This window comes from Elgaria multicarinata, chromosome 3 (genome assembly GCF_023053635.1).
Source record: "Elgaria multicarinata webbii isolate HBS135686 ecotype San Diego chromosome 3, rElgMul1.1.pri, whole genome shotgun sequence".
Classification (NCBI taxonomy): domain Eukaryota; kingdom Metazoa; phylum Chordata; class Lepidosauria; order Squamata; family Anguidae; genus Elgaria; species Elgaria multicarinata.
This window is the reverse complement of record NC_086173.1, coordinates 149,752,380-149,824,307: the sequence shown is the minus strand read 5'-3', so window position 1 is coordinate 149,824,307 and position 71,928 is coordinate 149,752,380. Positions and strand designations below refer to the sequence as shown.

The window sequence follows — 71,928 nt, the reverse complement described above, 5'->3', positions numbered from 1 at the left end:
TGTACAAAATTCTGCATGGTATGGAGAAGGTGGATAGGGAGACATTTTACTCCCTTTCAAAATACTAGAACCTGGGATCATCCCATGAAGCTGCTTGGTGGGAGATCCAGGACAAATAAAAGGAAGGACTTCTTCACACAGCGCATAGTTAAATTATGGAACTCACTACCACAAGATGTAGTGATGGCCACCAATCTGGATGGCTTTAAAAGGGGGTTGGATAAATTCCTGGAGGCAAAGGCTATCAATGGCTACTACTAGCCCTGATGGGTGTGTGCTATCTCCAGTATTCGAGGCAGTAAGCCTGTGTGCACCAGTTGCTGGGGAACATGGGTGGGAGGGTGCTACTGCACCATGTTCTGCTTGTTCATCCCTGGCTGATGGCTCATTGGCCACTGTGTGAACAGAGTGCTGGACTAGATGGACCATTGGTGTGATCCAGCATGGCACGTCTCATGTTCTTACATTCTTAATGTTTGGGGATATTTACAAGGTGTCAGAGTTCCTTCTTGGACGGACCCCCTGAACAACTCCTTAAGGATCTCTGCCTCCTTAAGAGTCCCACCTTCTTTCTTTTAACCGTTCCGTTCCTAGTAGTGTGGGGTTTAGGCTGTAGTCATGGTGTGAGTGATACTCCAGACACTTGTGGCTTAACACAACTGTTTACTAGTGAATTAAGACAAGCAAGTTACAATAAAAGCTATTTAGTCAATAGAGCTGAGTGATAAAAAAAAGCCATTCAAAGAAAATAAAAATTGCAAAAAAATCAGTTCTTTTATCCTAAGTTGCGCCTAGAGTTCTTCAAGATGCTTCTTTCTGCTCCTTCCTCATGCTGTGGTCTTTTCTGGCTGGATCTCTCTCACTCTTTTATACCCTCTTCCTCCAAAACATAAAGTACTGTTTCATTCTTCAAGAAATGAAACTTAACTGGAGAAATGAAACTTAACCAGGGAATGAATCTTAAGCTGAGAAATGAAATTACTCCTCTCAGGGATATACCCTCCCAACAGAAAAACATCAGGCCTCTAAGCCTCACTCTATGACCTACCTTCTGTAGGGCTCAAACCCTCACACCAGGACATTCCCTTGTTTTGTTGAGCATATTCATTTCCTATCGTTCTTCCAAAGAGCTGAAGTAGGTGTACATGGTCTCCCCAACCCACTGCTTTTATCCTCACAACTTCTCTGTTCTGGCATCCCCCATTATAATTCAGGGAGCTTCATGGCAAACTGGGAGTTTGAACCTGGGTTGCTGGTCCACAATTGCTGACCAGCCATTCTCCAGTGTCCTCCCCTGTTTGGATTTTACCCTAGAGATCCTTTAGCATACAGATCTGCCAGCATAGGCAGCTGAATAGAAGAAGCTCCTTAGAGAAGTCACCTCTCCCACCCCCACCTAACCCAGTCAAATGTGCATGTGGCAAACCTGGGTTGGTCCTTCTCGGGCATCCTTGGGAGCTTGAAAAGGGAGGAATACCTGCACATGACTGATCAGAAGCAGCCCAAGATTCCTTGCAGTAATACACAGGATCCTGCCATGCTCTTTTGGATCATGCAGAGTTGGTGGTCCAAAGCCGATTTTGGGATTCTGGTCTATTTAACGCCCGGCTTGCTCTCTGGTCAGACTGCAGTTGCACCATGGTCAAATCAAAGAGGGAAAGAGGAACCAGCTGCAGCTCACGCCTGCCTCTGAACACCTTCTACAGTTCTGCTCTGCCCTTCTTCTGCACTTTAGGATGCTTTTAGGATGTTTTAACAATGTATCTTGTGTTCTTAATTCAGTTTTATGTATTTTACATTTACTGTTGTTATGTAAAATGTTATGTCGATCAAAAGGGAGAGGCGGGTATGAAATTATTATTATTATTATTATTATTATTATTATTATTATTATTATTATTATTATTCCAGTTTCCTCACATGGAGGCTGGAGTCTCCTGCAGCCCTTTACCCAGCAGTGTTGCACACTAACGCTACATCCACCCACCCAATAAACTTATCACAAAGACGACATTGTGACGTTTAGGTACCCGCTGGGTTTTCTTTTCATAGCATAGCAGAGTTGAAGGGGCCTACAAGGCCATCGAGTCCAACTCCCTGCTCAATGCAGGAATCCACCCTAAAGCATCCCTGACAGATGGTTGTCCAGCTGCCTCTTGAAGGCCTCTAGTGTGGGAGAGCCCACAGCCTCCCTAGGTAACTGGATCCATTGTCGTACTGCTCTAACAGTCAGGAAGTTTTTTCTGATGTCCAACCGGAATCTGGCTTCCTGTCACTTGAGCCTGTTATTCCGTGTCCTGCACTCTGGGGGTATCAAGAAGAGATCCTGGCCCTCCTCTGTGTGATAACCTTTTAAGTATTTGAAGAGTGCTATCATGTCTCCCCTCAATCTTTTCAGTCTTCCCAGGTGACGAGGTGCCATGTGCTGCCAGAGGGCTCAGGAGTGCATGTTGTAACTAGCCACGTGGCAATCCAGCCACCCGATTGCTTCAGCATTTGGCAAGATTGCCTTTCACCACAGCCCCGGCCGCAGTGCACATGCACTGGGATGGGCTTTTCTGTTAGCCACTCCCATGATCCCATGTGTCACGTGTCTCTCACCCAGTTCGCTGAAGGGCGCCTTCGCATTGGGAGAATGGTACTGGTCCTTGTAACTGTTTGCGTCATTCTCGTCCCAGATGTGCTCCATATTCATAGCCACAGTCTCCAGGCACATCCAGTACAAAGTGTAAGGAGACCTTCTCATGGGCATGGTGATCCTGTGGACACAAGCGTGATGAGAAATACGGGGAAAAGGAGAATAAATAGATGGGGCTTCCATTCATAATGGACACCATTGAAGAGCTTGGCCAAGGCTAACGAAGGAAGCCTTTATACTGTTAGTTTTACCCTACCCAGTGCCTGTTTGCATTCTCTTCCCCTCCTTATTGTTTTATTATGATTTTATTAGAATGTAAGCCTATGCGGCAGGTCTTGCTATTTATTGTTTTACTCTGTACAGCACCATGTACATTGATGGTGCTATATAAATAAATTAATAATAATAATAATAATAATGGAATAAGCCCAGCCAGTGGGGGAGGGGGGTTTACTCCTGAACTATTCCAGTGCTTTCTGGGACGTTGCCAGGCCCTCTGCCTCCTCAATCCCTTTGGCAGATAGGCCTGCCGGAATAGATCAGTCTTTATTGCTTTTTAAAACTCTAAAAGACTGTCAAGTTGACGAATCTCCTCCGGCAGGCCATTCCACAGTCTGGGAGCAGAAGAAGAAAAGGTCCTCTGGGTAACAGTTGTTAATCTAGTTTTTGCTAGCTGAAGTAGATTCTTCCCAGAGGACCTGAGTGTGTGGGGCAGATTGTATGGGAGAAGGCGATCCCGCAGGTAGCCTGGACCCAAACCATGTAGGGCTTTAAAGGTAATAACCAACACTTTGTACTTCGCCTGGAAACTAATCGGCAGCCACTGAAGAGATTTCAAAACTGGTATAATGTGGTCACCTCTAGGGGTACCAGTGACCAGCCTGGCTGCCATATTTTGGACTAATTGAAGTTTCCGGACTAGGCACAGAAGTAGCCCCATGTAGAGCGCATTGCAGAAGTCAAGCCTTGAAGTTACCAGTGCATGCACTACCATCTTTAGGTCTTCCAACTCCAGGAAGGGGCGCAGCTGGCGTATCAGCCGAAGTTGATACGCCAGCTGCGCTTTCCCCAGAAGGCCCTTTCCCCAGAAATCTGGGGAGCGCCAGGGATGGAGGCTGTGGAACATGAGGACACCAGCCCTGCGCTCCCCTAGCTCACTGTCTTGGAGACAGAGCAGCCCCAACCCGCTCCCTTCTGCATGGCTTTACTACTCAAACGCTCCTGCAAAGAAAGGGCCCCAGGGAGAAAAGCTGCCTTGACCAAATGCATGTGGGGCAAGAGAATCGAAACACCCCTCCCCCTGCCAAGGAAACGGAGTACTTTCCTGGCTGTGCGCATGCGAGCCCCGCCGCTCCCCTCCCGCATGGCTCCTTTTTCTAGCATGGCAGTTATTAGCCTAGCAGGACTTGAACCCCATGCTTGCCACTTACAGGTCACAAGGAGTTCTTTTTGGCTTGAAGCAAAATTCCATCAACTCTTCCAAACTCTACCCCGAAGCCATTTATGCTGAAGAACAGCCTCTAAATTTAAAGTCCCGGTTTGCAAACTCTGCAGCTTAGAAATGAAAGACTCCTGCTCTATGCTGTAGGCTGTGCTATCCCATTGTCTCCCAAAACCTACACTGGCCAAAATCATCACTGCCTACAGAATATACCTTACTATGTAGGGAGTAATACGCGTGGGTCCTTCCCGTCATTCACCTTGATTTTGTTTTCTCCAGCCCTGGGAAACCTGTATGCAACAGCCAGAGCCAACAGCATTTATTAAGCTCTTCAAGGTATTTCCCTCGGCCGAGCTGGACAATATCATTCCGCTTAAAGTGGCCTCCTTCCTTATCTTAGGACTGGTAATTGGCATCCTGTTCTTATGTGCTTTGCACCTGTTGGAAGAGCTAAGTGTGTAATCGCCTTGCTCCTCCCTTGGCCAGGGGGAAATTACGGCTTCTGTAAAGGGGATGTTGGGAACTTATGCTGTGGCTCTGGATAAATTCCAGTTGATGGGTGAGACCCCTGTATGGGATGATTGATTGTATGGAGACAACGGCTGAGTTCGGACGACACACTAATCAACTGGAGTGGGGGCTAAATCGGAACAGAATGGGAAACAACCGTTGATTAGCGTGTCGTCTGAACTCAGCCAATGTTGGCTTGTACGTTTTGTTTCTCTGTACCTGCTTTGTTTTCCTTACTTGATCTTTTGAATGCACCCTGGATGGTTGACCAGTGCTGCTGCCAGGGTGGATGGGGCCCTAGGCAAGATAGCTTTGTGTGCTTCCAGATAGAGGGCACCTAATGCAACAATTGGGGGTATTGTGTAGCTATTCTGTCTTTGATTTGTTTTTCCTGGTAAAAAAAAAGAGAGAATAGTGGCAAAACATGGGAGGGCTACAAATGAAAGATGACACTGTTTGGAGCCGCTGTAAAATTCCTCGAATGAGGCAGTGTGATGACGACACAAGAAAAACCTTGTCTAGGAGCCCCATTCCCCTGTGTCACCTCAGGTGCTTCCAAATGGGGCTCTTCTCCTGCAATAACCCTGCCTCATTTGCAGAATTTTATGGCTGCTCCAGAGCGTTTCTACAGTAAGGCAAAATTGTGCCCCTTACCTGAGGCTTTATGCTTACTGCTGCTTTGGCGCACTTGTGATGGGTTGCATTATATGGGCAGAGAGGAGAGACCGTGTGGTTTGAATTGAATATCCCCCCTCCGTTCAATTCAGTTGAGAAAGTGCCATCTAGTGGTGGAAGATCCTGCTTTTTTACCACACTAAAAGTGGTTCTTTTAATAGTGTGATTTCCAGGGGATACTGCAGGAGGCGTCCTGGAGTTTGATGTAATTTATTTATTACATGTATATACCGCCCCATAGCCAAAGCTCTCTGGGCGGTTATGTAATGTCATGTAATGGACCCACAAACTTCTGTGAGTGGCCAACCATGAGTGTGCAATAACTCCCTCATTTAGAGGAGCCTCCAGTCATCATCGCCTTTTTCATGTAACTCTCCCATGTGTCTTTTTTAAAAAAAATTATTGAGTTTTCAAAAAGAAATACAGTGAAAACAAAAACAAAACACATTAATACTAATTCATAATCCCTCCCCAAGCTTGGTGAATTTAAAAAAATAATCTTCCTTCTTTCATTTTCTTTTTCTATTCTAGGGTGGAATATTATTTTTTTTCTATTTCATTGATTTATAATCTTCTTTTCATGAGTCTCCTGCTGTCGGCGGAGTCGTGAACTGGACCTCTCTGGCTGTGAGAAGCTGTCCCCCGATTCCCTCCTGCATCTGGCCTGTGACCCCAGTGTGGGTTCCTTCTGCTGCCTGGCATTACAGAAGCTCACAGTTGATAGGATGGATCCCAGCACTCATGGCCCAGGATTGGTTTCAGGCCTGGCCTTTGTTTTGCTGGCTTTGCCCATCCTGAAGATGGCCATCCATGAACTCCTTGTGGAGGCTCTGTGCCTGATCCGTCAGCAGCAGTTTGACAATTCCCAGATTCCCCCTGGCTTTCCCTCCCTGGAGGAACTGGTGCGGTGCAGGGTGTCCACCCACACAGATGAGGAGAGCTTTAGACTGACGCTGCCCCTCAAGGAAGTAGGTCAGATGAGCGAGTCCTCTTTGCCTGTGCTCTCTGCTGTGCCCTCACCTATCAGCATTGGATGTGATTCTGGGAGGCAGCCCTGGCGTGGTCGAAACCTTCTTATCATGGCGCCACCTCACCCACCTGTTTGTCAACTGCAGGCGAAGCAGGGACCTGAGGGAGCTTTTGACGGTGGTGATGAGCCTGGGCTCCCAGCTTCAGTCTCTGTCATTTGGTTGCTTCTCCTTTGAAGAAGAGCTCACCTTCCCTTCCCTCCTGAGCCACTGCCCGAATCGCCAGAAATTTGAGGCGTCCCTCCTCCCTCCAGGGAGGCGTGGCCGTAACCTGGAGCCAGGTGCTGAGGTCTTGGGCTGGGACTTCAGACTTTCCATTCACAAATTCTCTCAGCTCCGTGAGCTTAAACTGCAATACCTTGACACGGGCCACCCGCTGCCTTTCCGACATGCAGCGGTGTTGAGAGCAACCCTTGTATCCCTGCTCAAACAATCTTTGTGTCTAGAAAGCTTGAACCTCTATGCTTTGCCTTTCTCCCTGGACGGGGTGTTTGAGGAAGTGCTAGAACCCCCGGGTTCTTTACCCCGACCTAAATGCACAGATCTGCGTTTCAGGACATTTTTGCCTTTTGTAAGTCTTGCGTGGAAGAGACACTTAGCCATATACTCTCATCCAAGTTGTTCCACATTGCATTTTTAAAATTTAGTTATTGTATTATACTTTCTCTGATTTGTGTATTCTGCCATCATCTCATAGGCCTAATTCCCCGTTTATCTGCTGTGACAACTACATCTTTCTATTATATTGCAGCTGTAAATAGCCACAGCTCATCTCACTCACTGGGGGAAAAGGACAAACTTCCTTTTCAAGACCTAAGGATCATAGTGGAAAATGCTCAGGGAGGTACACTATGTGTAGGTGTTTCTATGCTAATGCTAGAAGGCTCTGAACCAAGATGGGCGAGTTGGAGGGCTTGATTTTAAACTTAGAACCAGTAGGATGCAATCAACTCCAGTTACAAAATCCATAGGAAGGACATACTGGAGGTCGTGTTGCTTTGTACATCAAAGAGGGCATCATTTATTTATTTATTTATTTATTACATTTATATCCTGCCTTATTTCCTCCTTAAGGAACTCAAGGTGGTGTACATGATCCTCCTCTCCATTTTATCCTCACAACAACAATCTTCTGAGGTAGATTGGGCTGAGAGTCTGTGACTTGCCCAAAGTCACCCAGTGAGCTTCCATGGCCGAGTGGGGACTAGAACCTGGATCGCCTGACTCCCAGTCCAACACTTTAGCCGCTACGCCACACTGGCTCTTCAGGCCAAGAAAACTAACCTGAAAAGGGTCAGACTCCTCCACAGAATCTCTGCGGGTGACAGTACTAGGCTCTAAAAATAATTTAGTACTGGGGACATGGTATTGTTCCCCTGACCAAAATCCTCAGGGTGATCTTGAGATGGAAAATGCTGAAACGTGAGGTTTTGGCCTACAGATCCCATCAAGCCCTAGCAAGTATAGTCAGTGGAGAGAAATCATGGGAGTTGTAGGCCTAAACATCTGAAGGGTCACAAGTTGCCCATCCCCCTGCCCATGCTCATTAAGACTGCCTCTCTTGGCCTGTCTCTCCTTCTGCTTCAGAAAATGCACTGGATAGGGAAAGTGATGGTTCTTCTCACAGTTCAGCATTTCATTCTGACTCCTGAATTAACCCAGAAATAAGGACGGATGCTCTCCCCGCAAAATGAGCCTGGAAAGAAACTGAAGATCAAGTCATCCGTATCAGCGTCCACAAATTTCACACTGCCCTTTTCACAGTCCAGGTACACGCGGATCTTCCTGAGGTCACTTCTCACAGCCAAAGGAGTCCACCCGGGGGAAGTAAAAGCCCAGAACTGCGAAGATGTGTAGGTGACACTCACTGGCTTCCCCACGGCCCAGATCCCCTCGTTAGGATAGTGATTGATTTTCCCCTTCCTCGTGACAGACTCTCGCGCAACTCCCACGGCCCACATTGCCTCCACGGCCTTGATTGTAGACCAGGTTTCCCATATCCTCCCCTCTACCTCCACCTCCCACCAGTGTTCTCCGGAAGTAAATCTCTCACGGCCCAGCACGGAGCACATTTTGTTAAATCTCTCTGGGTTGTCGGGCAGGTCATGCCCTATGCCTTCCCATTTCACACCCTTCCAGTCTTCAGAGAGAACAAGATCCGGGTGTGCCGTGTCTGGATCCAGAGTCACGTTCGCTGCTGGACGGAGAAAGGAAAGGGAGCAGGTTAGTGACCCACATCAGAGAAATGATCAACGTGAGCTGCTGGAGGAAGTCACTCATGAAACCTGCTCCTTCCAGGCTTCAACTGAGATGAGTCACTTCTCGCTCCATTTGGCTAGTTCGTTTCCCAAACTTGAGCAGGTGTACCTCATAGAATCATAGAATAGCAGAGTTGGAAGGGGCCTACAAGGCCATCGAGTCCAACCCCCTTGATTTACTTGATTTACCAGGTCAAGAGAGAAAACAACAGCTTTAAAGGACAGACCTTGCTCAGTGCAAATCTTTACTCACTGTTTTGGGCTTCAAGAATCAATGTATGGATTAGTGGTTCCTGAAACTTCTCTCAAGCCAGACAACACAAATATGGCATTAAAGAACACATTTTTATTGCTCAAAAAGTCTAAGAGAATAAAAAGCTTTAGCTAAGATGATCAGATCACAAACCATCTTAATTACACACAAAATATTTTACTAAAATTATAATGAAAATAGTAGCAAGCATACCGTTAACATAGTAAAGCCAAGGTTGCTCTCAGTAGAACAGTCCATATCAAAGTTTCATGTTTACCTCAATGGGGGGCACGGGGGTGAAGCTAGCCTTAAGCACGCATGGCGGCTTTCTCGTTCTCCCAGGATTACTCTCCCAAATTAATCAGACCCCGGTCTTTTATAACCCCCATGATGTCAATGACCTCATCCTTAGTTTCGGATCTGGTCATGCCACGATTCCCATATTGTGCCACTGATGCTAGTAACACCCAGACAGAGGCATCCTTGCTAAGTTACGCTACGTGCTGCTTCCAGCACTTTACCGACCCATTTGTGACAGCCTTCCTTCGTTTCCACAAACATATTCCATTACTCATAATTATCTCACAACGCACACACACAGAACTAGTCATACCTACAAGATGATGATGATATTATTATTATTATTATTATTATTATTATTATTATTATTAGTCAGTTGAGGAAGGCTTCTCGAAACAGAGATGTTTCCAGGAGGCACCACAAGCAGCCTAGTGTTGGCCCTGCCTGACCTCCAGGGGCAGGGAGTTCCACAGAGAAGGAGCCACCAAACTGCAAGCTCTTCTCCTACTGGACTCCCATTAGGCCACACGTCCACGTGGAACCACCAGGAGCATGCCCACCGACGACCTCAGGGTTCGGGCAGGATAAGGGAGAGGGCGCTCTCTCAGGTATCCTGGTCCCAAGTGGTTTAGGGCTCTGTTTAGAGCTAGTACTGAAACCTTAAACCTGGCCTGGTAGCCAATAGGTAGCCAGTGCAATTCCCTCAGCAAAGGAATTGCTGTTAGAGCAGTACAACAATGGAATCAGTTATCTAGGGAGGTCATGGGCTCTCCCACACTAGAGGCCTTCAAGAGGTGGCTGGACAACCATCTGTCAGGAATGCTTTAAGGTGGATTCACGTATTGAGCAGGGGGTTGGACTCGATGTCCTTATTGGCCCCTTCCAACTCTACTGTTCTATGATTCTATGAATTATTTGCTGAAAAGTTTCTACCCGTGACAATGCATATTCCACTACACAATGAAATGGGGTCAGGAGTTCCAAGAGAAAAGCAGAAGAACAGAGGGTGAGGACTGCCCCCCCTCACGGGATGGGCCCACTCAGGCCTCTCCCTCCCCCGTTCCATGCACCTCTTCCAGGTGTGCCATCACTGCGCTTTGCTTGCCCACTGGCGAGTGAACAAGGAAGGAGCTACAGCCTCCAGAAGGGAGACTGCAACAGGTGAATGAAGAGGGTGGGCTGCCTCTCCTAACTCATCATTTCTGTGCAGAGGAGGGCCAGAAGGCCAGTGCTGGCTGGGTGCAGCTGCCGCCCTTCCCTCCAGGTAATTATATCTGTGAAGAACCACCGCTGATCGCCTCACCCAGGCGAGGACATGAATGGCAGGTTTGGTTCCCTAAAATCTCTTCTCTAACTTTGGTTAGCCCAGCCGTGCATTTAAACACTAGCCCAGTCGCCATCAGGATTCCATGCCAGGTTAGCGGACAGGCTGGGGGAGGAAGGATGTAGTGCTCCATCCTTCCTCTATGCCCAAACCCAGCAGGCTTCTGAAGGAGGGAAGCCCTCCCAGTCCTGGTGCTCTGAATGCAGGAGGTTGCTGCAGCAGAACGAAGGGAGCTTTTTGTGTCCCATTTCTGCCAGCCTCCAGCAGTCTCTAGTAACTTCTTTGGGTTTATTTACAAGGCCCATGTGGTGGAATGGTTAGAGTGTTGGCCTAGGACTCGGGAGATCCGGGTTCTAATCCCCACTCAGCCATGGAAGCTCACTGGGTGACTTTGAGTCAGACATTGACTCTCAGCCGAATCTACCTCACAGGGTTGTTGTTGTGAGGATAAAATAGAGAGAACTGTGTAAGCCTCCTTAGGCTCCTTGCAAGATGGGAAGAGGTGGAATATATTATTATTATTATTATTATTATTATTATTATTATTATTATTATTATTATTATTATTATGGCTGGATTAGCCCAGTTACTGTATTGAGTTTTATGTAAGCCTGGAGTGGACGACTTGTGGCCTCCCAGATGTTTTAGCCTACAGTGCCCATCAATCCTCACCATTAGCCATGCTGCCTAGGACTGATGGGACTTGTAGGCCAACATATCTAGAGAGCCACAAGTTAAAAAAAAGAAAAGAAAAAGGACTTTGCCAGAAAATGGAAGTCTTGAACCATCTGCCCAAATGTAACCTGTAACTGCTGCGGATTTTATCCTGGTTGTGCTTTTATGTTGTATTTTATATCATGTTTTTATACTGTTAGTTTTATACTTTGAATGGTTTTAATTTTTGTGAACCGCCCAGGGAGCTTCGGCTCCTGGGCGGTATAAAAATGCAACAAATAAATAAATAAATAAATAACCTGGGTAAATATTTGAGTGAGGAGCTGCTTTTGAGCTTCCATCAAGATTCTGAGCAGATATTTACCTTTGTGCAGAACCTGCTCCAGAAACACTGTGATGGAGAGAAGGAAAGCATGAGGTCAGGCAGCCCTGTGTATTTCTATACATTTCCTTTTTGAAAACAAAACCCGCCCGACCACTTACGCAGAATGCATAACAGGGAATGGCTGATACTTGATCAGACTCTTTGCCCATTTAGCCAAATATTGGCCTCATCTTCACCAAGCAGGATATTGCAGTATAAAAGCAGTTTATAAAAGGCAGGAGCCACACTACTGCTTTATAGAGGCATTGAAGTGCACTGACAACTGTTGGGGCCCATTGACACACACCATATACCGCTTTCATAGTGCTACATCCTGCTTGGGGTAGATGAGGCCATTGCCTCCTCTGACTTGCAGAGCTCTTTCCTATGACCTGCTCCTTAATCCTTTGAACTGGAAAGACCACAAATTGAACCTGGGATATTTTGCATGCTCTGCTTGCGAGTGATGCCCTCTGTGCATTATGAAGATTTGACTTCTAATTAAGGTTATAATGGATGAATTAATTAATTGGGGGCGGGGCGGTGTCCTGGATATGATATCTAAGGGTTAGGTAATCCTCAGCCCTGTATCAAGCACCACCTCCCATTAAATAAATCCCTTTCTTATTCATCTGAGAAAATTACCTGCATCCAGCGCTTTTTCCAGAGTCTCTGTTGAGGAAAGGATGACAAATTTGGTCAGGCCATCATAGTCAGACAATGTGATATTACAGGTAGAATTCCCCATTGGAAGGTGTGGTTAGGCATGACGGTGGGAGTGCCATGATTGGCTCTCTCTCTCTCTCTCTCTCTCTCTCTCTCTCTCTCTCTCTCTCTCTCGTGTGTGTGTGTGTGTGTGTGTTTTAAAAGAAGAATGCTCATGCTGGTCAGAAACTTCCACACACACTTTCATGGGTCTATTTGTCCCCTGTGAAAGAGGGGTGCATTATTGAATGCTTTAGGTTGTGTGTGTGTGTGTGTGTGTGTGTGTGAATTGACAACTACAAAGAGGGAGGCCCATCTTGCATAAGGCCCAACCAAAATCTGGAGCCAACGCTGGGGGTCAGAGCATGTGATGTCATGGGTGGGCTCATGGAGGTGAAGTCCTCTGCCTCCATCATGCAACTGGCCCTATGCAGTGAAGCCTAACCTCTGCAAAGGGCTGTGGTCACTGTGAAAAATAGGCCAGTCGTAGAAATTAGAGTTGGGGATGACGGGTGTGTTGTGGTGAGGATATTCTTTTCCATAGCTCGGAAATGGGCAGCGTAATTGAGAGTCTTGTGAACTGGTGGAGTCTTTATTAACACATTCCCATCAGAAGGAGGGTGCATACTGTAGCACTTCTGGCTGTGTTTGTTGGATCTAACTTCTTACCAGGGGAAGGAAGGGTGCAGGTGCAGGTGATGCTGTCACTGCTAGCAATGTCAGAGGAATGCGGTTTGGGGGTGGAGCCCAACAATTTCCCACCAGTTTGGCATCCTGGACACCAGCTTGCAGATCTCTGAGCTGGCTCAACTCGTCACACATTTGAGCGGGTGGGGGAGGAATCCCAATTTGCACAAATTGGGATTTGTGTGAATTTGCAGCTGGGAATATTTACAGAAGTCATAAAAGGTCCTTTACGCTTGCAATTTCAGCAAATTGCACTATTTGTGGCCCTGAATGTGCGCAAATCTTGATTTCTTTAATTATTCCCAACTATGAATTTGAGCCAATCATGGCTTGTGGGGGGAAAAGAAAGAACGATGTAAGCTCTTGCCAGGCACCTGCGAATCATCTGGTGATGCGCCCCGCATGCCCGCAAGGGTCAGGCAACTAGTGAGAGTCCAGCGAGCACAGTGTGAACCAGAGGCCGGGGAGTTCGCCCACCTCTACGCCCAATTGACGGACGCTCCTTGCAATCAACCAAGAAATGATTTGTATCCATTCCCCACTTTCAGCTCTCCCCAATACCTCTACATTTCTCCATGGCATTTTCTAGAGCATTGTTTTTCTGCAAGTACAATCTGAGTCTCTCGTCCAGCCCAGGGGATGAGTCCAGCCCATGGCTCACTTGTTCCTTCTCACACCTGGAAGGGAAGGTGGTTAAACGTAAGGCACAGTCTAAGGGTATTGCCCATTGCACCCCAATATGATAGACCGAGCACTTTCGTGAGAGTAGAAATTGCTCTTGGATCATTGCCTGTCCTTTCAAGGATAGAGCTCTGTTCTTGTCCTCACAAAAAGCCCAGGGCAGCTAACAATCCATATAAAATTAATGCAACACATGGACACCACTAAAATCATATCTCTAAAATTACAAATGCACAATGAAATACAATAAACCATCGCTAAAATACCAGAAAACAGATAAAACAATTGCCCATACCATCAAAGTCTATACAAATAAATTTCTTTAATGGGCACTTGAAAGACAGCAGCATGGGGAACAGCCAAATCTCTACCAGCAGGGGGTTTCATAGTAGGGTGTCACCACCACCAAGAAGGCTCTGCCACAAGCGGTGGCTCTACAGGCCACATTCCTCAAGGACATCAAAAGCAAAGCCTCCAAAGCCAATCCTAAAACTCTTGGTAGGTTGGTACCAGGACTTGAGACATTTCGAGCTTTGTACACTAGTACTAACAGTAGAGGCTGGTGACTCTGATTTTGGTGGGGCCCTGAAGCCAGAACTTCAAAGCAGCTATCCAAGGCACTGAACCTATTTTGGGGATAGAGTTAAGCACCTTGGATAGCTCCTTTACCATTTTGGCTGGTTCTGAATAAGACCCAGAATGGATTTACAACCCCACCGAAACCTGAGCCACCATCCTCCACTGAGTACTTGAAACGGGCCCAGTGGCTCACAGGCAGCCAGTGCAGAGAGTTCAAAGCTGGTGCAACATGCTCACATCTCGTTGCCTCTGTCAGCACATGGGCAGTGGCATTCTACGTGAGCTGCAAATTCTAGACCGTCTCCAAGGGAAGTCCAACACAGAGAACATTTCAGTAGTCCATTGATGAGGGAAGGCATTTCATTTCTGATGACGCAGCAATACTGGTGGCTAAATCTTTGTTTTTATTCTCTCTCTCAAAATCTGAAAGGTGTCTGACCCTAAGGATAATAATGTCAGGACCTTTGATATTATCTCCTAGAAGAAAACTGATTCTAAAGTGTGTATGGGTCCAGGACAGTCTTCAACCCTGTTTTGCAGAAGTGTGTGTTTTGCGAAGACTGTTGAGGCTTTCCCACATTCTCCAGATGTGTTGCACTGCAACTCCCATCATGCCCAGCCAGCAGGGCCAGTGGCAATGTCTAACACATCTGGAGGGCCCCAGGTGGAGCAGGCTGGCATATGAAACAGAAAAGGAAGCAACAGAACACCACATACCTGTTCAACATGTTTCTGATATCCTGGAAGAAAGGAAGAAAAAATCCAAGTGAGTATGAGCTGCACTCCACACAGACAGAATGCGCACTGGTATTTGTGGGTTTTTTTTTTGGTATTCCCTTTGTGGATTCATTTCCCTTTCTACCGCGAAGCCATGCTGTCAACACTGACTGGCAGCGACTCTCCAGGGTTTCAGGCAGGATTCCTTCCTTGCGCTACCTTGAGTTGCCGGGGTTTGAACATGGGACTTTCTGCATGCAAAGCAGGTGGACTTAGGAACATAGGAGCTGCTTTATACTGAGGGAGTATACCTTGGTCCATTTAGAGAAATATTGTCGACACTGACTGGCAGCGTCTTTCCAGGGTTTCAGGCAGGAATTTTTCCAGCCCTACATGGACATGCTGGGAATTGAACCTGGGACCTTGTGCATCCAAAGCAGGTGCTCTGCTGGTGAGCTACAGTCCCAGACTGATCCTAGCATCACCGCTAAGATCCTTCCCTCTCCATCAGGCCAGGGCCAAGGCAGGTTGTCGGCTACTGCCGCTCCCCCCTCCCAATCTAAGCGTCTGCCCACCACCAGCTAGCTTACTTTTCCTGGTGCATCGGATATGCGTGCCTGCCTCAGCAGTGCGCTGCCCTTGCTTCCATCTTCAGGAGCCGTGTGGCGCCTGCATATCTGGCAAAGTATTGCGAGAGATCCCGGGTTGTCCAGGACTTCTTGTGATACTTTGCCCAACCTCATGCTGGTGCTGCGTGGCTGCGAAAGCAGCTTACAAGTAGTGTGATGGCGAGTATCTGCACCAAAAAAAGCAAGCTGGCTGGCAACTAGGCAGACGGGGACGGCCTGGTTGGGAGGTGCACGAGTGGGGCGCACATGCGCATGGGCGGGAGGCGAGGCAGGAGGTGTGTCGGCGAGCGAGCAGCTGCTTCTTGGTCTTGCTGGCTGTTTGCATGGCCGGTCATGCTAGCAACCAGCAGGACCAAGAAGTGGCTGACCCTTTGGAGGGGGAGAGCACTGCTTTTCCATGTTCTGACGCTTGCTGAGCCCGCTTCCTCCTGCTTCATGGTCGGGCCGGCCCTGCCCTCTATTCCCATGGACATGGAAAGGGGTCCTTGACAAGACTCACGTGCAGAAATTCACTCGTTGACTGCTGGCACTTCTCCTCCATCTCTGCTATCAGATGACTCAGCTGGGAAATCCCCTCCGAGAGACTGCTAAGGTTTTCCTCCTGCCTCTTCTCTATTTCTTTCTCCAGATCAAGCAGCTGGGCTAGCCGGACGCGCTCTTTTTCCTCAAGAAACTTATGCAGTTGTTCAAAGGCAGACTTGACCTTCTGCTGCTCTTCTCCTAGCAGTTCCTGGGGATGGAGGTGCGATAGAAAATTTGTTGAAGGGGCCGATGTAGACTAAGAGGATCGATGAAAACAAGGGCACTAGAGGCTCATGGCTGAAACAATGAATGAATTCGGCATATGAGGCCTGTTTCTGTCTGGCAGACATCGTGCAGGGTGTTTCCCACAGGTTCTTGGAGCCAAACTGCATGTGATGTTAAATGCATTGCTTGGCATAACATCTCTGTGTGTGTGTGTGTGTGTGTGTGTGTGTGTGTGTGTGTGTGATTGTTTTTTAAATTGCAATAGCAGCCACTGTGAACCTTGATCAAGGATTGCAACCATGGCTTGCAAAGCCTCTGTTCGGAGAACACAATTGTCAATGGTGGGTTAATAGTCAACTCCATGGTTGTTTATCGAGGGGGTGCTCCCCACATAATAGGATTATAAACAACCATGGTGTGGATTAAGGCCAGCGTTGAATTGACTATGGCCAGATCTACACCAAGCAGGATACAGCATTATGAAAGCGGTATGAAAGCGGTATATGGTATGTGTCTTATGGGCCTCCACTGTCACTGCTCAACCCTCATCCCTCAATTGTGAGCCACAGCAATGAACGCCTACCAGGCATTCCTGGCTTCTCAGCTCTTCAGCTGCTTTCTGATTCACAAGGTTTTCTTTTTCTTTCTCCAGAGACTTCATCTGGGGTTGGATTTTGTCCTGTAGAAATAGAAAAAAGGGGTTGCTCGAGCACAAAGTAGGCAATCTGGGGTGCTCCAGATGCTTTGGTTTACAACTGCCATCAGCCCCAGCTAGTATAGCTAATGGTGAGGGATTATGGGAGTTGTAGGCCAAAACATCTGGAGGGCCACAAAGTGCCCAGCCCTGTTAATCTACAGGAATTTGGGATCTTTCCAGATGTCTGGAAAGGGGCGGCGGCTTCTTCCGCCGAGCCCTCTGACCTGGGTGGCTCTTTCGCCGGCAGCAGCAGGCCGGCGGAGAGGTGGGTGGCGGCAGCGGTGGCAAGGACGTGGCCGGATTCCCCAGCGAAGGCGCCGAGCCCGGAAACTTTTCGCCCCATCCCCATGAGGGGCGATGCGGGGCCTCCTCCTCCTCCTCCCCCTCCTCCTCCTCCTCCTCCTCCTCCTCTGGCCAGGATAGGGCAGGATCTACATGATGAGTTTCGGGTCGCACTACAGGCGCACGCAAGCGCCTTCATGACGATGTGTAGATCCCCTCATAGTTTCACATTCCAGCAGACATTGCGAAGTCCAGTTTCCACATTGGAATTTCCAGCAGGAGCGGCCTACAGCTTGAGATACTCCAGAACCCTAGCTGAGTTTTGAGCCTGCCCCCTTTCTCTCTGGCTCTAAAAACTGCCATTTTTGCACACAGACAGCTTGATAATGAAAGCAAAAAAAAACCCAAGCATAACCTAATGGGATTGGAGCTGGCCAAAGAAGAAAGAGATCTTGGGATTGTGGTGGACACAGCTCAATGAAAATGTCCACGCAGTGTGCAGCCACTGTAAAGAAGGCAAACTCCATGCTAGGCATGATAAGAAAAGGAATTGAGAATAAAACGGCCAATATCATACTGCCCATATACAAATTTATGGTGCGACCACACTTAGAATGCTGTGTACAGTTCTGGTCACCACACCTAAAAAAAGTATATTGTAGAGCTGGAAAAAGTGCAGAAAAGGGCAGCTAAAACAATTAAGGGCCTGGAGCATCTCCCCTATGAGGGAAGGTTACATCAGCTGGGATTGTTTAGCTTGGAAAAAAAAGGAGGCTAAGGGGAGACAGGATAGAGGTGTACAAAATTATGTATGGTGCGGAGACTATTGATAGGGAGACATTTTTCTCCCTCTCTCAAATACTAGAACCTGGAGTCATCCCATGAAGCTGATGGTGGAAGATCCAGGACAAATAAAAGGAAGTACTTCTTCACACAGTGCATAGTTAAATTATGGAACTCACTAGGGGTTGGATAAATCCCTGGAGGCAAGGGCTATCAATGGCTACTAGCCCTGATGGTTGTGTGCTATCTCCAGTATTCGAGGTGATAAGCCTGAGTGCACCAGTTGCTGGGAAACATGGGCGGGAGGGTGCTGTTGCACCATGGCCTGCCTTGTTCATCCCTGGCCGATGGCTGGTTGGCCACTGTGTGAACAGAGTGCTGGACTAGATGGACCCTTGGTCTGATCCAGCAGGGCTCTTCTTATTTTCTTATGATAAGCTCTTTCCCAGAGGAAGCACGAGACAGCTACGGGAAGAAAGACATGTCCTCTTCTCGTAAGTGACACTTCCCTTCCAGAACAGTCTCTGGACCTTTCCAAGACATTCTACACTAAGTAGGACATAACACTTTGAAAGCAGTTTGAAAACGGTATATGGAATGTGTCCTGGGCCCCAACAGATGTCAATACTGTTATAAACCATTATTATTATTATTATTATTATTATTATTATTATTATTATTATTAATTTTTATTAATTTCTCACCTTTTCCCCAGAACTGGGACTCAAGGCGGTTTACAAAGCAATATAAAGCAGTAGTGTAAATCCTGCCTTTGTGTGCCATCTATTGAGAGCGACTGGCCAATCTCCTCAACAAATCAGTGAATCTTCCTCGACCCTGGGATATCCCCGTTTTGATCTCTTAAGCACTTCTGCTTACTACTGTCAAAGAATCAAAGGATTTGGAAGGGACCTCAAAAGGTCATCCAAATCAACCCCCTATCTTATAACAATATTCCAGGCTGTATCCAGTTCCAATAATTCACTAAGTCACTCCTGCCTAATACCCGAGGAAGGAAAAGATTGGGCCAGCGTCATTAAAGAATACCACACTCTTCAACTGACTCCTCCTTGGTCACAGAGAAAGATGTCTGCCTGAAACTCTGGGGAGCATCTGCCAGTCAGTATCGATAATACCATGCTACAGTATACTGAACTCAGTATAAAGAAGCATCTTGTTTCCACATGTCACCCCATAATCACCAGTGGCCAAACCCCCCATTGTCCCCAGTTTTGCTACCCAATTTTCTCTCAACGCATATACCCCCCCCCAAAAAAGTATATACACAACAAAAAAACTGTCATCAACCTCCCCCAATGCAGCCACCCTCCCCCAGATGAGTTGTACTACAAACCCTATCACCCCCAGTCAGCAGGGGACTGAGAGTGATGGGAATTGTAGTACAACCTATCAGGAGGGAAAGCTGCCCTATGAGATTGAATCTGCACAGATCCTTCCCAAAAGCATTTCTCGCCCTCTTCCAACCCGATGATGCCCTACCTTGAACTCTTGGACCACCTCTTCCACCGGAACGATGTCGTGACCCTTGTGCTCCTTGGATCTGTCACACACCGTGCAGATAGGGGCTTGATCGTCCTTGCAGAAGAGCTTCAGGGGCTCCTGGTGCCTCTCACACACCCTCTTGACCTCTTCTTTTTTCTCCTCCTGGAGTTTCCTGACCAGCTCGACAAGATTTGCCAGCTGCCAGTTCGGCCTGAAGTTGCTTTGCTGAAAAGGTTTTCTGCACTGCGGGCAAGAACCTTCTGCATCCGACTCCCTAAAGTATTGGGCCAGGCAGTCCCGGCAGTAATTGTGCCCGCAGTCTAGAATCACAGGATCCTCAAAACGCTCCAGGCAGATGGGACAAGTTGTTTCTTCGCAGAGCCCCTTGATGGGATCCGCAGCTGCCATGTCTCCCTAGTGCAGGGTAAAAAGCCTTACTTTCACTTCTGATCATCAACGGAGAAGCGGGGATTTCTCTGGCTGGAACTTCCTCTCGACTTGGTGAGTGTCGTCACAGAGAAGGAAGCAATAGTGGAAAAACATAAAAAGCAGAACAAACAAAACCAGACAGCATGATCGTGCAGGGGTAATGATAATACGCTGTTTTTATAAGGATACTGTGTTTTTATGCTTTTGATGTTTTTAAACTTTGTATATTTGTTTTAATGTTTACAGTTTTTAACTTTTGTAAACCGCCCAGAGAGCTTCGGCTATGGGGCGGTATCTAAATGCAATAAATAAATAACTAAATATTAATATTAATAATAATAATATAATTATTTCTTACCCGCTTCTCCCTTTGGATCGAGGCGGGGAACGTTAGTACAACAATACAATACAAATCAAATATAAAATTAATTAAAAAGCATACAAAACCATTACAATATCAAAAAACAGCCAACATATCTTGGAATTATTGGTTTAAAATTAATCTGGGTAGGCCTGCTGGAAGAGGTTAGTCTTTACAGCTGTCTTAAACTCGGAGAGACAGGTAAGTTGATGAATCTCCTCCGGCAGGCCATTCCACAGTCTGGGAGCGGCAGAAGAGAAGGTCCTCTGGGTAACAGTTGTCAGCCTAGTTTTGGATGACTGAAATAAGTTCTCCCCACAGGACCGGAGTGTGTGGGTTGGATTGTAGGGGAGAAGGCGATCCCGCAGGTAACCTGGACCCAAACCATGTAGAGCTTTAAAAGTAATGACCAACACTTTGTACTTCGCTTGGAAACTAATTGGCAGCCAATGGAGTGATTTTAAAATTGGGATAATATGGTCACACTGACCCTTTTGAGGGTGGGGTGGGGAAAAGATTGCAGATTTAGGATTGAATTGTGCTCGATTACTCCCCTCTTCTTTTGCTTTAAGAAGGGAATGGCCCTAGTTCAGTGCCCACTGCCAGGAGAAAAAGGGAGAAAAGGATATCCCTTTGCTTCCCCACACATTCCTTTGCCCCTCTTCAACCTATAGCAGAATATGCATTGAAGCCGGTAGAATTGATAAGGATTTATTGTATCTTATAGGTGTGACTAGTTCTGTATGTATGTGTTGTGAGATAATTATGAGTAATAGAACGTATTCTTAGAAATGAAGGAAGGCTGCCATGAATGGGTGCTGGTAGCAGCATGTAGCTTAACTTAGCAGGGATACTGGTATCAGTGGCAGACCTGGTTACATTGAGAAAAATGGGTATAGTGGTATGACCAGGTCCAAAACTAAGGATGCCATTGAAATCGTGGGAGTTATAAAAGGGTAGGGTTTGATTACTTTGGGAGAGAGATCCTGGGACAATGAGAAACTGGCTATATGTACTTAGTCTGGCTTTGCCCACTATGCCTTCCATTTAGGTAAATATAGGGTGACCATATGCAAAGGAGGACAGGGCTCCTGCATCTTTAACAGTTGTATTGAAAAGGGAATTTCAGCAGGTGTCATTTTTATGCATGCAGCCCCTGGTGAAATCCCCCCTTCATCACAACAGTTAAAGCTGCAGGAGCCCTGTCCTCGGTTTCATATGGATATAAACCTTTGATATTGACTAGGTTTTACTATATATTCTATATGCTTGCTATTATTTTCATTGTGATTATAATTTGTGTGCATTTAGGAATGTTTGTGAACTGCCTCCTCTTAGATAAAGCTTATTATTGTCTTAGACTGTTTGAGCAATAAAGAATGAGAGATGTTAGCCATATGCTTTTATTCTTGAAGCCCCAAACACTTGGTAAAAATTTGCAAATCTATCACCGAGTGGGGTCCGTCCTTTAAAGCCGTTGAAGTCTCTATTGATCTGGTGAATCTCAGGTACGCCCGTTCAAGTTTGGGAAACAAGCTAGTTAGATGGAGCGAGAAGCAGTTACTCGTCACAAACCCCTTATCTTTAATTGATACTGAAAGTGGGAGAAGCACCTGAGCATCTGTGTATTGTGTGTGTTGTGTGAAGCATAACACACACAGCTTCTCCCAACACGGTACCTTCCAAATGTGTTGGAAGGTACCATGTTGCCCTCTTTTGTATCTGATTCCTCTGGGCAGGGCTCCTGCATCTTTAACTGTTGTGATGAAGAGGGAATTTCACCAGGTGCTGCATTCATACAAATGACACCTGAAATTCCCTTTTCTATACAACTGTTAAAGATATAGGAGCTCAGTCATCCTTTCCATATCAGCACCCTATACAAGGTGACTGAGTTTTTAACACCCACACCCACACCCCTCCTCACAACTGCTTATAGCACTACAAAGCTCTATGTACCTTCATAGCCCATTGGGCCAAGAGGCTGCAGAATGCTTCATGCTGCTAGAAGTGATTGTGAGGCTTTAAAAGGAAAAGGTTTAAAGAGGGGAACCTTCCGCCACCTCATAATATTAAATAAGGTAAGTGGCAAACCCCTGCCCCCCCCCAATCACTGAAATCCACCTGCGTGCCTCTCCCCACCAAAAACAGCTGGAAACTATCCCGATTTGGGGGTGGGGAATGAATGGACTTGTGTACTGAAAATTGCTGCTCACTTTCACATCTCCCAAAGGGTCAGGACACAACATCTCAAAAGAAAAGGCTGCTTACATATATGGTGTACCACTGTCCCCATGTGTTGCAAAACAAGTATGTTTCCACCATTATCAACTGGCATTTTCTGTACACGGGCCTTGTTCAGACACCTTCATGTGTGTTGACTTGTCTCTAGTGAGGGAAGAGCCACCAAGTGCTCTCACCGTGTAGTAAAAGTACCCCTGTGGGAACATGGAAGTGGAGACGATGGAGCATATCCTTCTGCCCTGTAGCTTTTATAATCAGGCCCGCCATCTTATGATCACCCCATTGTTGAGTAAACTGTCCAGAAGTTCAGACAAATTTTATGTTAAGTTTCTGTTGGAAGATAAGTCCTCAAGAATAACTTTGGCTGTTGCTAAATTTCTTACAGTGGCGGCCAGGATTAGAGCTCTCTATGTATTAGACATAAGTTGATAATAGTTCTAACTGTATGATTTCATGTTTGATTCTTGTTCTTTGTTTTTTTCATGGATCTATGGATCGCAATAAAGAAGTATGTACTAAAAGTAAGACATGACCTCTCCTATCCTATGAATGCCACCCTGTCACATTACTTCGCAGAATGCGGGTGGAGAAGATTGACACAGATCCACTCCTCACCCCTGTGAATGGACTGATGCTCATATACGTAAGTGTCTGAAGCAACTCCAACACATCAGGTTTCAATTGTTCCCAAACATAGAACCACACGTAAGGAGTAATAATAATAAAAAAACACCCACCATTGCAAATAAATACTTTCACGTGCCACAGCACTCACAGGTGTAGAATTTGGGGGGTGCATTCTGACAAATTTGGGGGAGGTGTGAAAGAGTTCAACTCACTTTGGGGACAGAAGAGGGTGCTTAGGGGAGCTCATCACAGTAGGAACAGTAGCACCTCTGTTAATTCTTTCTCCCTTTTATTGATGGTATAACAAAACTCCTCTCTGGTAGGAACCAGACCCAGGCCCGGTGCTGCCATATAAGCAACTCAGGCGGCCGTCTAGAGCGCCAAGCAAACGAGGGCGCCGAACAGCGTACCCGGAAGCTGCTCTCCTAGAGCGGCTTCCGGGTGTGTTGTTCCAAAGCCGCCGCCCCAGCCTCCGCCCAACCCCAGCGTCCTGGCTCCTTCGAAGCCAGGATGCTGGGGTTGGAGGCGGAGGCTTCAGTACGGTGCGCCAGGAAGCCACTTCCAGGCACGCCGCTTCAAAGCCTCTGCCCCGCCCCCCAACCCCAGCATCCTGGCTTCAAAGCCGGGAGCGGGAGGGCGCGGGCAGTGAGTGGGCGAGCAAGGGGGGAGCCATAGCGGTGAGCGAGCGAGTGGGGGCAGCAGGCGAGCGATGGGGGGAGCCGGAGCGGCGAGCAGGCGGGGGCGGCGAGCGGGCGAGTGGGCAGGCGAGTGAGGAGGTGGTGAGTGAGCGAGCGGGGCGGCAGCTTCAGAACGCACCTGCCTAGGGCACAATATAGTCTGGCGCCGGCCCTGACCAGACCTTTTGGAATGCCACACTGCTAATGTCATTCCGGAGATGTTTGTTTGTGTGTGTGTAGAATTTGGAGCTGTGCTGCCAGAAGCTTCTTCTTTTTTTGACATGACAAGAAGCTGCTGGCATCATGATAAGTGCACAACCTTCCCGTGTCTTCCAAGTGAGGCCCATAAAATCCCCCCATTTGGATCATCGTAGCCCTAATAGATTCTTTGTAATCTTGACCCTTTGTTTATAGGCCTTTCAAGCATGGCGGTCTTTGGCCCTCAACTGGGTGGATGGTTTCGCATGATCGCAGGGTGGTTAATAAGCTATGGTGGCTTGCTGGTTGCGTGCCAGCCCAGTTAACATAATTACTCTTGCTGGATAATTACCCTCGTTATGACAGTGACATGTTAGGGTGGGTAACAAACCGTTCAACAAACTTCAGAACCCTATAACACCCCATGGGTTCTGGGTAGTTTGTTAACCACACCAACCAGCCATCCTCACCTGGTTCGAACACCACAAAAAGCCATGCCCAGTGTGGGTAATTCTGTAAATTGGGCAGTATGTGTGTATGTGGTTAGCAAGCCCCTGTGGCTTATTTACTACCCTGCAATCACGTGAATGTGGTTAGTGAGTTGCTAGGCATACAAATTTATCTGAGATGGGTTTGGTGATTTATGTATCAGCTCCTGTTACAAAGGAACCAGTGTTTCCTGTTAAGTAGTGGGAAACAGTGCTTTTCCAATGCAGTCCCTAGCGAGATGGGGCATCCATTGTGTGTGTGTGTGTGTGTGTGTCCTTGTATCGGAAACTTGCCAGTTCCTCCACAGTCTATTCACTTGCTCTCTGTTGCAGAGGATCTCTCTGGACGTGGGTATTGTGCAAGCCTTTTATTTTGCACTCAATATGACCCTGACTACTTGGCTACACTGGGAAAGTCCCAGAGCCACTGGCAGTCTGTTCAGCGACAACAACACTGCACATGATGGGCCTATAGTCTGACTCAGCTTTCTATATCCCTACTTGGCAGGAGATTGTACTTTTAGACACATACCACAGTTTGGAATGGTCATATACAGAAATGCTGATCATTCCCTTCAGGACAGCAATGCTCTGTCCCCACAGCAGACATGTGGGCAGGTGGGGTGGAGAAGACAAGGAAGGAAATCTAAAGCAGGATGTGGGGAGAGAACCAGAGATATTGAGCATCATTGGATGAGCGTTTTTAGCACGCTCGTTACTGGCCACTCACGGACATTTATGGCTCCTTTTGATGATGCTGTCCACTTCCTGTGCATCTCCTGCTCGTTTTCTCATTTTCAGTCACAACCCCCCCCCCCTTTTAATTAAACTCTTCGGCGGTTGCGCTATAATGTTTGTAGGGGAAATTGTTATCCCTCTCTTTGGCACACTTTCAGTATTGGCATACCATGCTGAGATGTGCTAGAACACAGGATAACACTTTTAAGATAAAGCCTTGTTAAGTAACATCTTGGTACTTGCTGGCCAATGCCTTGGAATGTGCTGACGCACTGACTCAAGAGCCACAGAATACAATACAGTATTGAAGACACTATGCTGTGATCACGTATTTCCTTAACCCTTATATGGTATATTCATGCTGAACACACACTAACCAACACCTCTTGTGCACCCCCTGTGCACGAGGCAATCATGCATTTAACATGCTGTACTTAACAACCAATCATAGCTTGTATACAAGAAATGTAACCACTTAGTTCTTAATAAAAACCAAGCCGGGGCCGCCTGTTTGGGATGCCTCCCCTTCATGCAGTTGGACTCCTTGCCATTTATTCACTTCATCTGGTGACCCCGACGTGATCGGATCCAGGAAACCCCCTGCTCATCGGCTGGAATAGCCTTGGCGCCACTCAGCGTTCCTACGCTCCCTTATCGTGAGTATGGGGGGGGAATTGTCAGCTCCGCAGAAGCTTCATGCACAAGAGCTACATAAAATTTTAAAAGAGCAAGGTTGTACAACTGTATCCCTCAGTCATGTAAGTGACCTAGTAAATGAAATAGGGTTGCAATGCCCTTGGTATCCCGAGGCAGGGACACTTCAGCTCACAGATTGGGTGAAAATAGGTACACACCTATACACTGAACCACGAGCTCCCATACAGCACTTGTTGCTGTGGCAGCGATGCAAAGATGCGCTGGAGAAGGTAGGAACCGAGGCATCCTCCAGCTCATTATCTTTTATCGCTCCCATTTCTCAAACATCACTCCCATATCCCCAGTTAGTGCCTCCTGCATCAGCTTCACAGCTGAGAGGAGAAGAAGCAAATAGTGAAGTGTTGCCAAAACTTAGCAAAGTCCGTGAGGCTTTTGAAGAGGAAAAGAGGAAAAGAACACTAACCTCAGATGAGCTGTTTGAGGGTCTTAACAACTTTCCTTCAGCTTATCCTATAACCTCACATCAAAATGACCAAGGACAGGTAGTTGTCAATTGGACATCATTGCCTTATTCAGTACTTAGAGAATTGAATAAAGCTATTCAAGAGACAGGCATACGCTCTACTTATGCCCAAGGCATGGTGGAGAGTATTGGCAATGGATACACTATGCTTCCTCAGGATTGGAAAGATTTATTTCGCATGATCCTAAGTCCAGCCCAATATGTAGTTTGGGACAGTGAATACAGAAAAGAGTCGCTCCATATAGCCCTAAGCTCTAATGGAGTGATTACAGCAGAGCAGTTGTATGGCAGTGGACAGTTTGCAGAGATAGAGGCACAGGCGCAACTACCTATGCCTACCTTTCAGGCCATTAACCGCTGCATCCTAAAAGCATTTCAAAGGGTGCCAGTGTCTGGAAAACCCTCAAAATCCTTTACTATCACACGCCAAGGACCTAGTGAGCCTTACCATCAATTTATAGACAGGTTAAAAGAAGCCTTACAGAGACAAATTGACAATGAAGAAGCAAAAGCAGAATTAATGAAGAAATTAGCCTATGAGAACGCCAATGCAGATTGCCGTAAAGTTTTGCAATCTGTTATTGCTCGGCAAACTTATGAGTTGGCTGACATGATCCAGGCTTGCGCAGATGTTGGGACTCAGATACACCAAATGGCCATGTTAGCTGGAGCCCTCCAAAAAGGCAATAAGCCACGTGGCAATTGCTTTAATTGTAAAAAGCCAGGTCATTTTAAGAACCAATGTCGTGCTCCTGGAGGAGGTGCTCATAAAAAGGGAGGAGGAGACAAAAAGAAGCCATCTAAACCCTGCCCTAAATGTAGAAAAGGGTATCACTGGGCAAACCAGTGTAGAAATATAGTGAACCAAGAAGCAGGAAACCAAGAAGCGAGAAACTAATTAACGAGCCTACACCTAGCCCAGGAAATAAGGGTGCTTCATCATCCATGCCTGCAATTGCATTTAAAACACCTACTGCTACCAGCAGAAATGCAGGCATAGATTTAAGTAACACTGAAGATAAAGAAATCACTTTACCTGGAGAAGTCATTCTTATGCCCTCTCAACTCCAGGGCCCCTTACCAAATCAAACTATTGGGCTTATTTTACCACGATCTGATGCCAGTAAACAAGGCATCCAAATTGTGCCAGGAGTTATTGATTCAAACTATCAAGGCATAATCTATGTTCAAATGTGGAGCCATCTCCCTATGAAATTAAGAATTGGAGATGCATGGGCACAACTCATCTTAATCCCTTGTGTATTGCCAGCAAGAAAAGAAAATTGTCAACACACTGAAGGATTTGGATCTACTGACCAAATCCACCCTCAAATAGCAGCAGTACTACAACACATTCAGACTGAAAAACCCAAGCGGTAGTACCAGTTAAATAGTAGATCATTTGAGGGAATTCTAGATTCAGGAGCTGATGTTTCTGTAATTTCAGAGCATCTTTGGCCTACAGAGTGGCCTACGGAACCAGCACCTGCAGTTTGGGGCGTGGGCGGACCCCAAGTTTCCAAGCAAAGTACACACTGGATTAATGTGACTGCACCTGGAAGTCATCGCACAGCTCAAATCAAACCAGTAATTTTAGAAGTACATGTCAATTTGTGGGGTCGTGACCTACTTTCACAGTTTAACACCACTTTGCAGATAGATGACTAATCATACTGCTCTACCCCTCGTCTGGAAACAGACTGAACCCGTATGGGTAGAACAATGGCCATTGCCCAAAGAAAAATTGTTAGCTTTAAAAGAGTTAGTGAAGATTCAATTATGTGAACAACATATTGAACCTTCAACCAGCCCATATAATACCCCTGTCTTCGTAATTAAGAAGAAATCAGGCAAATTTAGGCTTTTGCATGACCTCAGGGCCATAAACAGAATAATTGAACCAATGGGTCCACTACAATGTGGAACGCCAAATCCCAATTTGATCCCATTTGATTATCAAATGATAGTGATTGATTTAAAGGATTGTTTCTTCACAATTCCTTTGCAACCTCAAGACAGAAAATATTTTGCCTTCACTGTTCCAGTAGAAAATAACTCTGAACCCACTGATCGGTTCCAATGGAAAGTTCTTCCTCAAAGAATGCTCAATAGCCCCACCTTGTGTCAATATTATGTAGCACAAGCCTTAAAACCTTTCAGAAATAAATATCCTCAAGCTATTGTATACCATTATATAGATGACATTCTTTTGGCTGGAATATCCCTCCCAGAAGAATGGGAGAGAGATTTGATATAACTCTTAATCATTATAGCTTGCAGATAGCTCCTGAAAAGGTGCAAAAGCACGAGCCCTTTAACTATTTAGGACATAAGATAATGCAAACTTATTCCACTCCAGTAACTCCCAAGCTCCATCTACCAGAATCCCCTTCTTATGTACAACTTCAGCAGATATTAAGAGCTATTAATTGGCTCAGACCTTACTGCAAGCTCACAACTGATGAACTTTCACCTTTGTTTGCCGCCCTAAAACAAGGCAAACACCCAGCTGATAAAATTTCTTTAACCACTAATCAATTGCAAGTTTTGTCTTTAGTCAATGAACGTTTAAAAGAAATTTGGGTAGATCGCCAAGTGTTAGATCAACCTTGTCAAGTTCTTATACTTACAAGGTTAAGTCAACCATATGCAGTTATTACACAGACACGCATTGAAACCTGTGACACTCAGTTCAGGAGTAGATCTTGCAACACTAAGACCTACAATCGTCACACACACATACTTGAATGGCTGTATCTCAGTCATAGCCCTAGCTGTACCATCTCTACAAAACCAATTATGTATGCCAATCTGATTATTAAAGCTCGAGAGCGTACAAGAGCACTTTTAGCCCAAGATCCAGAAACTCTGATAGTTCCCATGCCTCTTCAGATGTGGGAACGATCAGTGTCATTTTCTGAAGAATTGCAAGCTGCCTTAGCAGGCTTTGTAGGACAAGTTACATATCATATTCCTTCTGATCCTCGACTGCAATGTTTAAGTCAATTGTCTGTTAAAATCAAGCCTTTACAAAATGACTTCCCTATTAAAGAAGCCCTTACTGTTTACACTGATAGAAGCCCAAAGAGAAGAGTAGTAGCCTGGAAACAGGAAGATCAGTGGAGAACCATGTTCACACTGCCCCAGAAATCACCTCAAAGAGCTGAACTAGCTGCAGTTATTTTAGCCTTCCGCACATTTCCTCAAGCACTAAACCTAATAACAGACAGTTTATATGTTAACAATGTAGTACGTGGACTTCCAGGAAGTTATGTAACCCCAGTCATAGATAAGAACCTTTTGGGTCTCTTTATAACCTTGCAGACTCTGTTGGCTCACCGCACCAATGAATATTTTATTGCTCACATCCGTAGTCATCAACCCTTCCCCGGAGAGATCTCCACTAGTAATCAAGTGGCTGATCAATCCCTTCGAGCTCTAGCTGTGCAAAAACTAACTCCATGGGAAAGCCATGCGTTTCATCATCAAAATGCTAAAGCTTTAGTAAAACAGTTTCAGCTGCCATTAGATCAGGCACGCGCCATTATCCAATCATGCCCTCAGTGCACAAGGGTACATTCAGCCCCTGATATAGGTGTCAATCCTCGTGGCACAGTTGCCAATGAGCTATGGCAAATAGATGTTACGCATTTTAGTCCTTTCACTCCATGGAAATACCTTCATGTGTCAGTTGACACTTACTCAAGATATATTTGGGTCACATGTCAAAAAAGAGAAAAAACAAAACATGTTATTAATCATTGCATTAAAAGTTTTTCAGTAATGGGAATACCTTCTGCCTTAAAAACAGATAATGGACCTGCTTATTGCAGTACTTCTTTTGCACAGTTTTGTGAAACCTGGCAGGTTACACATACTTTTGGCATTCCATATAATTCCACTGGTCAAGCTATTGTGGAACGCACCAACCGCACCTTGAAAGAGCATTTACACAAACAAAAACAAAAAGCAGGGATCCCCATTGGTTTGGGCTCCCGCCAGGAATGGCTGGCAAAAGTGTTGTTCACTATTAACCATTTGAATGTTCTCCTACCAACTAATACTACCCGATTACAACAACATTTCCAAATGCATACCCCTCTGCCGCAGCCGCTGGTCACGTACCGGCAGCTACCTAATCCTGTCTAGCACGGCCCTGTCCCCTTGATCACTTGGGGTCGAGGTTATGCTGCTGTGCTTACTCCAACAGGACCAGTGTGGATTCCAGCACGGTGTGTGAAACCCTGGAAAGAGCATGTCGTGGCATCAAGGATTGACCAACCCGATTCCAGAATTCTCCCTACAACTTCAGGAGGACCCCCTGAAAGCACGTGGCAGGGTGCCCGTCCAAAAACATAAACCAACATGGGGAGAGATAAAGGCGTTATCTTTCCAAGCTCAAAAATTATTGGAGCAACAGCACGTTGATCCAACTCCAGAGAATTTTCTAGTTGCTACATTTGCTTGCTTAAATGCTAATTCTTTGCTGACAATAATTCTGTTATTTAGCTGTATAACTTGTCCAGTTATAAGCACTCCACTACATGATAGAATGCAGTACAATGTATGGATAAAGTTAGCAAAAATAGTAAACACCACTGATTTCTGTCTTACTGATGCTCCAGATATGCATAGATTACTTAGTACATGTCTCATTCCCATATGCAAAGCTCCTGGTTCTCTTGGTAATGTTACTGGGTTGAGTAAATTTCTGAACTTTAGTGAAATTCATTATCATACTATGGCCCAATGGGGAATTGCTACATACCAGTTGCCCCAAGATGCTATACAGTTATACACCCCATATGTTGTAAACCACAAGAATAACACATGTGCTAGAATGGTAAATTGCTCTATTCACCGTCCACTAAAAGGTTGTTTGTCCCCAGGGCCTTCTTTGTGGAATTGTTCAAAGATAGAAAATGTAACAAGTAACTATGGACACATTATATTGCCAATTGGATGGTTTTTCACATGTGGGTCTCGTACTTATAATTATGTACCAGCTAATATAACATTAACACAATGTTGTCTTAGTCGCTTGACAGTGTTTCTACCACCCCGACCTACTAAAAGCACTCGACAGAAAAGAGAGACTGAGACTATGAATGCAGTTTGTGATGGAAATGTTACTGTTTTAAGTCCAGCAGAATATATCTCCCTGGCTATGAGCCTTGTCGGGGTTCCTGGATTGGCTGTGGGAAATGCCAAACAACTTGGGCATCTGGCATGTTTACTAGCAAAGACAATTAATAGTACTTCCATTGCTATTGGACTTTTGATTCAAGAACAACAAGATTTACGCCATGCTATACTGGACAATCGAGCTGCAATAGACTTTTTGTTGTTACAAAGACATCTTGGCTGCGAAGCTGTAGAAAATATGTGCTGTTTCAATCTCACAGACAATAGTAACCAAATTCAACACCAACTGGACTTACTTAAAAAATATGCACATGCAGTTAAACAAGATATTGCACCTGAATGGTGGAAGTTTTTGTGGTCCTGGTTTCCAACAGGATTGTTCAAAACTATATTTCAATATGCTGTATTGATTGTATTTTTATTAATCACCTTCTGCTGTTTCATACAATGTATCCCAGGATTACTGTCATGGTGTGTTCCCTCTTGCCGTCCCAAGGCTTCAAAACCAAGCAAACGCCAAATTTATTATGCTTACAAGGCTTTACAATTAAAAGAATAAAAGGGGAGATGTAGGGGAAATTGTTATCCCTCTCTTTGGCACACTTTCAGTATTGGCATACCATGCTGAGATGTGCTAGAACACAGGATAACACTTTTAAGATAAAGCCTTGCTAAGTAACATCTTGGTACTTGCTGGCCAATGCCTTGGAATGTGCTGACGCACTGACTCAAGAGCCACAGAATACAATACAGTATTGAAGACACTATGCTGTGATCACGTATTTCCTTAACCCTTATATGGTATATTCATGCTGAACACACACTAACCAACACCTCTTGTGCACCCCCTGTGCACGAGGCAATCATGCATTTAACATGCTGTACTTAACAACCAATCATAGCTTGTATACAAGAAATGTAACCACTTAGTTCTTAATAAAAACCAAGCCGGGGCCGCCTGTTTGGGATGCCTCCCCTTCATGCAGTTGGACTCCTTGCCATTTATTCACTTCAATGTTTACTGTTTTTAACTTTTGTAAACCGCCCAGAGAGCTTCAGCTATGGGGCGGTACATAAATTAGGGTGACCCTATGAAAAGGAGGAAAAGGCTCCTGTATCTTTAACAGTTGTATTGAAAAGGAAATTTCGGCAGGTGTCATTTGTATATATGGGGAACCTGGGGAAATTTCCTCTTCATCACAACAGTTACAGCTGCAGGTGCCCTGCCCTCTTTTCAATCTGGTCACTCTAGTACAGCTCCTGCACCTTTAACTGTTGTGATGAAGAGGAAAATTTCACCAGGTTCTCCATATATACAAATGACACCTGCTGAAGTGCCCTTTTCAATGCAACTGTTAAAGATACAGGAGCCCTGTCCTCCTTTTCATAGGGTCACCCTAATATAAATGCAATAAATAAATAAAATTAATATAAATAAAATGCCCACTAGAGGGCGCTGCCCGCATTGAAATCTACAGGCCACGGGGTCGCTGGTCTCTTCTCTGTGAAAAGTGCTCATTTCAAACACAGAAGAGAATCAGAAAGAGAGCCCGAAACAGTGATCTCCACCTCAACCCTGTCTGATGATTCTCCTTATACTGCATTAAAGAACTAGCATTGTTTACAAAAAGATAGTAACACATTCAAGAAAAAAAACTTTTATCAATGCTGGGATAACATGTTTACAGGGAGGAAAGTCTTTTCTAAGTAAAGATAGTTGGGAACATAAAACACACCCACACCCACCCAAGAACTGATTTCACAGATGATAATTTCTCTCCATTCCTTTTCATAGCTTGGCTTCTGTGCTTGTCTAATTCCTCCTCCTCCTCCCCTGGCTACCTTTTGGTCACTTCTATTCCTCTCTTCTTCTTTGAGATTTGCTCTCCCACAGAATGTTCAAACATTTTTGTATGTTAGTTAGACACAACAACCACTTCTAGTTTCTGATTTAGAATCATCCACATGTTGGGCAAGAGTTATGGAAATTAGCAGAATCAATGTAAACGGCAAAGCAAACAGGGTTTACAGACTTCCTTTCATTTCAGTGCTTTGGGGGAGAAACCTTTCCCACCCACCCCCACCCCAAAAAGGGTAAAAGAATAAGCTAGATTGGAAAAACTTTTTGGGGAAAGGAATCTTTCTTTCTTTCTTAGCAGTTTCCTGCGTCTTTAAAAGACTCAATGACCCCGTTCAGAAGACACCTTAAACCATGGCTTTCACCACAGTGGTTAAGCCAGAAAGCCAGGCCGTGTTCAGAAGACACCCACAGCTATAACCACAGTGAATAAAGCAGAAAGCCTTATTCACTGTGGTTAAAGCCATCATTTAAGGTGTCTTCTGAATGAGGCCAATGTAGCCCAAATCCAACAGCTGTACGGGTGGGGACTATCTGTTGAATTTAACCTTGACATGCAACCTTTAAAGCGGGAGTGGGCAACAGTGGGAGATTCGGGGGAGGGTGGCATTTTGACCTCCCCTTAGAGCCCCTGCAAACTGTACTTCCTGTGGTCACTGAAACAATTAAAATAAAATGGAAAAGAATGGAGTCCACAGGGGCTAAAGAGCACAAAAAGAGTTAATTCTAGCTTGCACCTTTGGGTGCTCTGTAGCCCCTACAGATGCAATTTTTATAATCTCAAATTCAGGGGGCTTTGTTGGCTGAGCCGGGTGGGGGCTGTTGCCCACTGTTGCTTTGAACACCAGTGAAAATGTTTTTTTCTAACCCGATGTAGTTTTTACAGTTTTGAGGAGAGGGTGTGATTATTTTATAACACAACAGAAAGAAAGGAGGTTCTAACCCCCTCTGTTTTATTCAAGCTTTTACATTGCTTGTGCTTATTTCCACCATTTTTGCTTCACAGATTTTAAGAGCCAGCAACATGTGATGTTATTAATTATGTGACTGGCCCTTGTGTGTTTAATTTGATTTGCGGTGGGAACAAATAGCCCCTCTCCAAGAGCAAAAGTTATCTAGACCAGAACCATGATGTGGGCAGAACTTTTGTACCTATTGTGGTCCCAGTCTGGATTCTCCCCTCCCCCACCACACAGCCACTATTTAGTAAATAACCAAGTATGCAAGGGTCTGTCACATGCTTCAACATCGTGTCCACTGTTGTCTTAAAATCTGCAACTGGGAACCAGAAGTGCTGCTGAAAACAGTGCTCAGTGAAGCCTCTTGCCTTGCTCTCATGCAGCTGGAGAGAAACTACCATAGGGCCACCTGCTTTTCAGGGGTGTGGAAATGATGGAGCAAGGCCTTAAGAGTTAGCATTTCAGTTTACCTCCCCACTTCAGATAGAAAAAAGGGCAGATCTTCTCCCCCGAGAATGAGGCTGAAGGGAAAGCGAAGATCAAGTGGTTGGTATCCGCGTCAAAAAACTCCACGCAACCCTCTTCGTAGTCCAGGGACACCCGAATCTTCCGGAGTTCACTTCTTGAGTAGACGAGGGTCAGCTTGGGGTAAGTCAGAGCCGAGAGCTGCCAATCTGAGAAGGACCCCAAAGTATCGATCATCGTCTTCTGCAGAGCCCAGAATCCCTCGCTGGGATTGAGGCTAATCTCTGCCTTCCTCTTGACCGACGCCCGCGCCACCCCTACGGCCCACTCTGCCCATTCTCCCTCCACCTCCACCTCCCACCAGTGTCTGCCCGAAGTGAACCTTTCGCGGCCCAGCACACACGGCTCCTTATCAAATCTCTCGGGGTTGTTGGGCAGGTCCTGGCGTCTGTCTCCCCATTGCACGCTCTTCAGGTCTTCAGAGAGGATGAGGTTGGGGTGAGCTGTGTCCGGATACAAGGTGACATTCACTGTAGGTCGGAGAAAGCAAGAAAGAGAAGGGGGTGGCTGGTGGCTCCCATTCCGGTCGGGCTGTGGTTCTGTTCTGGGTTTCAGTCAGAACCAGCCAGAACTCTAAAGGAGCTCTCCAAGGGGCTGAACACTAGCCCCAAAATGGGTTCAGCATCTTGGATGGCTCCTTTAGAGTTCTGGCTGGTCCTGGATGAAACCCAGCATGGATTCACAGCCCCACCAAAAACGGAGCTATTTCGGTCTGGCTGAGATTCAATTCTCCACTAGAGAAAGGATCAGCAGCCTCAAATGTGGGAGAGTGGCTCACAAAAACCTCCTTTCTCCAGGCTTTCCCTGAATCTGATCAGGCATCCAGCAAAACAGCAGAAAAGTCACTTTCGCAAGCAGAGAAATAAGATATATACAAATCTATGTATGTATATAATGTTCCCTCTTCTTAGTATTATAATTTGTTTTGGTTGAAACTTCACAATAAAAAATGAATTAAAAAAAGAAGAAGCTCAAGGATGGAGGGAAAGCACTGGATGAGGGAGGCACTTCAGACCCAGTTATTGGAACAGGTTTACATTTGCACACCCCTAATATAGCAGATACTACAATTATAACCCTAGAATGACACAGGATGGGACAAAGGCCACATACAGTTCAAATTCCTACCCAAAGATCGGACCAACATTTATATAGTGCTTTAAGGGTGCAATCCCATGCATGTTTAAACAGAAAAAAGTCCTACAACTCACAGCGAAATTGTAGAACTTTTTTCTGTTTAAATAAGATGAACGTATGAAAAGGAGGACAGGGCTTTTGTATCTTTAACAGAGAAGGGAATTTCAGCAGGTGCCATTTGCATGCCTGCAGCACCTGGTGAAATCCCCTCTTCATCACAACAGTTAAAGCTGCAGGAGGCCTGCCCTCTTTTTGTATCTGGTCACAGTCTAGTATAGTTCCTGCAGCTTTAACTGTTGTAATGAAGAGGGAAATTTCACCAGGTGCTGCATGCATACAAACGACACCTGCTGAAATCCCCTTTTCTATACACCTGTCAAAGATACAGGAGCCCTGTCCTCCTTTTCATATGATCACCCTAGTTTAAACATGCATAGGATTGGAGTCTAAAACAGCCTCTAGATGTGTTGGACTACAACTCCCATCATCCCCAGCCACCTGGGGGGGGGTGATTGGAGTTGTAGACTGACACATCCGGAGGGTGGCATGTTGGCAAAGATTGACTGATATAATGAAGTCTCGCTAAATACTTGGAAGAGCGGTTACTGTAGATTTCTATTTCCCATCAAACTTGCCCCATCTCTTTTAGTTTCACGCAGATACTTACCTTTGTGCAACGCTTGCTTCAGAGACTCTGTCATATGGAGAAAAGGTGGACAAATTACTCGGATCATCATACATATAGCAACACGCTGTGACATCTACCCCCGCCCTCACATGAAACCTCACATTAATATCAGCATTTCAATTATGATCACATTGTGTGAGTGCTGATGTTGTTGTTAATCTCTTTCACTGGGCCCGTTCAGAAGACACCTTAATCCATGGCAGTTAAGCCAGAAAGCCAGGCTGTGTTCGGAAGACACCTTAAACCATGGCTTTAAGCACGGTGAATAAGGCCCCCATAACCTTGTTGGGAATACTATAACCTCGTCTGCAAATTATTGGAAGGGGGCAGTATTGCCGTTACTTAATTCATGGGAATGTTGGCCATAGCTGGCTTTAGGATCTCTACAGCTCACAATGCGGTTTCCTGTGGTGTCCTCCTTTTGCTCCACTCCTTCTATATCCCTTTCTGACCTATACTGTTGCTGAGAGGACATATCTTTATTCTGATTCTGATTCCTGCTGGTGTAATGGAATACAAAATGGATCCATCAAACTCTTTTGCAACCCTATGCTGTATCTGCATTGTATATTTGTGTGTAAACTGTTTTTTTTTCTTTCACTGAAGAAAAGAGTAGTCTTTTCTATTGTGCTAAGATAGCCTGTGTGCATGTGGGACTGGTAAACAATCATTCTGTTTTGCCTTTTGTTTTTACTCTGATAATTGCCTTTCAAACAAGAGGTATCCTTACTAAATAATCCCATCAAACCTGTCTGGATAGCATCACTGAATATATACTATGTGCTGCTTGGCTAGGCTGACCATGTGAAAAGGAGATCAGAACTCCTATATCTTCAACAGTTGTATTGAAAAGGGAATTTCAGCAGGTGTCATTTGTATGCATGCAGCACCTGGTGAAATTCCCTCTTCATCACAACAGTTGAAGCTGCAGGAGCTATACCAGAATGACCAGATACAAAAGATGGCAGGGCTCCTGCAGCTTGAACTATTGTGATGAAGGGGGGAATTTCACCAGATGCTGCATGCGTACAAATGACACTTGCTGAAATTCCCTTTTCAATACAACTATCAAAGATACAGAAGCCCTGTCCTCCTTTTCATATGGACACCCTACCTAATCAACCAACTAGACTATCACTGCTAATGGATACCCTGGAGCCCCTGGCTCAGCTTGCATTTGTAGGCTTTTCTCCAAAATCTGGGATCTCTTCTCAGGTTCTCCCCCTGAATGCACATTTACACAAATTGCAGGTGCAATTTGTGTAATTTGCGCAGATTACAGCTGCAATTTGAACAAATCGAGCAAATTACATCCAAAATTTGCACAAATTAGGCAAATTGCAGGCACAATTTGCATAAAAAGACAATCTGTGAACTAGCCTGACCTGATCTGCATTAAGTCGGGCCAGCTCATAGATATGAGCCGAAGTCCACGGGACCAAGCAGATGAAAGCTTGACAAATGTCACCCCCCCCCCCGACAGATTCCTCTGACATTCCTACTTCTGAATAGACATATATAGGATTGCACTGGCAGATGGTTGCTCCTGAAGAAGAGACACATGACATGGAATGCACTGAATCTTAATACATATTGTTCCGAGATTGGCTTTAAGTTCTCCTCTTTTTGTTTCAGTGCTGGCTCCTTCCCTTCTTTCCTAGTTCAGACATCTCAAGGAACATTGAGGAGAAATTGATGTCCTCTGCAGTACCTTCACAGTTTTCAATAGCCTTTTCTAGAGCAGAATTTTTCTGAGCACAAATTCTGAGTGTCTCTTCTAGTCCTGGAGGAAATTCTATTGGCTGCCTCCCTTGTGCTTTCTCATACCTGGAAGGAGAAGAAGGTCGTGTTTAAGAAATGGATAAAGAACCTCATCACTGGCGGTAGCCGGCTGAGATTTATTCAGTAGTAGATCTCGTCACAAGTGCCCAAGACTGCCTTTTCAAGCTTGGAGCTCTGCTTGGAAAACAGATTCTGTTCCGGTCAAGTTTACTCCTGAGTAAGTGGCAAAACCCCTTCGGCAGATTCTGCAGACCATTCCCACCCCATCTTGGAGTTAAATTGGTGAATGTAGAAGGAAGAATCCTGTCATTCTAACTCAAGCAACTGGTTGAGCATTTTCTATTTCCACATGTAACTCCTTTGATGTCACTTTTGTGATAAAGAGATGTGAACAGAATATATATATATATATATATATATATATATATATATATATATATATATGAAAAGTGCCAATAGTTCAGGAAGAGAGCCCACACTGCATGTGGGCTACCTCCTGTTATGATCTTGGCATTGACATGTAATCATAAGAACATAAGAGCCATGCTGGATCAGGCCACAGGTCCAACTTGTCCAGCACTCTGTTCACACAATGACCGACCAGCTGCCCACGGGAAATTCACATGTAGGACATGAGTGCAATAGCACCAGCCTACTTATGTTCTGCACCAACTGCTATACATAGGCTGCCTCTGATACTAAAGGCAGCATAGAGCCATCAGGACTAGTAGCCATTGATAGCCCTATCCTCCATGCATTTGTCTAAACCTCTTTTATGCACTGTGTGAAGAGGTCCTTCCATTTATCTGTCCTGACTCTCCTACCAATCAGCTTCATGGGATGACCCCGGGTTCTAGTATTTTGGGAGAGGGAGAAAAACGTCTCCCTATCCACATTCTCCAAATCACACATAATTTTGTACACCTCTATCATGTCTCCCCTTATTCATCTTTTTTCTAAGCTAGTTTACAGTCCTAAATATATTTACAGTCCTAAATATTGTAACCTTAGGATGACCAATTGTTGGAAATTCCCTGGAGTTGTCTGGGTTTTTGTTCTATCCTGGGTGTCGGAAGATTTTCTATAATTTTCTATACTGTCTGGGAATCACACACTTTCCACTTTAAGGCGGCCATTAGCATGGGGGGGGGGGCGGGGGGCGGGAATGAAGTGCTTTCTAGAGGTGTGTCATTCCCCCCCTCGCTCCAATCAGGGCCTTAAAGGGGAAAGGGAGTCATTCCTGAACATTATAGAAAAGGCCCCCGACTGGAGCAGTGGGGGTGGTGGGGTGGCAGGAATGATACATTCTCTGGGGTCTCTGGAAAGTGTATCATTTCCTCTCACCACACTAATGGCAGCTGGAAAGTGTGCTTTCCTGTCTCCACCCACCGGGTGCCCTCTTTTTTGGTTTCCAAAATATGTTCATCCTACTTTCTTTACAGGGGAGTTGTTACAGCTCAATAATAATAATAATAATAATAATAATAATAATAATAATAATAATAATAATAAATATTTCTTGCCCTCCTCTCCATTTTGATTGAGGCGGGGAACAACAACAAACGGCAAAATACACAATACTCAATCAAAACACAATACACGTTGTTAAAAACATCCTTAAAAACATCCTAAAAACATTTTAAAAACATCTTAAAATTCCACTGGATAGGCCTGCCGGAAGAGATCAGTCTTTATAGCTTTCTTGAATGTTAGTAGACTAACATTCTAGTTTTGGTTGCCTCTTCTGGTTGCCTCTTTCTGCATCTTTTCCAACCCTGCAATATTATTTTTTAGGTGCAGTGACCAGAGCTGTACTCAGTATCCTAGGTGTGCTTGCAGTATGGATTTGTATCAGGGCAGTATGATCTTGGCAGTCCTTTCATGGAATTTGCCTTTTTCCCAGCAGTTGCACACTGAGTTCCATCTCAGGCTGAAGGGGTGAAGATATCTGGGATCTCAGCCAATGGAGAATCATTGACACTTGAAGTAAACTGCTCTGGGCTAGATGAAGCAATTGTGTGTGACACAGAATAAGACAGCCGCCTCTGCTCAAATTAATCACAAGGGAAAGTGCTTGATCTGTAAAGACAGAGGAAGAACAGAGGCCAAATGGTTGGGATAAATGGCCTCTTATCTTCTTCCTACAGAATTAGAAGAATCTGTATACTAAAGATGTAGCAGTTCCCATACACTGCATGGAAATATAATTTCAAGGTCTTTCATATCACCCCCCTAGAAGAAGACTGTTTTGAAAACATACTGTAATTTAAGCAACGGAACCACAGCTCTTCCACAGCAGATGAGAAAGAGATATGTACCTGTTCAATGTGCTTCTGATGTCCTGAAAGAGAAAATAAGAGAAGTGGATCTTATCTCTGCAGGCAGAAAATGGATTAGGCTTCTTCTTTGTTCTAAGTAGAATTAATTTGTCCCTTCCTCGTTTCAAACTGTTTCCAGGAACTTGCCTTCTTTATTCGAAATCTTAGGATTCAGAGATGTCACACCTCTCTCTGTTTATTTATTTATGGTATTTCTACAAAGCTCTATATAATGTCTACTTCAGGATTGTTCACAATATAGGGACCTGGGTAGAGTGACCATATGCAAAGGAGGACAGGGCTCCTGTATTTTTAACAGTTGTATTGAAAAGGGAATTTCAGCAGGTGTCATTTGTATATATGGAGAACCTGGGGAAATTTCCTCTTCATCACAACAGTTAAAGCTGCAGGTGCCCTGCCCTCTTTTAAATCTGGTCACTCTGGTATAGCTCCTGCAGCTTTAACTGTTGTGATGAAGAGGGAATTTCACCAGGTTCTCCATATATACAAACGACACCTGCTGAAATTCCCTTTTCTATGCAACTGTTAAAGATACAGGAGCCCTGTCCTCCTTTTCATATGGCCACCCTAGACCTGGGAGGATTCTTCTTTTCTTCTTACCTGCAGAAATTCACTTGCTGGCTGCTGCAACTTGCTCTCCATTTCTCTGATCAACTTATTGAGACTGGAAATCTCCTCTGAAAGTCTAGCGTCATTTTCTTCCTGTCTCTTCTCAATCTTTTTTTCCAGATCATCCAGCAAGGTCAGCCAGAAGCATTTTTTTTCCTCGAGAAATTTCTGCATTCGCTCAAAAGCAGATCTGATCTTCTTCTTCTCCTCTTCTAGCTGTATCTGGGGGGAAAACATAGGCTGAGGGGAGGGACGGCAGATCCTTTCAGGATTAGTAATTGGGTAGAACCCTGTGATGGCAACAAAGGATTAAAAGAGTCCATCATGCTTTATTAAAGCATATTTCGTTGAGTGGCTGTACAGTTTATATACACAGATTGCTGATTTATACACACAAATGGTTATTCACATGCAATTCTGCATATAATATATTTACAAGAGTTTATTGATGATATCTTAGAAACCTTTTGGCTATCAAAGAGTATTCTTCCTCTGGAAGAACATATTATTATTATTATTATTATTATTATTATTATTATTATTATTATTATTATTATTTCCAAGCAATTGCTCATAATGTATTGGTCCTACATCAGTTCACACAAAAATAAATTCAAATGTGATCATTTCCCCACTCTCTGGAAAAAATACGATTTCTCCTAAATTCATTACAAGTAGACCAGCTGTGTGTAGTTGTTTTTTTAATCTGCCCACAGAAAACATTAATATGAAACGTTGTAAACCAGCGGTTCTCAACCTGTGGGTCGGGACCCCTTTGGGGGTCGAATGACCCTTTCACAGGGGTCGCCTAAGACCATCAGAAAACACATATTTCCGATGGTCTTAGGAAACTGTATTGACTGAACTATGTCGTGTATCATCTTTTGTATTATTAAAGCTATTGTTATGTATTATTTTCATTAGCAAACTATCCCATGACAATGGATCGTGTAGAGAAGAACGAAAATAATTTTACGGTTGGGGGTCACCACAACATGAGGAACTGTATTAAAGGGTCGCGGCATTAGGAAGGTTGAGAACCGCTGTTGTAAACTGATGCAAATATTCCTAAGGTAAACATAATAGAAAGTGAGAAGAAGATAACATTCCATACACTTTATGTATTTGTTTTGAGGAACCCCATATCATCTTTAAAATAATAACAATAATAACAATGGTGTTGGACCATTTACTGGAGACTATTTACAAATTTAGGCCATCTTGGGTATCTACATTTTCTAGATTCCATCTCCGGCTCTATTATGAATTTATTGGTAAAGTGTTATGGATTTATGGTAGAATATTACACTTAGTTTATTCATAGTAGAGTTACCATTTTATGCTGAAAGGATTTAATATTGCCACCTGCGGGTGTGCACTCCCCTCACCCAACAAAGTGCTCCCTAGGGGGCCCACTCCAACATCACTGCCCAAGTAGTATTCGAGGCAATAAGCCTGTGTGCACTAGTTGCTGGGGAACATGGGTGGGAGGGTGGTGTTGCACCATGTCCTGCTTGTTCATCCCTGGCTGATGACTGGTTGGCCACTGGGTGAACAGAGTGCTGGACTAGATGGACCCTTGGTCTGATCCAGCAGGGCACTTCTTACGTTCTTACTACTGGCAGCGGACAGGAGCAATGCCATGGTCTCCAGCAGGAGCAAGGTGGAGAATTCAAAATGGTAGTTTCCTCTCTATCTATCCTTCTGTAAGCCTGGGCCTTGTGGCATCCCATTACATGCTAAAACGATTATGCAAATAGGTTTCAGTGCCAACGGCGCCATTGGTAATTGGAAGCCCCCAAACCTGGAGGCATCCAATCATCTAATGCAGGGCGAAAGAAGCAGCAGAGGCAAACTTCCCCTCCCCATCCCTCTGTCCTGCAGATTTCACAAGACAGGCTTTTGAATTTGTTTGAATATAACCTTTCAGTCACATTTAGGCTGCTATCCTATGCACAGTCATGAACTCAGAGGGATTTGCCTTTGAGTAAACATGCATAGAGCTTGTGCTGAAAGTGCAATTATGGATTATTATTTTTCTTAATCAGATATTTTGGTTCAAGAATTTTGGGCTATCAGAACTTATGAGATACTTGCACAATATGAAAAATTAATATGCATATTTCAAAAGTTGTTTTTTACAAAAGTATAGCCAATGAATATGACTAAGAAAGTTAGGGCCATTAATTCTCTCCTTCCACCCTGAAGAAACTCATCACTAGATTTCTGTTACTTCACTGATGAAGTGCTGAAGTGATCTACCAAACAACACCCACACCCACTATCTTAGCTGTAACACCTACCAGACACCTCTGCCTTCCCTTTTCTTCAGTTAGTTTCCAATCCACAAACTTCTCTCTCTCCTTCTCCAGAGACTTTATTTGAGCCTGAATTTTCTCCTGCAAAAACAGAGAAGGCTTTTTCTTTGGGAGACAGACTGTGTTCAGACTACACAATAACCTCCGTGAGGCTCACTATTGGGGAAAAAGCGGAATATAAATAATAATAATATAAATAATAATAATAATAATAATAATAATAACAACAACCAATGGTACTTTAAATAGTCGATGGTTGGTTAACTTACCGTAGGTTATTGTGTTGTGTCATGGGAATTTTTTAATCAACAGTTGGTTATTTGGCTGAAATAACCCCCACAAATAACCAAAGCTTGCAGAGTTGGCTATCTGAACCACCGTTGGTTATCGTGTTGTGTGGAGGGCATCATTGGTTATTTCCTAAGCCACTGTTGGTTATTTTGTCAGCCCCAGAGTTGCAAGGCAAGAGCAGTCAAAGCGGCAGATGTTACTGTAGTCCAACCAGCAGGATAGATTTTCTTCATCAGTAGCTGATGGGTTACTAGCGAGAGGACTGAGGTGGGGACAGAGGGTGGGGGATGAGTGAATCAGCTCAGCATGGACTAATAGTCAACTCAACGCTGATCCTAATCCACACCACAGCCAATTTTGTGGGGGGAGTTCCCCTCTAGATAAATAATTGCCAAGTTGATTATCACCCTACTGTTGACTATCATGTTGTCCAAACACAGTCCATCCAATGATACCCACAGAAATTCCACAGCCTAGGAGCGGCCACAGAGAAGGCCCCCTTTCACATTGCCACCAACACGCCTCTGAAGGCAATAGTCTTGAAAGTAGGTGGTCTTGATTGTTTAAAGCACCTCTCGTTCTCCTTTCCCACCGTCACCCTGCCACTTGAAAGGCAAAAAAGACAACTGGAGTAGGGAGAGAAAGAGGGAAAGAGAGGTGGGAGCAGGCAAGCAATTCAGATTCCCATGTGTTTCCAGAGTGCTTCCAGATCAAGCTTTTATCATGGAATTGCCTTGCCTAATTCATGGAATTTTGCACGGCATTCGGATAATGTCTTCTGGAACTCCCGTGTTTTCCCACCTCTTCTTCCATCTTTTTTCCCCTTCCACAAAAAAACAAAATCTCAAAATTATGACAGAGTGCCACTACGATTTTTAAAACCAATATATACACATAGGCCCTTGTGACAATGTGCTTAATTAACCCATTAGAAAAATGTGTTTTAATACATGCTGATTCATTGTAGTCTATTTTATCACTGCAGCCCCTCGAAGAAGGCTTTAAAGTAAAGGATAGCCTTTATTTTAAAGCCTGTTTTGCATCCTAAGAACTCATTTCTCTCCTTTGTGACCTGCTTTGGATGTTCATAGACTTTTCATCGCATTAGAGTTATGTGTCCTTGGGGGAGTTAAACTGCATTTTGACATGTGGGCGTAACTTTGTCAGCAGGCCAAAGTGATTGGCCGATTTCCTGCCTTCCCACCTATTGCGTCCTCTGGCTGCCTTGTTCCTTCCCGCCGTTTTCATGTTGAATTATATGAATCTGCGGAGGTCCACAGATGGAGCTTTTAAAATTAAAAGAGGGGGAACAGGCAGCGAGAGAGAGGAGACATGCTCAGTCCCTCACTCGCATCCTTGTCTGTTGTCTCGTTCCTTTCCTCACTCGGTTTTCCTCCTATATGGGAAACGGGCCGATACAGCTTTTAAAATTAAAACGAAGATGGGGGAACAGGCAGCAAGAGAGAGGAGACATTCTTTTTCGTCCTCAGTTGTCCTCTTCTATGAATCTGGGGAGCGCCGCAGATAAAATGTATAGCTTTGCTCATCTATACTCCGTAGCATCGTATGTGCGCATTAATAACTGCACTACAAAAAAAAAATCAGGAGATGAATCACTGTTGCTGCTGCAGTGTCACGCTCTTTACCTAGATTTGAATCAACGAAAATTCGGGTTTATATTCAATGAGGAGCAATCCCATTGTCATATAGACAGGGGAGAGTGTGATGGAACTTTGGGAGAAAAATCTCTACCAGAGCAGCAACTCCTGCACTGTGATGCTTTTCTGTCCTACCTTATACTCCTGGCAAGCCTCTTCCATAGGAAACACACTGTGATCTCGGTGTTCCTTGGATCGATCACAGACCACACAGATGGGATCTTGATCATTCTTGCAGAAGAGTTTCAGGGGCTCCTGGTGCCTCTCACACACTCCCCTCTTGCCCTCTTCTTTTTTCTCCTCCTGAAGTTTCTTGACCAGTTCAACAAGATTTGCCAGCTGCCAGTTTGGCCTGAAGTTCCTTTGCTGAACTGTTTCTCTACACTGAGGGCAGGATGAGTCTGTGTCAGACTCTCTCCAGTACTGGGTCAGGCAGGCCTGGCAGAAATTGTGCCCACAGTCTATAGTAACAGGTTGTTTGAAATATTCCAGGCAGATGGAACAAGTAGCTTCTTCACAGAACTCCGTGATGGGACCTCCAGTTGCCATGGCTGGACCTTTTCCTTCTTTTTGTTTCCAATTTTGAATAGTCGCTCCTTTGCTTGAGAAATCAAAGCATAGGGTAGCTCTTCATGGAATGAATCCCATTACAAACTGAATGACCTGGCACTAGAAAGTCAAACTGGAACTGAAGCTGAACCGAAAACCAGGTCAGAGAAGGGTCCCCCACCCAAGTTGCCTTGAACCTGAACTGAACTCCAAAGGACAAAAAGCAGCAACCAGGTCGAAATAAGTGGTTCAATAATCAAGCACTCAACAGAGTCTTTTGAGGGGCAGTCAGGGGCTCCTCTCTGCTTCAACTATATTTGGAGAAACTATATTTTCCAGAGAGTAATGTGAAAATAAGAGAAACAGAAGAGGCTTGGTAGGTAGGGCCTAGGACTGGGAGCCATCCTGTTGCTCAAGTAGAGGCCTATACCCTCAAAGGCTTGTTGCTTAGCAACAAGGCCTCAGTGTTGAGGATTCTTGAGCTGGGGACGGAAGCTTCTTTTTCTCCTTCTCTCTTACTTTTAGTTATATGTTTAATGCTTTATTTTCGTGTTGTGTGCATTTTGTAAAAGCCTTTTTAGAGATTCAAGGAGAGAAATGATTCCTCCCCCCTGAAATTAAATATTCATTTATTTAGGGTGACCATATGAAAAGGAGGACAGGGCTCCTGTATCTTCAACAGTTGTATTGAAGGGAGAATTTCAGGTGTCATTTGTATGCATGCAGCACCTGGTGAAATCCCCCTTTATCACCACAGTTAAAGCTGCAGGAGCAACCAGATACTAAATAGGACAGGAATCCTGCAGCTTTAACTGTTGTGATGAAGGGGGAATTTCACCAGGTGCTGCATGCATGCAAACAACACTTGCTGAAATTCCCTTTTCTACACAATTGTTAAAGATACAGAAGCCCTGTTCTCCTTTTCATATGGTCACCCTAATTTATTAGAGTGGCTAAGTCTCCTACTTTACAGAGGACAGACCTGTATTTGCAGGGCCGGTAGAGTGACCATATGACCGGATTTGCCCGGATTTGTCCGGGTTTTTGGTGACAAATCCTGGAGGGGAAGGGGAAATCTGGATTTTTTCCAATCTTCCCCAGCCAAAGAGCAGCTCTAATGGGAATTAACAAAAATGCTTATAACTCCGTCATTTTTAAAGATAAAAACATGAAACTTGGCACGATAGTAGCTCTTAGGAAGGGCTTTAGTCATACCAAACTTGAAACAGATCTGTTCATCCATTGATTTTTTCGGAATTTTTTAATAATTGAGGTTTTAAAATTATTATTTTTAAAATCGTCATTTTTAAAGATAAAGAGATGAAACTTTGCACCATGATAGGTTTTAGGTAGAGTTTTAGCCATACCGAATTTGAAACAGATCTGTTCATCCATTGGTTTTTTAGGAATTTTTTAATAATTGAGGTTTTAAAATTATTATTTTTAAAATCGTCGTTTTTAAAGATAAAGAGCTGAAACTTTGCACCATGATAGGTTTCAGGTAGAGCTTTAGCCATACCAAATTTGAAATGGATCCATTCATCCATTGATTTTTTAGGATTTTTTTAAAAATTGAGGTTTTAAAATTATTTTGTAGAACAGATTTGTCTTAAATGTGTGCTGTAAAATCAGACATGTGACCAAGGCTATGTTCGGGTGGGCACGCCCGCTTGGTACTAGACACGCCCCCTTGAGGGCTGACCATGTTGTCCTCCTTTTTGGTTTCCAAAATATGGTCATCCTAAGGGCCGGGCCTACCATTATGCAGGCTCATGTGCCTGTATCAGGCGGAAGAAGAGGAAGAGTGGCAAATTGTGCTGGTCACTTCCTACCCCTGCCAGGAGGGCCTGCTGCAGCCTCCCTTTCTCCTCCAGCAAGTGCTCTGGAAAACCCCGCCAGCTGTCCTTCTGTGGCTCTCTAGAACAACCTGCTGTGTCCACTGCCACATCTCCTTGTAGTGGCCACTGGCACGGGGGTGGAGCTCTCACGATATTTTCATTTGATCTCTTATGGGAGCCCCACCTCTGGTACGAGGTACAAGACAGGAGCAGTTGTGCAGGCAGGAGCAACTGGGCAGGTGGACAAACAAACGAGTGGGTAGGTAGGCAAGCAAGAAAGTGGGTGTGTGAGCATGCAAGGAGCGAGTAAGCAGGTGGGCAGGTGGATGGGTGTGGCAGCACCTGGGAGGAGGGTACAATATGTTGGACCAGGCCTGTCTATTTGTGCTTGTAGGACAGATGAAGGCATGGCTAATGGTCAGGAATCCTGGGAGTAAAGGGCCATTTCTGTAGTTTGTAACACTACATATTTTACAGCTTTAATCTAAAATATGCTGGTATTTTTGGCTTCACCCCGTTTGCCTTAGGTCCTGCTGCGTCCGATGGGATGTTGCCCCACAGAGAACTTCTTAAAAATGGAATTTGGCCCTCAGGCAGAAAAGGGTTCTGCACTAGGGCTGTGCACCAGCTCCCCCCCCCGAACTACTTCAGGGCCTGATCCGGAACTTTTGGATCGGGACCGAACCGCTTCAGGTCGATCTGACCCTCCCCTGATCTGCTCCAGAACCGGATCCAGAGTGAGATCCGGAGGGCCGGATCGAAATTCAGCCCCCATTTTGCCCCCCTTCTCCACTTACTTGCCTCCGTGGTGGACAGTGGAGGCAGGTAAGTGGGGAAGGGGGGACAAAATGGGGGCCAAATAGGTCCCCCTGTTAGACAAGTTCTTTGCCCTTAGGGACGAGATCCAATTCAGCCCCCAAGCACGACTCCACACTTCCAGCGACAGAGGGTTCAAAAGAGCTTTATTGATTATAATCAAGATCTGAGACTCTTGAAGGGCGAGCAGTCAGACAGAGAATAGGAAATTCAGCTCAGCATTTGAAGCCTGAAAGGGGCAGTGCCCTGTAGCAGTATTAACCAATCAGAACGTAACACTAGAGCCTTCTTATCTTTTGCTAAACAATTCCTTTGCTCACAGTAAGTTACAGTAAGCTAACTTTCTACCTGGAGCCGAGGCCATTGTTTTAGTTAGATAAGACAGATACAAAAAAACACCCTTGAAAACGCCCTCGGGTACGTGACACTTCGCATGGTGTATAATGGCTACTTCACAGCTTCCTTTAGCAAATGGAGGCACCTATGCTAACACCCGTCCCCCCTTACCTGGCTTCAAGATCAGGCCCCGAAGCAGTTTGGATGGTTGGTGCACAGCCCTAGTGCAGAACCCTTTTCTGCCTGAGGGCCAAATTCCATTTTTAAGAAGTTCTCTGTGGGGCAACATCCCATCGGTGGGCAGGACCTAAGGGAAAAGGGGTGGGGCCAAAAAAGGTAAAAGCGGGTAAGGGGGGACAAAATGGGGGCTGAATAGGGGTGACACCAAAGGGGCTTCACCCCTTTGGGATCCCACGAGGGCAAGGGCACCCCTCATTCTCTCTCTCTCTCTGCTTGCTATTGGCGGTTTATTTTGCACGTTCTTTCTTTTAAAAATGTACTTTTAATGTGTTTTTATTCTGTTTTATTCTGCTCAGAGTGTGGTCTTTTGAATGTTGGCTTGTACAAACTTGTAGCACAGCAGTTGAGTAATCAAGAACATTAGAGCCCTGCTGGATCAGACCATGGGTCCATCTAGTCCAGCACGCTGTTCAGTGGCCAACCAGCTATTGATCAGGAACCCGCAAGCAAGACATGTTCCTCAGTAACTGGTGTATAGGCTTACTGCCTCTGATACTGGAGGTTTTGAGCAGTGTTGTTCTTGATGGACATCACACTTACACCAGGCCCCATAAATCAACTGAGTGGCCCTGCAAAATTGACTAGAGCCACGGGCACCAAAGGCCCTCCTTCCTCACCCAAGATATTATTTATCCTAGGGCCAGCCCTGGTATAAGGACTTACCAATGTATGGGAGAGACAGTGAGTATCTGGAGGTGCTCCACTGCACTGCCTCCACTCCTGGAAGGTGGTGCCAACAAGTTTGGTAACCCTAACCCTTGAGCCACCTTAAGTGCCATTTTTTGGCAGGAAGGCAGGGTATACATTTAATATATATAAACTGAAACTGAATCCAGACAAGACTGAGATGCTGTTAGTGGGTGGTTCTGTTAGCAGAACTCAGGCTGCAGGTCATTGAACCTGAAGCTAAAGGGTTAACGTAGGGTGACCATATGAAAAGGAGGACAGGGCTCCTGTATCTTTAACAGTTGCATAGAAAAGGGAATTTCAGCAGCTGTCATTTGTATATATGGGGAACCTGGTGAAATTCCCTCTTCATCACAACAGTTAAAGCTGCCCTCTGTTATGTCTGGTTACTCTAGTAGGGCTCCTGCAGCTTTAAATGCTGTGATGAAGATTGAATTTCACCAGGTTCTCCATATATACAAATGATACCTGCTGAAATTCCCTTTTCTATGCAACTGTTACAGGAGCCCCGTCCTCCTTTTCATATGGTCACCCTAACGTACACCTACAGGGTGGGAGGGGATCGCTACAATGCTTGTCTTGCTACTTCCTGTCTCCTCCCTCCTACTTCCTATTCTTCTTCTTGCTTTTTTCTTCCCACCTGCACGGTGTGATGACTACGATGGGGGAACCAGGCCATCCCATTGTAAGACATAAGTTAAATGTTCCAAAGTAAAGTTTTCTTTCAAACCACCAGTGGAGTGTTTCTATTGTCTGTACGCGTGACTACTCACAGGGAGCTGATTTAGTCGACAACAGGTTCTTCTGACTGGATGGAGGGTGCTCAACCTGTTCTGGATGTGATTGCAATACCCCTGAAGGAACAGTTTCATAGCAGAACCATCTCTGTCCCTTGAAGCCCAGGTGGCCTTGGTGGCATGGAGTGCCTTCTACCAACTTCAGTTGGTGGCCCAGCTACACCCTTATCTGGACAGGGATAACCTGGCTTCAGTTGTCTACGCTCTGGTAACCTCCAAGTTAGATTACTGCAAGGCACTCTACGTGGGGCTGCCTTTGAAGATGGTTCAGAAGCTGCAGCTTGTGCAAAATGTAGTGGCCAGGTTGGTAACAGGGATCAGGAGGTTCGAACATATAAGACTGACTCTGGCCTGCTTGCCTTGGCTGCCTGGACATCTCCATGCCCGATTCAAGGTGCTGGTTTTACCCTATAAAGCCTTACACAGCTTGGAACCACAATATCTGACTGAACGCCTCTCCTGACGTGAACCTGGAGGAAATCTACACAGAGTCATCGGGGTGCCCTGAAGGCGCTTGTGTGCGCGTCCAGGGCGCCCCGAAACTCCTAGTGTAGATCCTGATCCTCAGGCCAGAAGAGGCGGTGGCGGAGGCGGCCCCGCATCGCCCCTCGTGGGGACGGGGCGAAAAGTTTCCGGGCTTTCCGGCCCGGGGTTAGCCTGACTTCTCCTTCTCGCCGCCTTTTTCTCCAGCGTGTCCATCCCAGGCATGGGGGGGGGGAGCCCCTTCGCTGCCTCCTCCTCCTCCTCCCCCTCCCTTCCTCCCTCTTCGTCGACTCGGCGATGGAGAGGGCTGCAGCGGAGCACGTCCTCCACCCGCGGCCTCCTGCTCTCCCGCCGTCACTGCGCAGCCCGCGCTTCCTTTCCCAGAGCCGGGGGGGCGGCAAAGAAGAACAGATTTACGACGGTGGAGGTGAGCGGCAGCGGCAAGGACGCGGCCGGAGAGCATGGAAACTTTTCGCCCCGTCCCTGCGAGGGGTGATGAGGGGCCGCCTCCGCCTCTTCTCGACCGAGGATCAGGATCTACACTAGGAGTTTCAGGGCGCCCCGACGACTCTGTGTAGATCCGCTCCTAACCATACACTTTGCTCAACATCTAAGGTCCTGCTCTGAGGGAAGCTCGGAGGACGGCAACAAGGGAGAGGGCCTTTTCTCTGGTGGCCCCCCAATTATGGAATGTTCTCCCCGATGAGGTCTGCCTGGCGCCAACATTGTTATTTTTTCGGTGCCAGGTCAAGACTTTCCTTTCCTCCCAGGCATTTAACAGCATATGTTGAGTTTTAACTGACTCCAAAACTAGCTTTGGCTTGTCTGAGTGTTTAAAAATTGTTTTAAATGTTAGCTGTTTTTATGTTTTTAAATTTTGTATATTGATTTTTAATGTTTAGTCTTTTTAATCTAATCTTTTTAATTTCTGTAAAGCACCCAGAGAGCTTCCGTATATAAATGTAATACTAATAAAATAAATAAATAAATAAATATATAAATAAAAGCAGTTACAAACTTTAGTAGCATCACTATGAAAAAAACACCTAATCCAAGAACCCAAGCAAAATCAAACTTAATGGATTTCTCCATCCATCTATCATGGTAAACACAGACAAGAGAATTGGCACCTTATGTCTGCATGAATATTTATTTTTCAGATCTCACCCACTGAACAGAGCTAGTGGGACTATGAATCCACAAGAAGCAAGGCAGGAACTACGGATTCAGTTTCATAACTGCAGGGATTACATTGCAATAGAGGAAACTGCAGCATTTTATGATGGTTGTAGTGTTAGTTGAAGGGTCCTCTGTGCTTGTGTCACATTTCTCACGCTGAGCAGCATCGGTGCAGTTACGAGACACGTCAATGATCATATCACCTGAGGGGGGAAATACAGTACTGTGAAGTGGAAAGCAGAATACTGTGTCTGAGTTGTGTGGTGGACCATGAGGCAGTAGAATAATTTGTAGCAACTGGAGAGAATATGGATTCTGAGTAGGGTGATAAAATGGAAAGGAGGACAGGGCTCCTGTATCTTTAACTGTTGTATTGAAAAGGGAATTTTAGTAGGTGTCATTTGTATGCATGCAGCACCTGGTGGAATTCCCTCTTCATCTCAACAGTTAAAGCTGCAGGAGCCCTGCCCTGAGTGACCAGATACAAAAGTGGGCAGGGCTCCAGCAGCTTTAACCGACAGATAGGATTGTGCCACTTTTTTTTGGCTCCTAAAACTTACCACGGGAGACTGTAGTTATCTGGCATTTTTCACCCTTCTCAGCTGTGCACACCTCCTTGATAAAGAAACCTCTGTTGGGGAGATTGGGCAGGTTATGGAAGCATTTCAGTTTAAAGTCTTTTTGTTGAGCTGTGGAAGAAAGGCAAAATGTGAAAACGAGAGGTTTCGGAATCTTCCTCGTGTCTGTTTAACCATGCGAGGTGCAAGTGGACCAATGGCCCCTGTAGTTCGCATACCCTGTAACCATAGGCGAGAAAGTGACTCCTGCTTTAGCATTGGATGCATCCGGCTTCTTGAAATGTTAATGGTGGTACTTTCAATATCCTGTTTTAGTAGGTATTAATTTTCATTACATATTAGGTAGGGTGACCCTATGGAAAGGAGGACAGGGCTCCTGTATCTTTAACAGTTTTATAGAAAAGGGAATTTCAGCAGGGGTCATTTGTATACATGCAGCACCTGATGAAATTCTCTCTTCCTCACAACAGTTAAAGCTGCAAGAGCCCTGCCCTCTTTTGTATCTGGTCATGAAGAATCGCTGGAAGGCTGCCAATGCTGCCCCAACAATTGCTGCCTGAGTTGGTTGCTGCAGTCTGTTTAATGGCAGGGCCAACCCTGTCGTTAAAGAAACTACCTATGAACACGCCAAGAATACAACAGGAACAAAAGCACCCACCCCCCATGCCTCTACCCCATGTGAGCCCCAGTCTACCCCCTGTTGCTTTGGTATTACCGTATTTCTTCGATTCTAAGACACACTTTTTAACCTAAATAAACAGCTCTAAAAATAGGGTGCGCCTTAGAATTGATGGCGTCTTAGAATCGAAGAAATACGGTAGATGCAAAGCTGAGCATGCAGGGCTTTCTAAGATTGTTTTGCTGGCTGATTGGAGCCTACAGCGCGCCCCGTGCAGCTCCGGCCCTCATCAGCCGCGCCAGGAAGACACGCGGCTCCAAGAGTCAGGAGGCTCACCCCCCCAAGCACCGGATCCCCCTCCCAGCTGCCGCGCTGGGAAGCGCGCGTCCCACCTGGAACCCCTCACGCCCGCGGAAAAACCTGTGCCCAGAGGCTAAAGTGCTGCTCCACCGAAGCTGCTCTCATGCGGCAGCTCCAGTCGTCTCTCTCCTCCACCTGCAGGCAGGCAGCCAAAAGAGGAAGTTCCTGCAGCAGCCGCGAGCCGGGACAAGAAGCTGGGAGGGTAAGCGCCTGTTTTTGGCTTACCCCTAAGCCTCTCCCAGCCTAGTGGCCCCAAAACCCAGCTCTTTCTAAGAAATTCTAAGATATTCTAAGAAATTTATTTTTTCTTCGAATCAAAGCTTTTTTCCCCTGTTGGTGGCACTGAAATTAGTGTGCGCCTTAGAATCGATGGCGTCTTACAATCGAAGAAGTACGGTATGTCATTTTAAATTATTTCCTTTTTTAAAAATAATTTTTAAAAATGCTTTATTTCAATAAAAAATATACAACATACTGTTATACAACATATTCGTTATAACTATCAATTATTTCAGCTATTCAACAAAAAAACAACACCCAGAATAACACACCTATTAACATCAAAGGATAAATTAAGTAAATTTTGTATCAAATAAATAGAATTTTCATAACATTACACAAAAATCCCAAAATAAATTAAACGTAAACTAAACTTAAATAGATTAGATAGTACATAAGATCAGAATATCACATATCTCCCAAGCAATGTTTTATTATATGGTAAAACTAGAATATTAATTTCTCTATCATAATTATATTTCCAATAATCAATAAAAGGTTTCCATTCCTCTATAAATTTAGGGAACTGTTGTCTACCATCTCTTAACCTCACTACTTCATGAATTTTCAATAATTGTGCAATTTGCCACACTTTAGTAAACAATTGGTTTTCTATTTTTCCAGTTCTTGGCTATTAATCATCTTTGCTGCTGTTAACAAATTTGATAACATTGGCTGATGAATTTTTAAGATTCCAGATTGAAAGAGCTCCAACAACATTGTTTTGGGATTAAAAGATAGATTATAACCTGTTATTTTAAGAATTTCCCTCCCAACTTGTTTCCAAAAATCCTGGACCTTTGGACATGTCCACCACATATGCATATAATCAGCCAATTTTAAATTATTTCCATTTTCCTCGAAGGATTTGCATTCTACTAATGTCCGTAGTAGATGGTCTGATCCAAGGTGGGGAGTTCAAAGGAGGTGATCGAAAGTCTTCCCAACCTGCAGGAAGGCCAGGATGTTCCCCACCCCAGAGCCAGAACCAGAGGGGATCTACACTGCGTACTGAAGGCGTTTGCGTGCACCTTCAGTGCGCCCCCAAAACGACTGTGTAGATCCTGCCCTAAGAGGCGGAGGAAGAGGCGGAGGAGGAGGAGGCTGGGGAATCCGGCCGCATCCTTGCTGCCACCGCCGCCCACCTCCTCGCCGGCCTCCTGCTGCCGGCAAAAGAGCCACTTGGTGGAAGAAGGCGGGGCAGAGAGTGGAAGAAGCTCTCCGACCCGGGTGGCTCTTTCGCCTGCAGCAGGAGGCCGGCGGGGAGGTGGGCGGCGGCGGCGGCAAGGACGCGGCCGGATTCCCCAGCTGCCTCTTCCTCTGCCTCTTTGGGCAGGATCTACACAGTCGTTTTGGGGGCGCACTGAAGGCGCGCGCAAGCGCCTTCAGTACGCAGTGTAGATCCCCTCCCACTCTACTTCCTTCTCCATAATTGCTGATCACTTGCTCTATAACAAGTGCAGGTTAAGGAGCATATCTAGGTAATGAGAGCCCTGCGGGGAAGCAGTTGCTACCTTTGCCTGTCCCTATTGTAACAGGCACTCCACAAACACACCCTACATATTTTGAGGTTTCTGAGATGGACTTTAAGGGTGGGTGAGAATTTCGTTTCAGTTCGGTTTTGATAAGGATTTACCGACATTTGCACATTTCTTATCATTTGGGATGGAAAGAACTTCAGATGTGAAACTTTCAATTGCGTCCACAGCCCAGAATAAAGAGGAGAGGCGTAAGGGGTTGGGCAAACTAAAGAGCACGCTTATTCAACGTATGAGGATGATCTGCACCAATCTTGTAACTGCCATGTGGGACTCAGCTGAGATGGGGTAGAAGTCTTGCCACCACCTCTCCCTTGCATCATTTCAGAGTGAGCCACCTTGGCCCAAGATGCAAGCAGGATTTCACTGCTTCTGCCCAGCTATCCACCTTGTCCTTGAAGGAGGGACCTTGTCTCTCTTCAAAAACCCCGAGGCTTGGGGTGGTGGTGGTTCACCTGTCCTCCCACAAGGACCAAAAGCCCCAAAGGACAAGCTTATGGCAACCACCTTTTTCCATCAAGGTGCCTCAGGGTGCTCACCATTAGTCCCCCAGGAATCTTATCCTGGGGGTCATTTACACAGAAATACATTGAGAATCACTTTCAGTTTTCCTCGGCTTTTTCCTGAAATTGGCTTTGTCTCATCAGTGACAGACTAAGGGCTCATCTACACCAAGCAGATATTCCACTATGAAAGTGGTATATAAAATGCAGGAGCCACACTACTGCTTTATAGTGGTACTATAAAGCACATACCATATACCACTTTCATAGTGTTATATCCTGCTTGGTGTAGTTGTGTCATGGACCCCACCAGTTGTCAGTGCACTTCAGTACCACTATAAAGCAGTAGTGTGGCTCCTGCCTTGTATATACCGCTTTCATACCACTTTCATAGTGGAATATCCTGCTTGGTGTAGATGAGCCCTACGCTGAAAAAAAGAGAGGACTATGCCCCTCCCAAACCAATGGATGTGACATGTCACACTGCACTCTAAATGAACATCACTCTAAAAGCCCCACCACTCAAAATGAACATCATCAATCACATATGAGCAGCTTGGTCCCCACCTCCTGTTTCCCCTGCTCAGGGACAGGAAATGAATTGTAAGGGATATCAGCCATCCAGTGAAAAGATGCAGAGCCTTTTGTCTGGAAGTTTCCCAACATCCCTCCAGCAAGTTGGCTTACCAGGCTTTCTCCACTGGAAGGAGACTCCCATATAGCTAAAGGGCTAAAGTGTTAAAGAAGCGATACTTTAACGTATCTTAATGCCGGATGAGAATGTCTGTGAAGCCAACGCCCCTGTCCCTCTTTCTGTGCATGTTTGCTGGGAAGTAAGAAATAAATCTTGTTCCCCTGAAATGAATCTTCAATGTATCTCAGTGTTGGATGAGAGTCTCTGTAAAGCCACCCCACCCCACCCCCTTCTGCGCATGTTTATTGGGAAGTAAGTACAAATCTCAGGCCTTAGCAAGACCTACCGTATAGTCTGCGATGGAGGAGGGAAGATCTCGCGAGATCCCTCCTCTGTTTACACGTGAGGCGTGAGGACCTCAGGAAGAGAGGCGTCGTGCCCGCCATTTTTAATTTTTAAAGAAACAGGAGCACACAAACGGTCGGGCGCAAAGGTAGGAACTTCTTTAAAAAATAATTTAATTTCCCCGCTCCCATCACCCTACCCCTGGTGGGCACAGCTCCCAGTGAGGACCATGGAAAAAGCGGGCCCAAAGGGGAGGGCAAGATCCTGGGGCAAGGGAGGGATCATCCCTCCCTGATCCTGGGATCCCCTGTGCGTCATGTAGATGCACAGGGATGATCCCGGTGTTCGCTCCGGGATTTTGCCCCGTCTAGCTAAGGCCTCACTCCCATTCAGTGGTTCTTTAACATATCCCAATGCATATGGAGCCATGGTATATCACTAAACTGACAAAGCATCAAAAGAGCTAAAGTGCTTTAGCAATATGGTGATATATCATGGCTCCATATGCATTGGGATATGTTAAAGATTCACTGCAGAGCAGCAAGATTTATTTCTCATTCCACAATAAACATGCACAGAAAGGGGGATATGTTAAAGGTTAAAAACAGGCTACCTAAAGTAAATGAATGTTCCCCCTATTGCAGTATTGAGAGGCGGCGCTGCAGTGCTCCTGGGGATTTTTTCAATGATTTGATTGGAGGAACAAGTGGGAATGGGGACCACATCACTGCCATGACACAGAGGCACACCCAGGATGTAATGTTGGGGGGGGGGAGCACACTGTGGTAAAGCTGTGTGGGAGCTGCATTTTAGGGAAAAAAATAGTAAAAGGATTGCACCTTTTCCAGAGGGAAGTGGCGGCTTTGCTGTGGATTGGCCATAACATCATTTATTTATTTATTTATTCATTACTTTTTTTATACCGCCCAATAGCCGAAGCTCTCTAGGCAGTTCACAAAAATTAAAACCATAATAAAACAACCAACAGGTTAAAAGCACAAATACAAAATACAGTATAAAAAGCACAACCAGGATGTGTCCCAAACAACCTCAAAGTGCTCCTTCTCCTCAGTAAATTTCTCATGAAGATAGTCCCAAATGACCTCAAAGTGCTCCCTCTCCTTAGCAAGTCACTCATGAAGATTTTCCTGAATGACCTCAAAGTGCTCCCTCTCCTCAACAAATCCCGCATGAAGATTTTCCTGAATGACCTCAAAGTGCTCCCTCTCCTCAGCAAATCACTCATGAAGATTTTCCTGAATGATCTCAAAGTGCTCCCTCTCCTCAGCAAATCCCTCATGATTTTCCTGAATGACCTCAAAGTGCTCCCTCTCCTCAGCAAATCTCTCATGAAGGTTTTCCTGAATGACCTCAAAGTGCTCCCTCTCCTCAGCAAATCGCTCTGAATGACCTCAAAGTGCTCCCTCTCCTCAGCAAATCCCTCATGAAGATTTTCCTGAATGACCTCAGTGCTCCCTCTCCTCAGCAAATCGCTCATGAAGATTCGCCCCTGTACAGCCCTGCCAAAGTGTCTGACCTCATCATGGAGATTCGTGACCAATTTTCCCTGGATCAGTGAAGGTGGGAAAGCTTGTTCCCCACAGTCAATCTGGGAGCAAGCACATAATTGTGACCTGGCCTCAAAGCAACTCATCCAACCCATGCTGAGTCCTATTAGGATGGGCTGGGAGCATATGCCAAAGCCCAGCCCTCTCTGAGCGTCCCCCTCACAACAGGCATCTGCATGCTCTGTTGTGTGTCCCACCCTTTCCAGGGCCAGTCGTAAAGCTTCTCCCCACTCCCATGCTTCTGTTCCAGGCCCAGGGAAGGGGGTATGTGACCATGTGGGAGAAAGCAGAACTTACAGTTTCATCTGGCTCTGCTTTGTCTTTTTGGTTCATTTTGTCTTAGGGAACTAACCTTAGCTTTATCTCTGTAGATGCTACTGGTTTTTCTCCTGGGGAACCAAAATCCATCTGTAATGACCCTGGAGGACCTCTTTAAATGATCTCTTACTTTACAACCTCCTAGAAGAATCTGAACTACTGTACTTTGTACTGAGGTCACCACCAGCATTCTATAACCCTGGCTTACCAGCAGATGCCCTAGCAGGACTTACCTGAAGAGTAAAGGACCAGCAGAGCCAGAAAGCCAAAGAAAACCATCAGTTTCATCTTGCTTAATTTCAGAAGAGCAACTCTCAAAGAGAACAGGGAACAGCACTTCTTCAGGAATAGCACTTCTTCAGGATATCATACAAGTTCGAGTTCTTCCTATTTAACTGCTTCAAGACCCTTGGGGCAGCTAATGGGGTGATGAATTCAGGGCGTGGAGAAATGCCACCTTGCAGGAAAAGATGCTGATTTCTGTACATGGTGTTCTTCTAAATGATAGGTGACACTTTTGTAATAACTCTTCTGGGAATAGATGAGAGTATTCTTATCAACACATGGCCAATGTTAAACCCTTTTCTTAGCAATGACACTACGCAGAACTAATTAAGTCTTATGGAAATAATCCAGAAGAAATTAATATATTTCCCAGACATGTGCCCTTGCCTGATGAGTTAATTCAGACTGTAGATTAGGCCTGAACAGAGCCAGCACGAGCATGAAGTAGTGGAAAGCAGGGGGCATCTCTCCCAATTGGGAGGGGAAGCAGTGAGCAGGGAATTCTCTACTGTTATCTCCAATCACAAATTGGAGATAACAGCAGGGATGGCAAACTAGGGATGTTGCAGGCGATGAGTTAATCCATCCCTACGTCAAAATGAATATTCAGCTGGCGCTGGAAGGAAAGGCTTTCCTATGCTGCTTACTGACTCGATCAGGATGATGTGTGGTGTGGAAAGGAGGCTCGCAACTTCACTGGTGCATGGAGAAGCCACTTGTCCATGCACCGAAGTGAACCATCATGTGCAATTTTCTGTTCCTATGGGGATGGCACAAGGCATACAAAAGAGAGGCCCAATTCATTCAGCACCTGGAGGAGCCATTCCTCCAGGTACCATCTGAGTTATCCTTGTGCACTACTCTCCAGCCTGAAAGAATGGGGATGGCAAGAGATGCACGAAGAAGGTACCCAATTCAGCTGGTGCTTGGAGGAGCCAATTGACAAAGCACTGGCAGATTCCTTTTCTTTGTGGTGAGAGGCACTGAACTATCATCATCATCATCATCATCATCATCATCATCATCATCATCATTTCTATACTGCCCAATAGCCAAAGGCTCTCAACATGGAGATTTGAGACAGATAGAGAGATTCAGGATGGATAAAGGGAAGGACGTCTTCACACAGTGCTTAGTTTGAAACTATGGAATTTGCTACTACAAGATGTCATGATGGTGACCAATTTGGATGGATTTAAAAGGGGTTTAGATAAATTCTTGGAGGAGAAGGCTATCAATGGCTAATAGCCCTGCTGGCTATATGCTATCTTCAGTTTGCCTATGAAAAATGAGAAAAGGGGGAATGGAACTGAGTGACTGGAAATTTGAGCAGAAGCACTTCACACTGTAAAATTTTGTTGCAGATTCACTTGTAGATACTAATAGACAACTCAGCTATGATGGCTATCTAGGCAAAGTGGGTCTACCGAGAAAGAAGAGAGAGATACCAGCATGCTCAGATGAATCCCAAGTTTAGCAGAAGTAGCGGGAAAAATCTTTAAGAAGAAAACATGTAAATGGTAGGAGAAGCCAAAACAGATAATTGGTAATTGAGCATGTTCAGTGGTCTGTGAATTCTAACTGACTGTTGGAGGTCAAAAAAGACAGAAAAGGGGAGAAATGCAATGGAGTCTCCTGAAAGATGGCCCAGCTGCCTGTCTGGAACATTAAACAAGAGAACTCCACTCTGCATCATTTGGGGGCAGGTTCTACTTGTTCAAAACATAATTGTCATCATTCCTGAAACTAGAGTAAGCAATCTGAACTCATCTGTACAAGATGTACTCATGAAATTATATCAAAGTTTCCTCCCCATTTTCCAGTAAGGGGATGTTGTTCTTTTCCCCTCTTCACCGTCACCCTATTGACTGTGAGTAATGGATCACCAGGAGTCGAATGGGAAGGGGATGGTCATGCTCCTACCAAGACCTTCCATGTCAATGGGGAAACCTGCAGTCTTTGGGTTCATATATGGGGAAAGGAACCCCTCTGGGGTGTACTTAGTTGAGACACAACCAGAGTTCTGGGGCTTGGCATTTCTTATTATGCCTCTCAGACTAATATAGGGTGACCACATTTTGGAAACCAAAAAGGAGGACAACATGGTTGGCTCCAAGGGGGCGTGTCCAGCACCAAGGGGGCGTGCCCACCCTTACATAGCCTTGGTCACATGTCTGATTTTACAGCACACATTTAAGACAAATCTGTTCTACATAACATCTTAATGTTAAAATCACTGAAATAAAGAACAAGTGAGAGATTCAATGTATCTGGAATTAACTTCACTCACTCCTACTTTTGTAGGTTTTGCTGTACTTTGAAGCTTTTGCTATACTCTGTGTGTTACATTCTCCCCTTCCCTCAAATATCTTTTCTGACTGTATCTTCACTCATTGCAAGCTGCTGTTGTTGTTAAGGGTTTGCAGACAAACCAAAGCCTCCAGCCTCAAACAATCTCTCTCCCCCTCCCCCCCAAAAGCCTCCCAATGGTCCAGCTAGGCTGCACACTTGTGGCTTGGGATATTACTTACTGCAGATTATTGCTTGATCATGTCTGGTGACTCTTACATCATCATCATCATCTTTGCTCTATACTTTAAAAACCTCTGCCACCAGCCGCCTCCTTCACAACTTTGATGCATTCTTAACACTCTGCGTGGCAAGCCAGCCCCAGGGCCAAGCTACAGGTGCATCTGGGTTGCCTTCAGCCTCTCTCTGCCTTATGCCAGCCTGCCAACATTTCCAGCCTCAAATAATCCCCCACCCCCCTCTCTCTCTGCCAAAGTCTCCCAACGGTCCAGCCAGGCTGTGTGGCGATTTTCAGACTCTTTCGTCATGCGGTTTGCTTGCTATTAATTTGTTTAGAATGGCGAAAAGTGGGAGAGGTAAAGTTTTTTTTAAGCAATGAGAGGCAGATTCAACTCCAAATCATGATCACCTGATGAAGCATCCTCCAATCCCAATGTTGGAGGGGGGGGGGAATAAGCAAAACAGGATATTTAGTAACTTGGGATACTGGGTAACTTTTCTTTCTTTGTCTGAACAGGCTTTTTCCAGTGTTTTTTGAAACAGTAGCCCCACCAAATGCACAAACACAACCTTAAATCATATACTAAGTAAATAAAGAGCTGTGTAGTACAAGAGGGAATTTTGATAGGTGCTTTAAGATCTTCAGGGAAAGCCCTTCTCTTAGTCCCACCACCATCACAGGCACGTCTGGTGGGAACACGGAAGAGGGCCTTCTTGGTGGCTGCTCCAGTACTCTGGAACTCTCTTCCCAGGGAAGCTAGACTGGCTCCCCCCTTGATGTGCTTTAGGAGGCAGGCAAAGACCCTTTTTTTGTTCCGGCAGGCCTTTGGTGAATAATTCAGATCTCTGTCTGTGCCAAGGACTTTTAAAACCGTCATTTCAAATGTTAAAATGTTTTAATATTGGAATATATTTAATATATTTTTAACTTTGTATATTTCTATTTATGGTTTTAAATGTATATGTTTTGAATTTTGTAATGCTGCCTTGAGGCCCAGCATTGGACCAAAGGTGGGGTAATAATGATGATGATGATGATAATAATAATAATAATTGCACTTGTCATAAAGGGTGAGAAAAACTGCACTGCAAGTTTATTTTATTTACAAAAATAGATGGCGTTTGCCAGCTTCCCTTGCTTCTCAACTTCTTTTAAAGACATAGGAACAGGGCCAGGAAAAACAGGCTGTCATTTTTTGTGTTCACACCAACCCATCCATCCATCCTCAGCTCTCCAAACCAACTCACTTTAGTGACTCCTTAGTTTAGGCCCTGCTGGTGGGATTCGCTTGGAAAAGGAAACCCAGACACAAAGGTTCAGATCAAAATGGACTTTATTTTCCTTTGGAATTTTGTTTCAACGTAACACAGAGGGAGGTCTTTGACCAGAAAGGGCAACATCTCCACCGTCGTCAGTGCAACAAGAGAAGGAGATGGTGTGTCCCATCGCTGGAGAAAAGTAGCAGGTGCTCCTTCCCACCTCAGGTGCTCTTTCCAATCGCCAACTGGCGCGCGCCAATGAAGTGATGGATCACATCTGCAAGAGAAGCATATATGAGGATTAGGGGAAAGCAGGAAAGGCCAAGGGAGCAGGAAAGGAAGTTGATTTATTGGGCAAGAGCATTTATTGGGTGAATGAGGAATCCAAAGGCACCTGGGAGAGAGTTTGTAAAGAGTCTTAAGCAAAACTACTAGACTCTTTGAAAAGACTGTGGAGAGCAGGGCCCTGTCTTCGTGGTACCAAGTTGGCACCACCTCCCTCCAAAAACCCACAGTTTTACTTACCTGGGGTGGCATCAGGTAATCCCAACACCAGGGAGAGAACACAGGGTTTCTGGTGGTCATCTGGGTACTGGAGTCCCCCGCCCTCCTGGTGATAGGTGACCAATCACTGTCCACCTTCCACCAGGACCGCCCTCTGGGTTGGCCCCAGGAATGTGGTCAGACAGCAGAAGAGCTCTACTGACCTCACTTCCAGTGAAAAAATTGGGGGTAAGTCCCCGACTTTTTCAAAGCGCAGCTTCACAGGAAAGCCCTGTGGTGGCTGCGAAGCTGCGGCTGCAACATACAACTGGCACAGCACAGATCCACAGCCACCGTGGATAGACAGCCCCCAGGTCTGGAACAAGGGTGAGCAACTTATGTCCCTCAAGATTTTTGGGTCTACAACTCCTATCAACCCTCACTATTGACTATGCTGGCTAGGTCAGATTGGAGTTGTAGGCCAAAACACCTGGAGCCATATCTCTGTCACTTGAGGCTCAGGTGGCCTCACTGACAAACTTGCTACGAACTTGCTCCTTCAAGCGGAGAGTAACCCCATCCAGAATAGGTTGAGCACCCTCTATCCTGTCAGAAGTATCATCAGATAACAGCACCTCAGTCTAGCCTGGATGGAGCTGCAGCTTATTAACCCTCATCTAGTCCGTTGTCACATCCAGGCACTGATTTAGCACATGTGTAATGCCTGTCTTTGAGTGCCTTGGAATGTTGGCTGAGTAAAGTGGGAGGAGCACGGAATGGAGTGAGGGGAGAGCAAAACGTCAGAGGAGGGGGAAGGAAGAGAGAGAGCTGGAAGGAGAGGAGGAGAAAGAGGGAGTTGAAGGAGAAAAGGGAAGGAAAAAAGGAGAAATCAACAACATTGTGAGGAGGAGGAGACAGGCTGCAGTTTACTGAAGGGTGCACCTCCACAAGAGAGGCAAGCGACCAAGGACTAGAGATTAAGGATAAACAACTGTTGTTGGGTCAGTGAATCTAATACTGAGTTCCAAAGAGAACAGTGGGTTAAAAAAAAGGAGTTGAATATAGCTGATTCATAGTTGTGTTAATTGTTTTGTTCATGTCAGTATTTCTTAAACCTTCTTAATCAAAGTAAATGCTGTTAAATACATATTTTGTTGATCTCTGGAGTGATTGTAATCTGCCTCTCCTCATCTTGGTTATAGAAACCTGAAACTTTACACATGCACATAAAAAGCCTCATTAGATGATGATGAAAAGGAGAAGTAGAGCTACGTGTCATCAGCATACTGATGGCAACACACTCCAAAACTACAGATAGAGTGAGCATGTGGAAAGGAGGACAGGGCTCCTGTATCTTTAACAGTTGCATAGAAAAGGAAATTTCAGCAGGTGTCATTTGTATGCATGCAGAACCTGGTGAAATTCCCTCTTCGTCACAACAGTTAAAGCTGCAGGACCTATACTTGAGTGACCAGATACAATAGAGGGCAGGGCTCCTGCAGCTTTAACTGTTGTAATGAAGCGGGGATTTCACCAGGTGCTTCATGCATACAAATGACACCTGCTGAAATTCCCTTTGCTATGCAACTGTTAAAGATACAGGAGCCCTGTCCTCCTTTTCATATGGTCACCCTACTACAGATGACCCCACTCAGCAATTTCTTGTAGATGTTGAATATCATGGGGTGGGGAGCGGGGAACCGACCCCTGAAGAACCTCATGTTGAAGAATCCACAGGCCAAGCAATATTCCCCAAACACCATGTTCTGGAGCTGAGCATCCAAGCAGGAGCAGAACCATTGAAATGCAGTAGCCCCCACTCCCAGCTCAGACTACTGCCCCAGAAGGACACCATTATCAATGATGCTGAAAGCTGCCAAGATATCTAGGAGAACCAACAGGTCTTTCTCCTGACACAGGTCATCATACATGCAGCCAAGGCTGTTTCCATGCCAAAACCAAGCCTGAACCCAAACTAAAATGGATCCAGACAATCCAGTATACACACCACTATTTGGCTCCTCCTTTCCCAGAACTATCGCACTCAGTGGTCATTCTATCTGGTCATTGTAAAATGATTGCAAGGGGGTTGAACCCTGGCCCCTCTTTCTAGAAATCAAGCACTGAGAGGCAGTCCTCTTTGGGTGTAACCAGTCTAGATATGCAAGCATATTGGGATGCATAGCAGAATGCCCCTCTGGGCCTTATTAAACTGGCCACATCAACCTTTCCCAACGTGGTACTCACCAGATGTGTCAAATGAAAACTCATATCAGCCCCAACCAATGGCTGTGTTGGCTGAGGCTAATGGAAGTTGTAATCATAGAATCATAGAATAGCAGAGTTGGAAGAGACCTACAAGGCCATTGAGTCCAACCCCCTGCTCAATGCAGGAATCCACCCGAAAGCATCCCTGACAGATGGTTATCCAGCTGCCTCTTGAAGGCCTCTAGTGTGGGAGAGCCCACAACCTCACCAGGCAACTGATTCCATTGTCGTACTGCTCTAACAGTCAGGAAGTTTTTCCTGATGTCCAGCCAGAATCTGGCTTCCTTTAACTTGAGCCCGTTATTCCGTGTCCTGCACTCTGGGAGGATCGAGAAGAGATCCTGGCCCTCCTCTGTGTGACAACCTTTTAAGTATTTGAAGAGTGCTATCATGTCTCCCCTCAATCTTCTCTTCTCCAGGCTAAACATGCCCAGTTCTTTCAGTCTCTCTTCATAGGGCTTGTAGCCACTACTTTCCAGATCGAACACATCTGGAAAGTAGTGGCTACATGTTTCTTTTTGTGTCGATTAGCATCTCCATCCAGACCCAACAGTTTGGTATGCAACTAGCTACCCATGATTAGATGTGTATCAAGTTTTGTTATGGTGAAAGAAAAGACCAACTTTCCCAACTCTGTAAATTCTTGGTGGTAATTTTTAAAGCTTGAATGCAAGTATTTGCTTGAATGCAAGTATCTACAGATATTGATAAACAGAAGGCTTCTTAGCTGAGGAATTAACCTTATTTGCAGAACTACCAAATTTCATGAATTGATCTGCAATCCTAAAAAAACTTACTAGAGTTTGCGTATAATGCCAAGCCGTGGTTTGTTGCCTTACCCAGGGTTTGACCTGGTTTACGTGATCAAACAAGCCATCTTGGCTCAATAAGTCACTATGATTTGATTTAATACCCAGAGCGTATGGGTGTGTGCCAGACACCATTAGCATATTTATCTGTCCAGGCAGGGCTTGTCATGTTGTCTGAACTGGGGTGGTATGACTTGTTTGAATGGGAAACAATAACCAAATAACCCTACACCAGCCCATGGGTGAGGGTTTCCTCTCAAACAAGCCATGCCACCTGGATTCAGACAACACAGCAAGCCATAACCAGTTGGGTAATAAGCGAATAGGTGCCTGGCAAATACTGCCATGCACCATGGAATAAAACAAGCCCCTGTGGGTTGTTTGATCAAGAGAATGTGCTTTGTCTGGCAGACAACTGAAGAAATCATGGTTTGTTTTCTCAATCCCTGGGTTGCTTATTTACCTCTTCTTTCAGCTGCTCCCTCCCTGTATCCCAACTGTCTTTGTGGTGCAATACTACTAGCGTGCAAAACAGCTGGGTTTGTTTTTTTACTGCTCTTGCCCACCATCTCTGTACCCCTAGCAAGGCAATCCATTAACAACCCACAGTTTTAGTTCCACAATTAACAACCCATGGTTTAACCAACCCAGAGCTCACAACCCAACAACAACCCATGGGTTCTCTTTTTGGGCTGTTCATGGTTTGTTAGTACAGCTGCTTTCACCCATTATGACTACTCAGAATTTAACAACCCATGAGTTAGCACTGTGTAAACCAGGTCAATAAGTCCCACTGAACTGAAGAGACTTGATTAACATTTTATGACAACTCATGGTTTAATCAATCCATGGATTGTTGCATTATCCAGAGTTAATCCATGATCTGACTGCTAGGCAATAGAGCAAAACGCTAATTTATTTTTCAATTCCTGGGTTGTTTGGCTCCCGCTACCTTCGCCCACATCCTCCTGTATCCCACATGCCTTTGTGTCGCTGTAGTACTGTTATGTGGAGTGGCTGGCAAAACAACCCATGAACAAGCCACAGTACACACAGAAGACAACCCAAGGTTTAAACAACCCAGAGTTCAAACCTAACAACAAACCATGGGTTCTCTTCATGAGTTGTTTGTGGTTAACAACCCATAGGCTGGATTCACAAAACATGACAACCCACACTCAACCTTGTTGAACTGTGAGTTCTTATTGAAACATATGTTGTTGTTTTGAGTGAACCCAGTCACACTAACAAGACACGGTTTGCTAGCCATGAACAACCCAGAGTTCACAAACCAACAATAAACCATGGGTTCCCTTTCTGGGTTGTATGAGAAACCATGATTTGTTACCACTGCTGGATTGACACAACTCAAGCCATGGTTCAACGACAAACCATACTCAACCTTGAGTGTGAGTTGTCATGTGTGAACCCAGACATGGTTATACCATATTTCTGGGTTTGCACACAACAACCAACAATTCAACAAACCATATTGACATGAACCATAGTTTACTATTACACATGAACCTAGCCAGTAGGACTCATGCCTGAGTAAACACTGCTGGAAAGCCTGATACAAAACACTTATATTTTTGGACAAACATCAGGCCCTACAACAGAGCTGGGTGAGGTGACTAATGATACCTTTTAGGTGCTACTTTAAGATGTTTTAGTTTTCCAAGGCATTTTAACATTTTTATCATCTTCAGATGCTTGTTTTGATTTCTTTTTATATTGCTTAAGCAGTAAAATATGTTATAAGGCTGCTATTGCAGTTTTTGCAATTCTACATTCTCTGTTATGATGTGTGGGTTAATTAATAAACATTTTCTATGCTTTGTAGTAAGATAATGCTATGCATTTGTATTTTAAATGTTTCCAACCATGCCTTTCAGGGATATATCATCACAAGGGGGCTTCCAGCAATACATAAAAACACTACCATAAAATACAAATTAAAACAAAACACCAGATAAAATCAATGACATGGGCCCAGGATGCTTTAAAAAATATCAGTCAAGAGGAACTTAAAGGGGGTTGGACTCGATGGCCTTATAGGCCCCTTCCAGCTCTACTATTCTATGCTTCTATGATTCTATAAGAACTCAGTCAAGGAAGGCTCAACGTAAGAACACATTCCCTTTCTGTGTGGGAAAGCCTCCACCATCCACCCACTTCTCTTACCTTTGATCACGCCATATATTGCAGAAAGCACACTTTCGCCATAGTGAAGGATACAATGGACGAAAGTCATCTTGGCAACTTGTTGGGTTCACCTTCACCTGCGTGTAGAAATTAGGATGAAAAGCAACCAAGGGACTGTGTGTGTTTTGAGTTGACAAATCACAGGAAGGAAAAGGGTTCAAAAAAGGGTGCTTGTCCTTGTTCACCCCAGATTGCAAGCTGTGCAGCTGCTATACGTTAAAAATAACAAGGGACTGTGTGCATATTACTGTAATGAAATAGATATCTGAAGGTGAAAAAGAATATGGTCTAGATATTTTTAAAAAACACAGGCAATTTAGCATCACATGTCGTTTGGATCTCAGATAATAATAATAATAATAATAATAATAATAATAATAATAATAATAATAATAATTTATTACCCGCCTCTCCACTTGGTTTGAGGCGGGGAACAACAGTGAATGTAAAACACATAAAAACTGATTAAAAACATAGTATACATGATTAAAACATCCTAAAAATGTTTTTAGGAAGTGTTATAGAAAATTGTCAGCAGAAGGAATGCTTTGTGATCACACTGGTAAGTGCGTCATTCCATGCTCTGTGTGGAAGGCAAAATCACCCAGATTTGGAAACAATACGCCCTTCCCTAACCCACCTCTGTATTTCATTTTGCTACCTGTCTAGTCCCCTCTTTAATGAATTAAAAGAACACCATGTTCATCTCTGAAGCCAAATCCGTCTCCTCCCCCCCCCCCCTATTCTACTAATGATCAAAAAGGTTCGAACTTACTATGAGCTGCGTTGTCTGTGCTGTCCTGGACGTCTTCTCCTGGGATTGTCCTTTGAGAATCTCAGGGTGCTTATATACCCAAATCCCTGGTCCCTCTGTCCTGCCTACATTGGGCAGGTGACCACTCATGAGATTATGGGTGGAATCATTGGCTGAACTGTCACCATCCTCTCTTGAAGGCAGTTTGGGCTGGTCACACTGGTACGCCATTTGCTGACTGGTGTGGGTGGGTAATTGCCTAATTTCATTTCAGTCATGAGCCCTTGAGGTAGCACTGGAGTGCTCTCCTGCTCCGTATGGGAGCTCTGTAAACATCTCAGTGTTTAATTGTTTATAGAAATGAAAGAAGGAAATGTGAAAGATTGGATTTACAGTGCGAGTAAAACCCTTCCCTAACCCGGATGTGTCACACTTATAATTCATACTTCAAAAAGGGTAGTCAGATTTGGGAAGATGACCACACATGGACTTTTAACTCAAGCCTCAGGTTAGTCCCATGAATAAAATGTATTGCCATAGTAAAAAAGCCTTTGTCAAGACTGCAATATCCTCAAAAGATACAAAGCGATTGCGGCCTGAATGTGCAGGCAGCTATCTAAAAACAAAACAAGACAAAAACACCCATCACTCAGCCCCATAGCTAGTGAGTGAAGTGATCTACTTTGGTCACAGTTTAAAGGGATATACTGTATATAATTTTAGTGATTAAAATAATGTTGAGCTGCCTTAAACTAGGTCAAACTGATTGCCCAATCTATACTCCGCTTTTCTTTATAAAATAATCTTGAAGTAGCTTACAAAACAATTCATAAAATATGTTAAACACAGGAAAAATTAGACCAAATTACTAAAATCCATTCCATATATTAAACTGAGGATAAATCAATTAACCATGTAAAACAAAGAGGCAAAACGTTGACCCATACTAAGAGCTCAGCAAAACAAAGAGGACTCAGCAGCCCAGTTGAAGTTTAAAAAAGAGGAAACCAACCAAGCTTCTCTGGGAATGGCATTCTACAAACCGGGGGCCACAATGGAAAAGGTCCTGTCTTGCCCAATTTTGGCCCAGTGTTGTCTGATGGGTAGCAGCTCTCCAGGGTGCTTCATGTCATCTCCTACCCAACCTTTTAAGCTAAAGTTTTCAAGGAGTGAATTTGAGCACTTTTGCACGCAAATCATGTGCTTTGCCACTGAGCCATGGTCCCTCACCAATATGAAATTATGCAACTGCTTTGAGGCTTAGTAAGGGCAGGAAGGCAGACAAAGCAGTACTGTCACAGCATCTCGGCAGCCTTCTGTATGTACAGCCTTATAAACTGGCACCAATGAGGGATTTCCTCCCAGAGCAAATACTACCATCAGAACAGAGACATCAGCAGGGGACGAAAGGGCTGAATTCCCCCTCCACAGCAGCTGTGATGCAATAATTATCAGTCTCCCCCAGCTAATACTACTTGCATTTTAAACACTTACATGTTAAACTCAAAGAAGCACTTAACATCATGTTTAGATTGATCCTGAGTTACATGTGCTTAGACTGAGGCCATAGCTAGAGGGGGCGAAATCCCAGGGCAATCCCCGGGATTGTCCCTGTGCGTTCACATTATTTATTATTATTATTATTATTTATTTATATAGCACCATCAATGTACATGGTGCTGTACAGAGTAAAACAATAAATAGCAAGACCCTGCCGCATAGGCTTACATTCTAATAAAATCATAATAAAACAATAAGGAGGGGAAGAGAATGCACCAAACAGGCAGTATAAAAGTCAGAACAAAACTAAGTTATAAAAGCTTTAGGAAAAAGAAAAGTTTTTAGCTGAGCTTTAAAAGCTGCGATTGAACTTGTCGTTCTCAAATGTTCTGGAAGAGCGTTCCAGGCGTAAGGGGCAGCAGACAAAAATGGACGAAGCCG

General features: G+C 45.0%; 2 protein-coding genes across 2 annotated transcripts; both read right to left on the bottom strand.

Annotated features, from left to right (window-relative positions):
• Positions 1–7,918: 7,918 nt before the first annotated feature.
• LOC134395517 (zinc finger protein RFP-like) lies at positions 7,919–19,884 on the bottom strand. The gene is made up of 6 exons (XM_063121683.1): positions 19,474–19,884; positions 16,795–16,890; positions 15,964–16,194; positions 14,836–14,858; positions 13,420–13,535; positions 7,919–8,489 (listed from the first exon to the last, which is right to left on the bottom strand). Exons 1-6 carry the CDS (start codon positions 19,882–19,884, stop codon positions 7,921–7,923), a joined length of 1,446 nt encoding a protein of 481 aa, XP_062977753.1. The 3' UTR covers positions 7,919–7,920.
• A 14,949-nt stretch (positions 19,885–34,833) lies between these two features.
• LOC134395516 (zinc finger protein RFP-like) lies at positions 34,834–46,276 on the bottom strand. The gene is made up of 7 exons (XM_063121682.1): positions 45,863–46,276; positions 43,764–43,859; positions 41,452–41,682; positions 40,831–40,853; positions 38,442–38,557; positions 36,710–36,736; positions 34,834–35,375 (listed from the first exon to the last, which is right to left on the bottom strand). The coding sequence occupies exons 1-7, from the start codon at positions 46,274–46,276 to the stop codon at positions 34,834–34,836; spliced, it is 1,449 nt and encodes a 482-aa protein (XP_062977752.1).
• Positions 46,277–71,928: the final 25,652 nt, after the last annotated feature.

Bases quoted from the DNA above. Each gene is read 5' to 3' on its own strand.
- LOC134395517 (XM_063121683.1), bottom strand. From the start codon at position 19,884: ATGGCAGCTGCGGATCCCATCAAGGGGCTCTGCGAAGAAACAACTTGT. The intron at 14,859-15,963 runs GTGAGTCTTGTC...CCTTTCTTCCAG, and splicing joins CAACGAGTGAATTTCTGCAC to GATATCAGAAACATGTTGAA. The intron at 8,490-13,419 runs GTATTGGGGAGA...TTCTCCGTCCAG, and splicing joins TGCCATGGAGAAATGTAGAG to CAGCGAACGTGACTCTGGAT.
- LOC134395516 (XM_063121682.1), bottom strand. From the start codon at position 46,276: ATGGCAACTGGAGGTCCCATCACGGAGTTCTGTGAAGAAGCTACTTGT. The intron at 41,683-43,763 runs GTAGGTGTTACA...TTTTCCCCCCAG, and splicing joins AGGGAAGGCAGAGGTGTCTG to ATACAGCTAGAAGAGGAGAA. The intron at 38,558-40,830 runs GTACATATCTCT...TTCTCCTTCCAG, and splicing joins ATCAGAAGCACATTGAACAG to GTATGAGAAAGCACAAGGGA.